Source organism: Petaurus breviceps, unplaced genomic scaffold (genome assembly GCF_028583685.1).
Source record: "Petaurus breviceps papuanus isolate PSGF00001 unplaced genomic scaffold, PetGlider_PUasm1.0 90686, whole genome shotgun sequence".
Lineage (NCBI taxonomy): Eukaryota > Metazoa > Chordata > Mammalia > Diprotodontia > Petauridae > Petaurus > Petaurus breviceps.
This window is the reverse complement of record NW_027187309.1, coordinates 7,749,976-7,822,064: the sequence shown is the minus strand read 5'-3', so window position 1 is coordinate 7,822,064 and position 72,089 is coordinate 7,749,976.

Below are 72,089 nucleotides of genomic sequence, written 5' to 3'. Positions count from 1 at the left end.
GACTCTTTAAATATACTATATTTAATTTGTGGTGGTATATGGGATGTTCAAGAAGAGTAGTACCTCTGATGTGAGAGCTTGCCAATCCCTTTTGAGAGCTGGTCATCCACATTTTGTGTCTACCTGATTTTATAGAAATCCCACCTGTGGCTCCAAGAAGCATGTGCAGCAATCACACCCTGGTAAGCCATTTTAGCAGATGTGCTAAACCAGGTTGAGGGTAACTGACAGGTCTGAAACCTGTAGGTGAATTAGGGTGATGTCTACTGTAGCACATCAAGTCTTTCCCCAATAGAATGGATGGACACAGAAAAAAAAATTTCCCCAGTGGTCATGAAGGTGACTGGAATTACTGCTATAGAGAGCTTAGAAATTAGTCCAGCATCAAAGATGCCAAATTCATCTACTGCATCCTAGGTCATTGCCAGTCATCTTGATTTTTTCTTGACACTGAAGTTTGATGACTCTTGAGGAGAAAATGAGTTTGATGACTTTGTGCAACTCTGTCTCACTTGTCCAATTCATGCATAAGTCAAGAATCACCCATGATGTCATTTGTTTTCTTTGAAATGAAGGACAAACAACATTTTATTTGTACAATTATACATAAATTGTATTTCCAAATATTTGTGCATGTCATATAAGGTTTTTTTTATAATGTTAGCTGATCAAGGCTGTAGACTCTCATTCTTGTCAATATATTGCTCAGGTCTAGAACAGTGCATAATAATTGCTTAATGAATTGAACTGAATAAAAAAGGACATTAGCAATCTATTGATTAAAGTTGGGTTCCACAAGGAGGTACATACTACTGGAAAGTTACTAGCTTAGGTGGATTGTTTATTTCTTAGAGAAGTACTAATGTCTGAATGGCAAAATATCACTTTATCTCCTTTAAAGCCTTTGTTGGAAGGGTGGAGGCAAGATGACAGAGTAAAAGCAGGGACTTGGCTGTGCTTCCACTCCAACCACCTCTAATACCTGTAAAATATGACTCTAAACAAATTTTAGAGCTACATAACCCATAAAGTGACAGAGAGAAACAAATCTCCCGCTGAAGGCAGCCTGGCAGGTAGACAGGAAGGGTCTATTGCAATGAGCTGGGAGCTGAGCTCAGTCCCATGTGAGGCGTTGTAATAAAAATGCAATATTCACAAAATCTATGGTGGTTGTGAATATGCTGGTATAGTTGTGAATCACAAAATGTAACAGGCTCTCAATGTAGAGGATAGAACCAAAGCTTTTATTCATATACCAGAAAACCAAGTCCCAGAATCAGAAAGCCAAAGTCATTACAGTAACCACGAAGTTGGTACACATGGTTAATGCAGTGAACACCCATATTCGCAAACCTTCATAACAGAACAGGCTCCCTCGAGCAGTGATCTTCCTCTGTCACTCACAGTAGCTCTTCAGCCTGGTTCTTGGAAGTTCTCAGCAGAAATTCCCAGAGGAAAGGTCTCAGTGGAAGTTTCTAGAAGAAAGGTCTCAACAGAAGCTCCAGCCTCCAGATACTCACTGAGAGAAATTCTTTCTCTCTTTCCCTGATAGCAGCTGACCTGCCTCCAGCATGCTTACCCCAGAAAAATCTGTCTGTCCAGCTTGTGGTTTTCCTTAAATACGTATTAGCTCCTCCCTGTTCTGCCCCTTCCTGTTACATCAGCAACTTCCTCCCAAGGTATTGACTACTTCTGTGTTAATTAAATAGCTTAAACAAGCTGTTAAGTTGAAATGAGGTGCTAAGTACCTGCTTACTTGCAAATACAAAGGGGCATGGAAGATGTTCAGATTTCATTAACATTACAGCATACAGGCCCAGGCCTGAGGCAACCCCCATCAGCAGCACGGACAGGCCAGAGCAGACTTCAGGAGAGTGAATCAGTGGCAATTGTTATTTCCACTTCTCAACCTATAAACACCAAAGAGAAAAAAAAGGTAAAAAGGTCAGTGGGGAACTCTGTTGGAACTGGTTGACAGAAGAGCATGGTCCAGCCCCTGCCCCTGGGGCGAGAGGTACACTGCAGCACTGTGACTGCAGCTGCTGCTGCAAGGCTTCCTCTGGAACTCCTGGACTCCAGATCTGAAGGGGACCAATTGACCATTCAGAGGGTAATTGCTCCTGCTTTGACCTGCTTGGATCTGGGTTGCAGTCTTGGGTAGTGGTCCTGGTGTGTGTGACCAGTGGGCCAGAGCTTGTGGTGGCTGTAGACGGCACCCTCCTCAGACCTCTGACAACTGTGAAAGACCCAGCAATTTGGGACACAGCTCTCTAAATTCTGGAAGTAGAGTTCTACCATGTCAAAGAGCTCAAAAGTCAAGTAATTGGCTGGCAAGATGAGCAAACAGAGGAAGCACAATCAGACCACAGAATCTTTTTTGGGGGACAAAATGAATCAAAACATGGAACCAGAAGAAGACAACAAAGTCAAAACTCCTGCATCAAAAGCTTCCAATAAAATTTTAAATTAGTTACAGGCCATGGAGGAGCTCAAGAAAGATTTTGAAGATCAAGTAGGAGAACTGGAAGAGAAACTGGGAAGAGAAATGAGAATGATGCAAGAAAATCATGAAAAGCAAGTAAACAGCCTGCTAAAGGAGACCCACAAAATACTGAAGAAAATAATACCTTAAAATAGACTAATATAAATGGCAAAAGAGGCCCAAAAAATCAATGAGGAGAAGAATACCTTAAAAGTCAAATTGCCGAGATGGAAAGGGAATTTCAAAAACTCACTGAAGAGAATAATCCCTTCAAAATTAGATTGGAGGGGTGGCTAGGTGGTGCAGTGAATAGAGCACCAGCCCTGGAGTCAGGAGGACCTGAGTTCAAATGCATCCTCAGACACTTGACAAACTTACTAGCCATGTGACTTTGGGCAAATCACTTAACCTCAATTGCCCTCCAAAAAGCAAAAAATATAATTAGATTGGAGCAACTGGAAGCTAATGACTATGAGAAATCAAGGTACTATAAAACAGATCCAAACAAATGAAAAATTAAAAGCCAATGTGAAATATCTCATTGGAAAAACCACTGACCAGGAAAATAGATCCAGAAGAGATAATTTAAAATTTACTGGACTACCTGAAAGCTATGATAAAAAAAAAAGCCTAGAAATCATCCTTCAAGAAATTCTCAAGAAAATTTCCCTGATATTCTAAAACCAGAGGGCAAAATAGAAATTGAAATAATTCACCAATCACCTCTTTAAAAAGATCCCAACATGAAAACTCCTAGGAATATCATAGCCAAATTCAATAATTCCCAGGTCAAGGAGAAAATATTACAAACAGCCAGGAAGAAACAATTTGAGTATTGTGGAAACACAATCATGATAGCACAGAATCTAGCAGCTTCTCCATGAAGGGAATCAAAGGGCTTGGAATGTGATATTCTGGTGATCAAAGGAGCTAGGATTAAAACCAAGAATCACCTATCCAGCAAAACTGAGTATAATGTTTCAGGGGAAAATATGGTCATTCATTGAAATGGAGGATTTTCAAGCATTCTTTATGAAAAAAGCAGAGCTGAACATAAAATTTGACTTTCAAATACAAGAAGAAAGAGAAGCATGAGAAGATAAACAGAAAAAAGAAATTATAAGGAACTTATCAAAGTTTTATTATTTACATTCCTACATGGAAAAATGATAATTGTAACTCATGAGACTTTTCTCAGTATGCGAATAGTTGAAGGGAATATATATATATATATATATATATATATATATATATATATATATATATCTGTAAACATACATATGTATGTATGGGGGCATGTATGAGTGTATAGATGCATATGTGAGTGTTTTTACATATGTACACTTGTATTCAAATACAGGGCACAGGATCAGTTGAATAGGAAGGGATGATATCTAAAAAGTAAAATTAAGAAGTAAGAGAGGAATATAATGGGTTAAGGAGAAAGGGAGAGATAGAATAGGGTAAATTATCTCATATAAAAGAGGCAAGAAAAAACTGTTACAATGGAGGCGAAGAGCAGGAAGGTGAAAGGGAATGTCAACCTTACTCTCATTGAATTTGGCTTAAGGAGGGAGTAACACACACACTCAATTGGATATCTTACCCTACAGGAAAGTAGGAGAGAAGGGGATAATAGGAGGTATGATAGAAGGGAGGGCAGATTGGGGGAGAGGGTAGTTAGACGCAAACACTTTTGAAAATGGACTGGGTCTAATAACAAAATAGAAAAAGCATGGGGCAGGATAGGATGGAGGGAAATATAATTAGTCTTTCACAATATAACTACTATGGAAACGTTTTGCATAACTATACATTTACAACCTATGTTGAATTGCTTGTCTTTCCAGTGGGGGTGCATGAGGAGGGAAGAAGGGAAAGATTTTGGAAATCAAATTTTAAAAACAAATGTTTAAAAAACTGTATTTTTTACATGCAACTGGGAAATAAGATATACAGGCACTGGGGTATAGAAATCTACCTTGCCCTACTAGAAAGTTAGGGTTGGAGTGGGTGAGGATATAAGAGAGAGCAAATTGGGGGAAGGGGTATTCAGTAGGCATGATATCTTGGGGTGGGGGTAGGGGAAAGACAGGAAAAAAAATTGTAACTCAAAATCTTTTGAAAATGAATGTTGAAAATTAAAAAGAAATACATAAAAGATTAATTAATAGAAAAAATAAAGCCTTTGTTGATTTTGTGTTGAGGTGTTTATGCACAGCCTCTTCAATTTCTGAAGTGTCATATTCTTTATTCCTGTATTCAACTAACAAGTAATGCACTTTAAAACCTCAACAAAAGGTATAAATATGTAAATGTCATATAGCAGGATAGCTACTTGTTCTTAGGCCATATCTATCACACCTTTCTATCAAGAAATATAATAAAAGGCAGTAGTGTGGTGATGATGAGAAGGAGGAAGAGGAAGAGATGTAAATATGTCATAGAGGAGGGAGACCTATCTCTGACACATAGTGACTATGTTTGTCTGGACAATTTCTTAATCTTATAGTTCACTCTGATAATTCTTTTAAACTCTAAATTACTAAGAATATGCAATTCTTCACTGGTAGAGCTCCTCTCTGCCTGCTTTTTACGTAATAGACTAGACAAAGGATTTGTTAAATACTTACTATGTACTGGGAAGCATGCTAAATTCTAGAAATACAAACATAAGCAAAGATAAGATATCCCTGACAACAAAAAAAAATTTATATTCTAGTCAGGGGAGGAGAGATTACACATAAAAAGCCAATGAAAATGGAGGTACCCGTATGGGAGCACAGTGGAAATGTTTTCCACTTTGTCAGGAATGCATTTCCACAGGAAAAAATAATTGTTTTGGCAGGAAAAACAACAACAATCTAATTACCATTATGAGTTAGCTGCAAAAGGTTGGTTGCCACAGTATTTTTGCTTGAATTTTGTGGGAAATTTTTATACTACCTTTTCTAAATACTTTAAAACTTGTATGGGTTCATGTATCTGCTTCAATGCTCCCAAGAATCAGACCTTCATTCCAGTTTCTGTGTGGAAAAGAACTGTCCACAAGTGCTGTTTCAACACAGCATGACCACAAGATTGGTTGGTTTGCTGTCTACCACAAATGCAGGAAGAAACTCATAGGGGAAATCAAGAGAGCAGGCTTTCCTAGACTGCATGAGGTTAGCTGACTATGAATGGGTTCTCAGGAACAATTTTCAATTCTCAGAAGAATCTGTCTTGTGGTCTCATATTGTACCATTACATTGTCAAGAGAACAACTTTAGTGATTGCAAGGGTGGATGGGATAGAGGTGAATCTGGAAGCTCTTTTCTTTGCTGACTTTTAGGTTTTGTCCAAAAGCCAGGACCTTAAGTTACAAAATCTATTAATTGATTTGCAAAAAAACAGTGAGAAGGTCACTTGGTGCAATCCCAATCCCTCAGAACTATTCAGTTTGTTCTCAAGGTTATGACCAGAATTATAGTCAGTGAGTGTAATAATAGATTGTTATATTAACTTCATATTCAATATTTTTCCATGTAAAATAACTTTTGTATCATTAATACTCTGCTCAAATGCTTTATTGACTTCCCATTTCCTCTAAGATGAAATACAAAGCAACCTTTCAAAAATGTCACCTACCTACCTTTCTGGGTTTATTTATTATTACTTAATTGTACAATATTTAGTTCCAGATAGGCCTTTATTCTAATTAAATATTAGAAAATAATGTCATTTTCCTCATATAGCCAAAGTGTCTTAGAGATGGAAGGGATCTCAAAGGCTATCTAATTTATCCCATATCTAACCAAGGATCCTCTCTACAACAACATAGCTGACAAGGGATGATTACTCCTTTGTTTAAAGATCTCCACTGAGAAAGAACCCAATCAATAGCCATAGAGGAAGTCCATTCCACTATGGATCACTCAAAATATAAGGAACCCTTATTATGTACAGCCAAATTTGACATTTTTTAAATGTCCACCCCTTGCTCCTAGTTCTACACTCTGGAAAAAAAAGTGGCACATACAACTGGGTTTAAGTCATGGTCTAAAGAAAGCTAAGTACATGGGGATTCTCACTTTGCTAGATGTGATGACATGAGACATTTCCATCTTGATCTAATTCAGGTCTCGAGACATTGTCTCTTTCTGAAAATTCTATACTCTTTGCCTGAATTACCTTCATCACTTTGACTACATACTTCAAAGCCCACCTCAAATTCCACATCTTTTGCAATGTTTTCGTGTCTCATACTATGCTATTTTTATCTTTCTTTACCAAGATATCATATACCACTTACAGTATATACACTTTATTCCACTGCCTTTCTCAGTAAATATAAATGTATATACAAAAAATTGTACCTATACCAAACATAGTGCCTTGTACTTAGTAGAAATTAAATGAATCAAAATGATGTGCTACTTTATATCTTTTTTATGCTCTTCTTTAACCCAGCCAAAGGAATACATATAAAGCCATCATTATATAGGATTTATGAATGAATTGAATGACTGAATGAATGTATTCATTTTATCAAAAGTTGAGGATCATGCTACACAGCTAGAGATGGAAATGGAACAGTATTAAGTATGAAATAGTCATGAAATCAGGAACATAGAGGGTCAAAATCAGGTTACAAAGGAGAAGAGACATAGGGATGCAGGGGGAAATGTTCCCAAAAGTATTACATCTGGACTTTAGACAAAAGTAAGTCACCAGCATATTGGTTTTTGATAATTTCCTGGCCAAGGAGAGAAAATGATGCAGTAGAGTGCTGAACCTGGTATCAGAAAAGTTAGGTTCAAACTCTATCTCTGAAATTTACAATGCATTTGACAATTAATTCATCTCTCCTCTTTGTATGCCTCAAAAATTCATAGAGATTTAGATGTCTGCTAATCTGCATTAATAAAGGAAGTTCAGAAATTGGTAAATTAGAAGATTTGTATAAAACAATTATTTTTTTTTCTGAATTGCAATTAAACTCTTTAAAAGCTACTTTATTATATGGTACTAATATGTTTCAGAATCATTTATAAGAGGCTAGTCAATTCATTGATAAGGCAAATACAATCATCAGAAATTCCTTCAGGCCTCTGAAACCCAAAGAGATTTAAAACAGAAAAGAAATTGTATAAATATCAAGGTATTTTAGCAGCATTTTTGAATGTGGCTAACAACTGGAATTAAAGTGGGGACTAGACAAATTGCCTTATGTAAATATAATGGAACACTAAATTTCTTTAAAGAGATAATATATGATGAATTTAGAGATATATGGGGAGATATAGGGCAACAACATTTATAATTATTCTAACCATAACAAAGAAAACTATATTAAAAGGCAAGCAAACTCAGATTAATTACAACCATCAGTCTCATTCTAGGAGAAGAAATGGCAAAGCCTTTGTAGTAAGTGACATTTATTTAGTACTTAAAAATTTCCAAGGCACTTTATATACAACATTTCTTTTGAGTTTCATACCTGCTAGATTATGAGATACTAATGTCCCCTTTTTACTTGTGAGGAAAGAGAGATGGAGAATTATTAAATTATTTGTCTATAGTAACATAACTAGCAAGTATCAGAAGTAGAATTTGAACCCAGTTCTTCAGCTGAGGTTCAATATTCTACCCACTATTTTTCCCTGCTTTTGGTAGAAACACAAAATATTCCATATATTTTTAGATTCAGGTGATTTGAAGGTTGAGTATGCTTTATAGGTATATTTTTCTTTGTTGCAAGGCATGGACAATAGATACATATTAAGAAAAAAATCTCAGTATAACAGAAAGTACGCATCAATAAGGCATCAAACCAGAAATGAATAATAAATTACATGACTCAGGTTTACTGTAATATGAAGATGATCATGTAGAGTTATCTCATGATGTATAATTTTTTGGGGGGGGAAGAAGAACATAGGAAAATAAAAATCCACTACAGTTTCTTTAGTTGCACAGAATGTTATTCACCTCAAAAGGAAATGCCTCATATGACATACCTTAGACTCAATTTTCTTTAGTAATAGCTTTAATAGTATTTGCTATCAGCCTTCTAAAAATGTCAGGAAATAATTGATTATTTTTATTAAAGAGACAAACTTGTGATACTATCAAAATGCTCCAGTTTCCACATTTTTATGTCAATGAGCAGTAGATTCTACATACAAGTGCCTGAAGATGTGATTGACTCACTGCCATGTGAAGATAGGCACCCAATTCATTAATGTCCTATATCTCTTCTCTCTTTTATAGTCATACTCCTAAAAGAAAAGCTCCCTACATTCATCATCCCCCTATCTCCTCTCCAGTTCACTTCTCAGTCCTTTGAACTCTAGCTTCCACTCAGTGCTAAACTAAAATGTCTCACAAATACCAATCAACTCTTAAGTACCAATTTCAAATGACATTTTCTCAGCCCTTATTCTACTTCACTGCTCTGAAAATTGTGATACTGTGATAAGATCTCATTCTAATTGTATAACAGTAGTTTCTTTTGAGTTTCCTTCTACTATGTTGATTCTCTTTTGAGCATTTTTTTTAAAGATTCGAGTCCCTCTAAATATGGATGTCACCAAATTCTCTATAGAGCTTCTTCTTTACTCTGTATATTCTCATTTGGGGACCTGATACCTTGGGCTCAATGATCATTTCCACAGAGTAGATTATTCACAAATCTATATCCAGGTGTTACAACTCTCCTGAATGCTTGAACTTAATTGCCAAATGACTGCTAAATATTCACATCTGTATACTCTATCAGTATCACAAACTCAATATGTCTGGAACAGAATTTAGTCCATTTCCCCTAAAACTTGTCCCATCTCCAAACTCCTGTGCTTATATTGAGAGTACCACCATGATTCCATGTATGTGGGTTCACAGCCTTGAAATCACCTGTGATTCTTGTTTCTTATCTCCTATATCCAATCAGATGCTAAATTTTCTTTACATGTTTCTCATCTGTCCTCTTCTTTCCAATCACATGTTGCTATCCTGGGACCCAGTTCATGTTGATATAATATCTCCATTCAAAAAAATAACAGTTTCCTATTTGGTCTCTGTGCTTCAAGTCTCTTGCCTTTCAAATATTGCCTCCCCACTCTTAACACACTAATTTGTGTAAGATACAGATCTTACCATATTGCTACTTTACTTGAAAATTCAGTTGCTTTTTATTTCCTCTTGGTTAAGGTACACATTTTTCTGGTGGACATTGAAAGTCTTCCAAAATGTGTTCACCTACCTTCTCTAATTTATTTAATTTCACTTTATGTTTCGCACTTTAAATCCTACTCAAACTCGTCTATTAGGTATTAATGAAACTCTACATTCAATCTCCCATCTCCATAAATGTGTTCCCTCCTCAACTATACCTCAAAAAATTCTAAATTTTATTCTAGGTGCTGCTTGGATATCACCTCTGAGAAGAAACTTTTCTTATCCCCCACCTACCTACTAGCTGTTAGTGCTTTCCTCCTCAAGTAATTAATTGCCTTAAAGTTAATGATCTCTCCAGTAAAAGATAACATCTTTGAGGACAGGACTATTTCATTCTTGTCTTTGTATCTTTAATACCTACCACAGTGCCTTGGCATATATTGCATATTTATAAATGGTTGCTGAATTCTGGAATCATATTTGTTGAATTTAAGTTGACTTGTAATGATCAAAGAAGTTGTTAAGTCATAGAAGTCAAACTAAAAAGAAACCTGAGAGGCCATTTTGTCCAACTCTTTCATTTTAGAGTTGGGGAAACTAAGGCATAGGCATGATACCAATTTTCTTCCAGTTCTCACTGCTAAACCAATGCAAGACCAGGAGTAAAATCTAGCATTGAGACTATCTAAAAGTTCTTTCCACTTTACAATAATTTATCTCAATTGAATGAGAAATGTACTGCATTTTTAAATGTGAAAACTATCCATTTAGAGTCATATTTGCTTTTAGATGTAAACTGCTAATTATTTTGTTTTTTAGCAGAAAAAGTTTGCATTTTTCTTCTCATTTGTTGTAATCAAAAGAATGTTTAATGAGAGTCAAGGTTCTTAACATTTTTGTAGATTATGGTGCTCTTTGTAATTACAAGTGAAATACATGGACTTCTCAGAATGTTTTTAAATGCGTAAAATAAAATATTATTTTAGAGGAAACCAGTTATATTGAAATGGAGTTATGAAAATATATTAAAACAAAATAAAGTGAAGAGTTTACAGACCTTATTCTAAGATATGGAGGAAAATCTTAAGGACAGGAACCATTTTATTTATGTTTGTATTCCTACAGCTTATAACATGGTTTTCCACAGGCAAAAGGCTAAGATAAAATAAGATATAACTATGAATTATTTGATTAATGAAATATAATTTGCATATATAAAAGTTCTCATTCTTAGAGAACCATATCTATATTTTACCTGAATTTTATTTTCTTTTTTTTATTTCTGTTGAAAATTAGGACAACTTACATAAAATCTGGTAAAAAAAAATTTGACTTTATACCTACTATTCATGTTGTGCTTATGAAGAAGTAATGCCTGAAAACTGGTAAAGTCCACAGGCCCTGTGTATTTCTACAGAGTATTTAGCAAAAATTGATGTTCCCATCCTGTCATATTTGTCATCTAACAGATAAGGAATTTCTCAACTAATTGAAAAATTTTGTTGTGAAAACCATTACTATTGTATTTACCTAATATGATAATAGAACTTCATATTTCATCCATCATTTAATTGCATAAATTGACTCACTAGAAGCATGACACCTAGGGAAGGAGATTTTGCTCATCTCTTCTACATTCACTGGAGAACAGATTCATAATTTTATGTCCATTTCACAACCAAGAAAATTCTTTGTTCTGCTCTCAGCAATTCTGTAAATATCTATTTGCCACATCAGAAAATTCTCACATGGGCTTATCATTAGCAGTTAAAGCACAAATATTTAGCTTTTTAAAGATTCCCCAGAGTTAAGTACCTCACAGACCATTAGTTTATGCTAATATGTGAACATATGTTCCTTCAACTCTTAAAATGTTTGCCCTCAAATCAGCTCATAGATTCGCATGGCTATGTTGTAAGCCTTTTTAAATGATTTCTATAGATAAACACAATATCAGACATGTTCTTAAAACATTTCTTTTGTGTGGGTCATCTATTTTGATGAAATAGATTCAGGCAAAAGTCGCAATTCATAGAGAGATTTTTTTTTTTAATTATGAGTTGGGGCTTTCAGAAAATTGCATGGAACAATGCACCCTAATAGAAAAAGGTGCCTGAGGAATTTATCAAACTTTTAAAAGAACAAAGAATATACTCCTGTTGAGTAAACATTTGCCAATTCTATCTGACCTTTCTCATTTTATAAAGCTAGTAGGTTTCAACCATTTTTGGTGACAAGAGGTATTAGATGGTAGAAAGGCCCTATTGATTCAGACTTGAGTGTCTCACTGAAATTTTGTATTTCTTGGGAATTCTGACTCGTAACATGATAAAGTACTTTTGAGATCAATGAAAATTTCATTTTGTTCTAGAATTGACTTAGGGCTTTGTTTTGCCCCAGAAGCCTGGATTTTAGTACAACAGACCTGATTCTGAGCTAATTTTCCCCCTAGGACTTTCTAGATTAGCAGGGGTCTAGAGATGGTCTAGTTCTCCCAGACCCATTCTGGGACAAATAATCCTATTCTACTCCCCTAGAGTCACTTTTCCCATTCTAGAAGCTTCTACCATCTAAACTTCTAAATTTAGAGCTAGTTAAAAATCCAGTGGCTTCTGGAAATGGGAAATATTTTTTCAGCCTCAGACATTTTCCTCCATATTGTTGTTCCCAGATATCTTTTCCTATTTCTGGTAACTACATTAATGGGGCATAAAAGAATTTGTTAAATATGTTTCCAAAAAATGACTATGTCTGTGCTACTACTAATGCAATACCCACAAGCAATAATCACAAACAAGCATTAGTTTTCTTTGGGGTGGAGGAACTCAAAATTTTCAGATTCATCACAACACTTGAACCTGATCTGAGACCAATACACCAGGAAGACATATTCTCATTTTAAATATTCAATCCCCCAAAGAAACTAAGTTGTGGGCAGAAAACTAGGCATGAATTTTAGCCAGGAAGGTCTTATTTTTTCATAAACCATGGAGATGAAAGAACCTGCCAAGTTTTGAAGCAGCAGACTAGAACATTTGCAAAATTCACTTGAATATTAAAAATGTATAACTGTCATTTTTAATTTGGGGTATTTCAAGAAAAGCTTTAGTAGAAGAAATAGAAGTGAATGTGACTACAGGCTTTTTCTCTGGGAGCCCATCCTAGGCTTGGATCAATTACTTTCAAGGTCAAAGGAGTTAGTTGGTTTTGGCTGTAATGCTCAAGCAACTGGGAACATTATTTCATTGATCCTTTTTTTTATCAGATTGTTTTGCTCATTTTATAAAGCTAAATAATTTCATTTATGTTATGATGGCATCGTTTGCTTAACAACTTCTTACCAAGGGCCCTGAAGATTGATCAACCAAAAACTGTTTGATTTGATTGTAATTGATAAACAGTGTATTATATATAGATTTGGGGAACCTGAGGAGAAATTGTAGGATTTGGAACTGAGAAGGGAATTTGAAGATAATTTGATCCAATACTCTCATTCTACCAGTAAGGAAATGAAGAGTCCTGGGGGAAATTACTTGTATTAAGTGGCAGTGTCATTAATCACACCTTGCTTCTTTGACTCCAGTGTTTTTTTTAATATTATCCTGAATTTCTCCTCTAGATTCCAATCTAGTCCAATACAATCTAATAAGTATCTACCATGTAGGCATTGTTCTAGGTGCCGGGCACACAGAAATAAAATGAAAACCAGTACTTGCCCTCAAGAAGCTTACTTTTAACTGGGAGGAAACAACTTACTTCCAACTTTACTATATCTAAATAAACAAGTTTATTAATGAGTGGAGGAAAGAAAACAACCAGGGGGTATGAAGGTTGAATTTTTAGAAATAGTCGAACTCACCATTTCAGCATTTTTTAAATCTTGGTCTTGTGATACTGGAGATGTCATCTTGCAGAAGAGGAATAAGAAAGTTGAAGCTGACCATGTATCAGCTATCTAGCTTGAAGAATACATTGGTAACTCAAAACTCAAGGCTATATATCTCCCTTTTCCACTTAGAGCACTTCATCTATCTTATGAACAAAGATTTAAAATTATTTTAAAATTAAGTTAAGGGGGGTGCAGACGACAACAAGATTTTGTTAAGCTTCTATTATGTGCCTGGAACTTTTTCTAAAGTGCTTTACAAATATTCTGTCATTTGATATTCAAATCAACCCTGGGAGGGAGTATTATTATTATCCTCATTTTGGAGGGAAACTGGAAAAGATTTAAGTGAAGTGACTTGCCAAGGGTTACATAGCTAGTCAATATCCAAGGCAATACTTGAACTTAGTCTTCTTGACTCCAGGCCCAGCACTCTTTCTACTGTACTTCATAGCTACACTTAAATTTGCAGGTTATCCTTCAGTAAGAATGCATTGTGTATACTTTCCTGTTTGTATGGTAAGACCCAAAACCTACTCTTTGCATGAAAACTTAACTTCTATGTCCTTTTTTACAATACACACTCAGAAATCTGATATCTGATGGAGAGGCCTTAGATTCAAATTATATAGATATCGCTTCAAAGAATTAATAAAATTTCACCAGGACAGTAGAAGACTTAGAGAAAAAAAAAAGATAGCTGACTTCCAGTATTCAAAGTAATATGGAAGAAGAGTTATATACTTATTCTGTGTTCCAAGAAAAAAAAACTAGAAAAACTGGGTGGAAATTGCAAATAGACAAATTTAGATTTGAACTATAGGGATTCCACAGGAAATACCTTCTTAACAATTAGAGTTGAGGAAATGTGGATGGGGCTGCATTTAGGAAGCAGTGTTTGACCATCCTCAAACAAATATTATTTGTATAAACACTTCCTAAGTTTTAATTTTTTTCCATTTTTCCCATATTCTATTCTCTCTTCCACAAATTCAGAAAGAAAAAGAGAAAATCAAGACCCTTGTAACAAATGTATAGCAAAGCAAATTCACATATTAGCCAAGTTAAAAACATGTCTCATTCTGCATCCTGAGTACACTAGATAACACTTAAGATGTGAGTTAGATAGAATCCTTGATTAGTTACAGATAAAATAAGGTGGCCATTAAAAGTCTCTTCTAATTCATATTCTATGACTTTAAGAGATCTTTTTCCCATTCTACCCTCCTTCCTATTACAAATGAATGTGCAGTGAGTAAAGTGCCGGCTCCGAAGTCACGAGGACCCAAGTTCAGTTCTGGCCTCAGACACTTAACACCCCCCCCCACACACACACACACACATACACAAACTAGCCATGTAACCCTGGGCAAGTTACTTAACCCCAATTCCATAGGCCAGTTTACATGATGGTGCTAATAATTGAATGTGATGTTTCCCAGTAACATAACAGAAAACAGTAACAGGAAGTCAGTATTTCACATACACACACTGAAAAATGATAGAATTCCTACTATTGGAAGATAGGATGGAAGTATAGGACTGAAATATCTGGGGCTTGGGAAAGTCCCTATCCCATGAACTCTGTGGGTCAACACTTAATCTGCTTAGACTGGCCTTGAGCAGAGAAAAAAGCATGTTAATTATTAACTGCTTATCTGGAAATTTTGGAAGGATTTAGGTACCACCATGATGGTGAGGATAGGGACAGTCTACTTTTGTTCTCAAGAACATACAGTTCTTGCTAGACTGAAATCCATTCCCTCTCCCTTTACCTTTGATTAAAATTCATAGAAAACTAAAGAATTTGTAGATAGATTTTACTTTGAGAAGAATTTCAAGAAATAATCCAATGTGGTAATTTTATTTTCATCTAATCTGAGACCAGGAATTCAGAGTAAAACTGATCTATTAACTAATAGTCAAGGAATCAAATCATCAAGTATTTTTCAAATACAATGATGTGCCAAAGTGTATACTAGGTGCTGGGGGTACAAAGACAAAAAAAAGTCAAACACTCCCTGCTTTCAAGTAGCTTACCATGGGATGGTATTTCTCTAAATGTTATCGAGTTATCCTATCATAAATAAATGCAGCAAATACTTAGGTCATGAAAGTATTTCTGTACAGTCTTTTAATGTGCAATGATCTTCATTTGTCAGGAACCAAGTGTCTCAGCAGGCATAATGATTATGAAACAGGTGGCAACCTTAGGAGAAAAAAAATCCTGCCAGGACTACTCAGCTCATGCCATTCTGTGAATCTATTTCAGCAGGAATGAGTCATATCAAAATAATGACAACTTTCCCAATTGAAAACTTCTACACAAGAGCTTCTTGAAATGTACATTAGATATGGGTCTTTTTTATTTAGGTACCTTATTATTTTCATGAGCATCAGATTCATCTATGGTGAGAAGGGAATGAGAGGTACAACAAGAATCTCAATTTTAGACTTAAAGTGGAATGGAAAATGGGTACTCAATGGAAGGCACATCAAAACTAAGTCAATTAATCTAAAATATTAAGAGTAATGGAGGGGCGGCCAGGTAGCACAGTGAGTAAGAGCATCGGCCCCAGTGTCGGGATGACCTGGGGATTGAATCTGGGCTCATACACTTAGCACCCACCCAGAAACACCTGGCTGTGTAACCTTGAGCAAGTTACTTAACCCCAATTGCTTAGGGGTGGCCAGGTGGCTCAGTGAGTAAGAGCACCAGCTCCAGTGTCAGGATGATCTGGGGATCAAATCTGGGCTCAGATACTCAGCACCACACCCAGAAATAACTGGCCATGTAACCTTGAGCAAGTTACTTAACCCCAATTGCTTTAAAAAAAAAGAGTAATGGAATTCAAATTTGTTATATACATATATACAGCTGAAGACAGAAACTGAAGTACTTTTAAAAATTTAGGAGATTAAAGTGTACTGAGTAATAGAGTAGATAACTTTTGAGTTATTGGAAAAACTCTCACAGAGAGATAATTCATACAGATTAGAGTCTACCTCATTGAGGGGATAAATACATCTTTTGATATAGAACACAAAATCTTAATGATGGGACAGAACCACGGGAGTCATTTATTTTAAACTCTTATCCCATGGTCATGCTGGTCATGCTGGTCTCATTACGTGGAATGTCCTACTAAATTCTCTTCATCAACTGAATTGAAGAGACAGTGTGATACAGTGAAAAGAGGACTAGATTAGGAGCCAGATGACTTAAGATCAAATTCTGCTGCTCCAATTTACTGCCTTTGTGACTTTGGGAAAATCACTTGATTTTTCTGTACCTCTGTTTCTTCATTTGTTAAATGAAAATCTGTTGTAGTGATTATCTAAAATCCCTTCCAGCTGCAAATCCATGATGCGGTGAAGTCCTATCTGCACCTGTCTCAAATGCCACCTACCTCATGGAAGATTCTTTAATTGCTTTTTTTTTAATCAATTGGGGTTAAGTAACTTGCTCAAGATTACACAGCCAATTATTTCTGGGTGTGGTGTTAAGTATCTGAGCCCGGATTTGATCCCCAGGTCATCCCTACACTGGAGCCGGTGCTCTTACTCGCTGAGCCACCTGGCCGACCTTTTTTGCTTTGTTGACAATAACTTTTTTTTTTCTAAGACCAATTTGAAGCACTCCATTTTGAACTTTTATAATACATTTATTATGTAACTATGTGTTATTTAAATATGGGCTGTTTCCCCCCCCCAAAAAAAAATCTAAGTTTTATTTGAATATGAACCAAAAATTGTGTGAAGCCTCTCTCTTTCTCAAAGCTCTCTCTATGGGGGCTGTGCACATAATACACATTTATGAGATATTTATGGATTGAATGAACAGAGAGTCAGAACTGGGATACAGTAACAAGCACTAGTCCTAAGGCACTGAATTTTGGAGAGCATTGATATTCCTTAATAATGTATAAATAACAATAATCGATAATATTAGTGAATATATAGACCTTTAAGTTTCAAAAAGCACTTTAAATTTTATCTAATTTGAAACTTACTGTAATCCTATATGGAAATTAGATTTGTTATCCCCATTTTACAAATGAGAAATCACAAGCTCGACAAGACTCACACAGATAGTAAGTAGCTGAAGGAAAATTATACTCAGTTTTTTTCTGGAATTCAAGGGAAAAAAAAAAACTATCAACTACACCACCTAGCTACTTCAATAGCTACACAGATTTTTATAAACAACAAAGCTTAGCAACTTCATAATAACATGTAGTTAAAATCAGAAACTTCCTGGTGACATCCTCCTTCCCTTTTTCTCTCTACTTCCTTGAGCCAGATGAGTACTACCTTGATCTTAACCTTGAACATAGGGGCGCAGGCATTCTGGTCTTGTGCCTCTCTTCATACTATTAAATCAAATTTAAATTAAACATTATGTTGAGTGTGTGCTTTGTTCAGCTTGTCCATAATGCCAGAACTCATAAATAAAAACCTAATGTTAGATTTTTTAAATTAAGTAAGAAAAGACCATTATCAGCATTCTCGTTGCCTGTTTTGTTGTCATTGTTAGTATCTTAACATAACATGTAAATGTAATATCTAACCAATTGGGGGGAGCGATGGTCAATGCATTTTTTTCCTAGATAGAAGGAGGAATTTGAAAAACTTGAAAGGCAGAAACCATTTAGAGAGGGGTAAGTCTTAGAACTTTTTTTCTCTGTGGAGAGAGGCCAGGAGTAGATATGAGATGACAAGGAAATACATTTCTACCTTCAAATGAAGAAGATCATGAGCAGTTGTATTCTCATCTGGTTTATAGACCTATTTGAGGAGTGATGAGACTGTATGGAATTTATTGTTTGTCTGAATATGCCTGCTTGGGAATATATTCTGCTTGGGAAATGGTAAAATTTCCTTTCTGTTAACTCTTCTATTTCTTTATAGTATGGACTACTGGCATCACTCTTCTAATGAGTTTCTTGCTCCACTTAAACTTAATTTATTTGCCATCTGCTCTTTAATAAGTGTTTTTTTTTTCCTCCAAAGACAAGTGGATTTTTCTTCGGGTTTTTTTTTAGTGAGAGATTGCTACAGAGGAGTGGACCACAATAGGGAGAAAGGGTCAAAATGGAACTTCAGACTAGTTGCTTAAAACTTGACCATGTGCATGTATTATCCTCCCTCACAGAGACACGACAAATCTTGCTGAACTAGGCATAGAGTTCCTTCTAAAGCTGGATTACAGGCCACCATCTAACCCTACATAGGTTTTGTCCTATTTGAATAAAAACTTCATTTAAATACTAAGGGTCCTAGAGTTACACTTGGTGGGAGACATGAACATGACCTTGATACTCAACTTGATGTAGGGAATAATGATGATTCTACAATATAACCTTTAAAACTTTCCCTTTTTCTGTCCTACAATTCTAATTAATTTTCTAAAATGAAAGAGACTATTTTTTTTCAAAATATGTATCATTCAAATCTCATTTGGTGCCTTTCTTAAAACAGCATCCCTAGACACTAAAAGACTCCAAATAAGCAAATGCATTCCTATTGTTTCTTTTTTCTTTATTTTTCATCTGTAACTCTTATGATTGTGGTTGTTCTTAGAAAGAGCATAGTGTAGGGGCTGGAAAGCTGGAGGACAAGTCAAGGAGATTTGCATGTATGAACCTACGCAACTCACATAACTTTGCAGTATCTGTGGCACTTTTTATATGCTACAGAGAAGGCAATGATCTGCAATTATAAGGCATTTTTTTTTATCAGGGAGAAGAATAAGTTTAAAGTGTTTTGCATACATTTTGTCATGGCATTTCCATAACATGGGATTTATAGAATATTATTCTAGTTCTACAAACTTTTAAATTGAGGCTTAAAGATCTACAGTTACTTTCCCAAACCCAGAGAAGGTATAAATTTCCCCAAAAGAAGAGTATCAGTATCTCCAGGCCCGGAAGAACCTTCCTTTAATTGGAGAGAGGAAGAACTCCTCCACTAATGTCAATTTAAGGAAGGTGCCTTCCCAAAGGAGTCATCCATCTCTTCATTTTGCACTGCATACACTCCATCAGACTTCACCATCATTTCCCTATACAAGGTTGTACCCAGGATGACTGCTAGCATGGGTTCTTATATCTGATTTACTAGGAAAGATAGCTGTTTAAGGGGTCAACCATCTTTTTAAATTGCATTCACTAGTTCAGGGGAAATATCAGTACCCTGAAGAGAAAATACAAGCAGAGAAATAAAGACAAACAGGGCTTTGACTGCCTCATTCAACTATACACTTTACATTTATCTCTGGATTGAGAGAGTCTTTCCATCAGAGCACTTGGAGAGATCTGAATATATGGCCACTCAGAATACCGACCAGGGAATCACAAGATCCTTCCCATAAATGAGCCCCCAAAGTAAAATGCCAACTGAGAGTATACAAACACTTCTCAGAGCCAGAAGGCATCATGACCCTCATGACTCGGTGCCTAATTAGAAATTAGCAAAAGGTGTGAAAACTTTCCTACAAGCAAGCTTCCCCTAAGCAAGCTTTCCTTAATGGGTTCTACATGATGCCTTTAAAGTGTGGGGAAGATTTTATGTCTCATTAACATTACAGAGGTATTTCCATTGCTCCTTTTTTTTAGCTTCATCTTTATGTTTTCTTCTTAGATTAGATTATAAACTCTGTAAAGGCAGGGACCATCTATTTTCTTCTATCTTTTTTTCTTTCCTTTTTGTTTTTTTGTTTGTTTTTGTATTCCCAGAAGTTAGCTCAGTGCCTAATATATAGTTACCATTTAATACCTGTTTGTTCTCTAACTTCCTATGCATAAAATAAAAACTATAAAATCCTGCCTTTTTATTCTACCAGCATTGGTCAATGATTATGATACTTGTAATACTGTAATTTTTAAGCTCAAATGACAGGTTACAATGTTTTTGTTGTTCTTATTGGATACAACTAACTTTTTTCATGATTCCTCTAAACATCCTCTCTAAGTTTTATAAGCCTTTAAGACAGTGTGTGTGAGTGGAGTGGGTAAGGTTGCAGGTAGAATAAGGCAATCAGGAAATATGGAATATTTAGAATTAGCTAGTTAACTCCTAGGCAAGGAGTTTAGTGTGAGGGGAAAAGAAAAGAAGTCAAGCCTTCATCAAACATGAAAAAAGATTGTGTCATCATAGACACACTAGGCCAGTTAGAAGTAACACTTGGACCATTCTTCTGAGTAGGTCATATTGAAATGCAACCAGGAAATCCTTATACAGAGATTCCCAGAGATCAAAGCTATTTTCAAAAAGTATGGAAAAGAAAGATGCACAAATTGAGTATGGTATGGATGGTAAAATACTCAATTATATTTTTAAATGGCCTGAAAATAAAATTCAGGGGGGGTATAACAAATATGTATAGATCACATAGAATAATTTGTCTCCAGGGGCCAACATGTGAAACAAATGTTTTCTTTGCTATAGAGAAATACTGTGTTATGTAGAAGGCCTGCTGGAGTGTATCATAGAAATGAGGAGGTGCTCAAGTGAAATTTCCTTTTGTCTAAAAAACATCTAAGTGATGGGTACTAGACTATGAAATAGACCCACTGGAGCACATTTTAGTAATTCAGTAACATTGGTGAAAATATCTAAGAAATTAAAGAGCAACAGATAATGTTTCAATCACCTATAAACTTATTAACCATTTCAGGTCAGTAGATTTGTAGGATCAGAAGACCATAGATCTATTTGGCAAATCATTAAGCTTGAGTTCTAAACACTACCTGTTATGTTTTTCAGCCAGGAAGCATGATTATCACAAAATCTGGCTTAATGTCTTCTAGCATATGAGCAAAATTTACAAGAGCTAATATTAAAATGACTCAGATGACAACTTTGGTGTTGTAAATAGATTTCTTTTGACTTTCCTGACTTCTACTGCCATAATTCTTCAAAATACTTTGGGTCATTGTTCTTTATTGTCCCCTTAGTTTCTAGTGAATAGCTCCCCTCTCCAAATTCTCAGAGTTGCTTTTGTTTTGCTTTTCTTTTTTTGTGAGAAAATCATTAATCTGCAGTTACTCACTCCATTCATTTTTCTGTTACCAAGACAGAGCAAAAGCAATCAGTTGACAAGCACTCGTTAAGTGCTTCCTATGTGCCAGACACTATGCAATGTAAGCTCTGTGGATACAAAGAAATTGAACTTTTAATGGGGAAAGGCAGAGAATATATAAATATTTATGCATAAGATACATACAAAATACACGGAAAATAAACTTAGAGAGGATGACTGGAGAAGTTTGGAGAGACTAGAAATTAAATGAAAACCAAAGTAAAAAAATTAACATTACTTGGCAGGTTATAAAATACTCATGAGTTAACAGAGTCAAACTCAATATGAATCAACAGTATGCATATTGACATTTGACATGAGTATAAAAACAAGGGGTCTTAGGGTGTATTAAGAGAGACAGACTCTCTAGAAAGAAGACTTGATAGGTTCTCCCTGTTCTCCACCCTAGAAGGGTCAAATCTGAAGAGCTATGTTAGTTTGGGACCACTACTTTTAGGGGAAAACCTTCAAAACTCTGGAAAAATCCAGAATAAAATAACCAAGATAGTAGTGGGCAGGAGATCATGCCATATTAAGATACATGGACTAGCCTTGGGCAAAAAAGACAGAGAGAAACAATAATTGTCTAAATGTTTAAAGTGCTGTCATGTTGATAGGGATATGAGATACACACACACACGTGTGTGTGTGTAGTGTGTGTGTGTGTGTGTGTGAGTGTGTGTACTGTGATCTAGAGGTTATAATCAAGCAAAGGAAGGAAGTTGCAGAGGCAAATTTCAGTTAAATGTTGGTTTTCTAAAATTTTCAATTAACAAGTATGTACATTATCTTCTACACACACACACTTAAAAAGGAAGAAAAAAGGGGAATGGAGTCAAGATGGCAGAGAAGAAACAGGATTTCCAACCAGCTCTGGGTCCCACTACCTGCACTCTATGTAAAAGGGGACTATGAACAAACTTTGGAGCTACAGAACCCACAAAATGACACAGAAAAGCTAATCTCCTGCTGAGGACAGCCCAGCAGGCTGGCAGGAATCAGCCAGCACAGCACTCTGGGAGCTGACCAGAGCCCCAAGAGGGCCAGAGGTTTTAGCCCCAGGGTGGGCCTGAAAACCAATGGCTGGAGGGACTCCAGACCACCATCAGCTGTGGCAGTCCAGAATTATAAACACATAGATGCTAAGGAGAAAGTGAGAGGTCAGTGTAGTGTGGAATCTGGGACACAGTAGTTGGGCGTGCATCAGCTTTTGCCCGGGGGCGAGAAGCCACTGAGGGCTGCAGCACAGCCACTGCCACGTGGCAGCTTCAGCTCCTGGCCTGCAGAGTATTGGAGGACCAAGCGACCACTCTGAGGGGCAATTGCTCTTGCTTTAAACTACTTGGATCTGGACTGTGGTCTATGGTTGAGGTCCTGGGGTGTGTGACCAGCTTGCCAGAGCACATGAAGGCTTCAGATAGGGCACCCAACTAATACCTTCAGCAGCTGAGAAAAATCAAACATTTGGAACAAAGCTCCCCTGTCCAGTGGCAGAGTCCTACTGTGGCAAAAAGACCAGGGGTCAAATGATTGAGTAGCAAAATAAGCAGGCAACGGAAGTAAAACAAGCAAAGCAATCCAACATCAGACTCCTATTTTGGGGACAAAAAGGATCAAAGCATGGAACAGGAGGAAGACAGTGAAGTCAGAACTCCTGCACCAAAAGCTTCAAAGAAAAATACCAGCTAGTTACAGGCCATAGAGGACCTTAAGAATCAGATAATAGAAGTGGAGGAAAAATTAGGAAGAGAAATGAGAACTATGCAAGAAAATTATGAAATGAGAGTCAACAGCCTGACTGAGGAAAATAACACCTTAAAAAATACACTAACTCAAATGGCAAAAGAGGTTCAAAAAGGCAATGAGGAGAAGAATGCCTTAAAAAGCCAAATTTGCCAGATGGAAAAAGAATCTCAAAAGTTCACTGAGGAGAATCATTCCTTCAGAATTAGATTGGACCAAATGGAAGCTAATGACTTTATGAAAAATCAAGATGCTCTTAAACAGGTCCAAAAAATGAAAGAATAGAAGGCAATGTGAAATATCTCATGGGAAAAACCACTGACCTGGAAAATAGATAGAGGATAGATCATTTAAAAATTATTGGACTACCTGAAAGCCATAATCAAAGAAAGAACCTAGAAAGCATCCTCCAAGAAATTCTCAAGGAAAACTGCCCTGATATTTTAGAACCAGAGGGCAAAATAGAGGTTGAAAGAATCCACTGATCACTTCCTGAAAAACGATTCCAAAAAGAAAACTTCTAGGAATATTATAGCCAGGTTCTGAAATTTCCATATCAAGGAGAGAACATTGCAAGCAGCCAGGAAGAAATAATTTGAATATTGTGGAAGCACAATCAGGATATGTCAGAATCTGGCAGCTTCTACACTGAGGGATTGAAGGGCTTCTTGGTTTTAATCCCAGCTCCTTTGCCCTCCAGAATATCATGATATTCCAGAGGGCAAAGGAGCTGGGATTAAAACCAAGAATCACCTACCTAGCAAAACTGAGTATCATGTTTCAGGGGAAAATATGGTCATTCAGTGGAATAGAGGAGTTTCAAGCATTATTGATGAAAAAAACAGAGTTGAATAGAAATTTTGGAAAACATGGAAAAACTATAATTGTAACTGATGAAACTTTTCTTGGTATGAAAATAGTTGCAGGGAATATATAGGGATATATATGTATATACATATATATGTATATATGTACATATATATGTTTGTATTGGAGTGTATATGGGTGTATGAATACAAATGTAAATGTGTATATATGTTTACAGGTATACATAGAGGGCACAGGACCAATTTAATAGGAAGGGATGATACTTTATAGGTGAAATTAAGAGGTGAGAGAGGAATATAATGAGAGGAGATGGGGAGAGGCAGAATGGGATAAACTATCTCATATAGAAGAGGCAAGGGAAAATGGTTACAATGGAGGGGAAGAATAGAAAGGCAAAAGGGAATGAGATCAACCTTATTCTGACTAAATTTGTCTCAGGGAGGGAATGAAATACACACTAAATAGGATATCTCACCCTACAGGAGAGTAGTGGGGGGAAGGGGATGAGAGGGGGGCTGATGGAAGGGAGGGCATCCTGGGGTGGGGAGGGAAGTTGGAAGCACCCACTTTTGAAAAGGGACAGGACCAATGTAGAGAATAGAACAAGTGGGAGGTGGGATAGGAGGGAGGGAAATATAGTCAGTTTATCACAATATATCTACTATGTTAATGTTTTGCATTAGCTGCACATGTATAACCTATACTGAACTGCTTATCTTCCTAGTAACGGTGGGTGACAAGGGAGGAAGGCAATGAATCTGGAATTCAAAGTTTTAAAATCAAATGTTTATATATATATATATATATATACTATTATTAAAAATATTTTACATAAAATTTGGAAATAAGATATTCAGGCACTGGGGCATAGAGATCCACCATGCCCTACTGGAAAAGTCGAAGGTGGTATGGGAGAAGATATGGGACAGAGCAGAATGGAAGAGGGGATATCCTGTGGGACTGCTATTTTGGGGCATTGGGTAGGGAAAAAATGGGGAGAAAATTTGTAACTCAAAATCTGCCAGAAATGAATGATATAAATCACAATTTAATAAAGCATCTGAAAAATGAAAAAGGAAGAAAAATAAACCTTTTAAAAATATTCCTATTCAAATAAAATGAATCCCCATATTGTCCATCTTAAACTATCATGTCTGTCAGGAGGTGGGTTTAACTCAACATTAGAGAAAAAAAATATTATAGCAATTTGATTTATTCCACTGTTGAAAGCTATGCTTTCTGGGATGTTGCTTTTTTCCCCCCAATTTTAGGAATTCACACAAAGGTTGGATGATTTAACTAACTCATGTATCAGGGCAGAAATGTGCTGGCTTCCATTTTATTAAGAGGACTCAAAGTGAAGCTTCAAACTTCTATTGTATAGAGGATTTTTATTCAGCTTTGCCTTGGATGATGCAGTCTTTGAGGTCTCATCCAACTATGAGAGTATGTGACTTTAAACTCTACCACTGTCCATCCCACATGGAAAGAGGCAAAATGGGATACACAAACATATATACATGTATATACATACACATATGTGTATGCATGTATGTATATTATATATGTATAGACATACATCTTTTGTGTAACCAATTTGTCAAAATATCATTATTTGGGAAGCTATATTGTCAGCAACATGACAAAATTTGTATTGTTTCTCCATTTAGGGTATGGTCATATTGAAGGACCATCTAGTGTGAGTGGTAAATGATAGGAGAGAGGATTCTGGGAAGATGGTGGAGTAGGTCATATAATTTCAAGTTCTCCAGATTCTCTCAACACATAAGACAAATAGTGCCTCAGGGTGATTGTAGAGTGACAAAGAGTCGAAGCTGAGCATTGGTCCTCCTAGATAAACTGGAGAAAATCTAAAGAAAGACCCCAGGACTAAAGCTCAGCCTGAGTGAAGTGTGAACATCTCCAGGCTATCTCCCCTGAAACAGCAAACAACAAGCTTTGGGGACAACTGTGTTGGGAGGGTAGTCTCAGCCTCAGTAACAGGGAATTCTCACCTTAGAGACAATGTTGGGGTCAGACATCTGAGCAGGGAAAAATTCAAGGAATCACTTCCAAGGGACACCAGGTCCAGCTGTGCTGCTGAGACATGATCCCAGACTAATGCAGAAGGAAAGAAGGAACCAGCACATAGACTAGTGAATGCAGAAGCAGTGGGGTGGGGGCAGTACTGGACATGGGCACTTACAGGAGAGTTGAATTCTTGGTTTCAGTTCTAGGCCAGAGGGGAAAACTGGAGGTTATAGCCACTGGAGAGTCCCCAGGGAGCAAGAGCATTTCCAGAATATTGTGTTAGTGGGGGCTGAGTGTAGTTTGGAGGGGGAAAGCAGTGAAGTGATTGGAACCAGGATAAAGCTGAAAAATAACAGTAAGAGGGACCTAAATCCAAAAGCACCATCCCCCATTCCCCTAGGTGATTATAGTAACAAGCTGCTAAAAAAATGAGCAAGCAAGGGAGAAAGAACCCAACCATAGACAATTACAATGTGAATAGAAAAGACAGCTTCAACTTCAGAGGAGGATACTGAAGCAAAAAATGTTTCTCCTACCCCACAGAATGTCAAATTGTCACCTGCTCGAAAAAAAATTTATTCTGAACACAAAACAGACTTTAAAAATCAAATAAGAGAGATTGAGGAAAAAAATTTTTAAACAAGTACAATCTAAGAAAACCAATAACATTATAAAAAGAAAGCCAAACAATGAGAAAAATAGATCCAGAATCTTAAGGAAGAAAACAACTCCTTGAAAACTAGAATTGGTTAAGGAGAAGCCAATGACATTATAAGAAACCAAGAAATCATAAAACAAAATTAAAAAAACAATGAAAAAATAGAAGGGAATGTGAAACATCTTATGAGAAAAATATCAGGTCTAAAGAAGAGATCCAGAAGAGAAAACATAATAATTTGACTACCTGAAAACTGGAATCAAAAAAAAGAATCTTGAAATAATAATACAAGAAATAATTAAAGAAACTTGCCCTGAAATTTTAGAGCAAGAAGAGAAAGTAGAAATAGGAAAAAAAGATCAATTACTACCTGAAAGAGATCACAGGATGGAAACCTACAGGGATATCATAGTCAGATTCTGAAACTCCTGGGTTAAGGAGAAAATATTATGAACAACAAGAAAAAATTTGAATAGTGTGAAGCCAAAATTAGAATTAGACATGACCTAGCAGTGGCTACACTAAAAGACCACAGCTCTTGGAACACTATTGAAGAGCAAAAGAACTGGGGTTGTGACCAAAAATATGCTCAGCTAAGTTAAGTAAATTTCTGAATCTAAAAAGGACATTCTGTGAAATGACAGACTTTCAGGATTTTGTTTAAAATAAAACAGAACTTAATAGAAAAATCTGATATATAAGATCCGGGAGAAATATCAGGTAAATATGACAGACCAATTAATTACAAGGTACTCAATAAGACAAATTATTTACATTTTATACACAGAAATGTAAACCATATACCTATTTTAAAATTTATTTTTAGTTTTCAACATTCACTTCCACAAGATTTGGAGTTAAAAATTTTCTCCCCATCTTTCCCCTATACCCCCATGCCAAGAGAGCAAGCCTACTGAACACTCCTTCCCCCATCTACTTTTTATTACATCCTCCCCCATACCAGCTCTAACTTTCCAGCAGTGCAAGATGGATTTCTATACCCAGTACCTGTATATCTTATTTCCCAGTTGAATATAAAGAACAATTTGTTAACATTTCTTTTTAAAAATTTGATTTCCAGATTCTTTTCCTTCTTCCCTACTCACCCACCCCCACTGGAAAGACAAGAAATTCAACCTAGGTTGTACATTTGTATTTACACAAAATGTTTCCATAGTAGTTATATTGTGAAAGACTATATTTACCTATATCCTATCCTGCCCCCTACTTATTCTATTTTCTCCTTTGACCCTGTCCCTTTTCAAAAGTGTTTGGTTCTAATTACCCTCTCCCCCAATCTGCCCTCCCTTCTATTATACGCCTTATTTTCCCCTTCCCCCCTACTTTCCTGCAGGGTAAGGTACCCAAATGAGTGTGTGTGTTATTCCCTCCTTAAGGCAAATTCAATGAGAGTAAGATAGACCCATTCCCTTTTACTTTCCTGCTTTTCCCCTCCATTGTAACAAATTTCTCTTGCCTCTTTTATATGAGATAATTTGCCCAATTCTTTCTCTCATTTTCTCCTCTCATTATATTCCTCTCTCCCCTCTTAATTTTATTTTTTAAATATCATCCCTTCCTATTCAACTGATCCTGTAGCCTCTGTCTTTGTATACATGTACACACGTACACATACTCACACATGTATTTATACATACATACACCCTCCTATATATACATATGTATTTATACATATATGTGTATGTATATGTGTGTGTATATATACACACACATGTATATATTCCCTTCAATTATCCTCATACTGAGAAAAGTCTCATGAGTTACAATTATCATTTTTTTCCATGTAGGAATGTAAATAGTTCAACTTTGATAAATTCCTTATGATTTCTTTTTCGTGTTTACCTTCTCATGCTTCTCTTGCTTCTTGTATTTGAAAGTCAAATTTTCTGTTCAGATCTGGTTTCTTCATCAAGAATACTTGAAAGTCCTCTATTTCTTTGAATGACCGTATTTTTCCCCAAAGCATTACACTCAGTTTTGCTGGGTAGATGATTCTTGGTTTTAATACTAGCTCCTTTGATCTCCAGAATATTACATTCCAAGCCCTTTATTTCCCTTCATGCACAAACTGCTAGATCCTGTGTTATCTTATTATGCTTCCACAGTACTCAATTTTTTTCTTCCTGGCTGCTTGTAATATATTCTCCTTGACCTGGGAACTCTTGATTTGGCTATGATATTCCTAGGAGTTTTCATTTTGGGATCTTTTTAAAGAGGTGATTGGTGAATTATTTCAATTTCTATTTTGCCCTCTGGTTTTAGAATATCAGAGCAATTTTCCTTGAGAATTGCTTGAAGGATGATTTCTAGGCCCTTTTTTTTGATCATGGCTTTTAGGTAGTCCAATAAATTTTAAATTTTCTCTCCTGGATCTATTTTCCAGCCCAGTTGGTATTTCCAATGAGATATTTCACAGTGCATTCTATTTTTTTTTGTTTGTTTGGATCTGTTTTATAGTATCTTGATTTCTCATGAAGTCATAAGTTTCCATTTGTTCTAATCTAATTTTGAATGAATCCTCTTCAGTGAGTTTTTAAAATTCCTTTTCCATCTCAGCAATTGAACTTTTTAATCATTCTTCTCCTCATTGGCTTTTTGGGCCTCTTTTGCCATTTGACTTAGTCTGTTTTTAAGGTGTTATTTTTTTCAGTATTTTTGGGTTCTCCTTTAGCAGGCTGTTGACTTGCTTTTCATGATTTTCTTGCATCATTCTCACTTCTCTTCCCAATTTTTCCTCCAGTTCTCTTACTTGATGTTCAAAATCCTTCTTGAGCTCCTCCATGGGCTGTAACCAACTCATATTTATCTTGGAAGCTTTTGATGCAGGAGTTTTAACTTCATTGAGTTCTTCTGGTTCCATGTTTTTATCCTTTTTGTCCCCAAGAAAGAATTCTATTGTCTGATTTTTCTTCCTCTCTTTGTTCATCTTGCCAGCCAATTCCTTGCCGTTTGAGCTCTTTGACATGTTAGAACTCTACTTCCAGAGTGCAGAGATATATGTCCCAAATAGCTGGGGCTTTCACAGATGTTGTCAGAACTATTAGAAAGTTTCCCTCTCTATGGACTGGCACACTGGCCACACACCCCAGGACCACCACCAAAGACTAAGATCCAAATCCAAGTAGGTCAAAGCAAAAGCAATTAACTTCTGAATGGTCAGTTGGTCACCCTGAAATCTGCAGGTCAGGAGCTCTTGAGGTAGCCACACAGAAGTAGCCGCTGTATCTCCACCACCTCTTGCCCAGGGGGTAGGGGCCAGGACCATGCTCTTCTGTCACTCAGCTCCAACAGAGTTCCCTACTGACCTTTTACTTTCTCTTTGGCATTTATAGGTTGAGAAGTCTGGAAACTGCCACAGCTGCCACTGATTCACTCCCCTGAAGTTTGCTCTGGCAGGTCTGTGCTACAGGTTCGGGGCTTCCCCAGGTCTGGTCATGGGTGGTTCATGCAGAATAGTACACGACTCGCATTTCAGTTTGATAGACCCTTCCTGTTGGCCTGCCAGGCTACCTTCAGCAGGATATTTATTTGTCTCTGTTACTTTGTGGGTTCTGTAGCTCTAAAATGTATTTAAAGTCATATTTTACAGGTATTGGAGGTATTTGGAGCCAGAGCCATGCAGAGTTCCTGTTTTTTTCTCTGCCATCTTGGTTCCACCCCACATATACCTAATATTGTTATTAGTAATGGGGTAGTAAAAAGAATAGATTGGAATAGAATGAAGCATGATGTGATCCCCCCAAAAAAAGAAAAACCATGTAGGAAAATGTAAAAAAAAGAGTAATTATCTCATACAAATAAGGCATAAGATGAAGAAGAAATGATACAGAGGAATCAGATGGGGGAGGAAGGGTGGTAGTGCTGGAACTCTACTCACATGAAATCTGGGTTAAAGAGAGAAAAACATACACATTTAGAAGGGTATTAAAGTCTTCTAAATTAGTAAAGACATAAGAGCATGAGGTAATAGGATAATGGGATATAGAAAGACATGTAGATTAAGATTTAGGAGAGGTGGGGAAGAAGATAAGGGAGATACTCTTTGAGGGGTAGCTAGTTTATGGAATAGAAAGACAAGAAATTAGGTAGAAGTAAAGCACAGGAGTGAGTAAGGGTAGGGTAAATAGGGTGAGAGGAATATGAGGAAAAATAGGAAGCAGAAAAATACAAAAGTAATGGTATCTTAGAAAGTGAATGGGGTGAATTTACCCTAAAATGAAAATGAGGGGCAGAAAGGTGGCACAGAAAACAGAACATCTACCCTGGAGTCAGAAGGACCTGAATTCAAATCAGACCTCAGACACAAGACTTACTAGCTGTGTGACCTTGAACAAGCCACTTAAACCCAACTGCCCTGGCTTCCACTCTCCAAAAAAAAAAGGAGGAGACGAAGAAGAAGAAGCAAATGAAAAGCAGATTAAAATTTTGAATTCAAAAATATGTTGCTTTTACGAAGCATTATAAAAATGAGGGATATACACAAAGATAAAATAAAGGGCAGGAGTAGAATTTTGTACATTAAAAAGCAGGGATAGTAATTGTGATCTAAGACAAAGTTAAAGTTAAAATAGATTCAATCAAAAATGAAAAATAGAGAAACTACAATATGGTCAGCAATATTATTCAGCATTTTTTTAGATCATTTATTACACCCAAACAGTACAAAATATTCAAGTGTATACCTGCCAAAAAGACACAGGAATTATATACACATAAACTTACAATATTTTTATACAAATAAATGCATATCTAAACAATTACAGTAATATTTATTGTTCATGGGAAGGTAAAGTCAATACAATTTTTAAATGACAATTTTACCTAATTTTTTAATTTAATGTTATCCTAATTAAATCACTAAAAATTTTTGCTAAATTAGAAAAATATAACAAAATTCATCTGGAAGACAAAAAGTCAGGAACTTCAAAGAAACCAGCTGAAAAGAAAAAGATATGAAGGAAGTAGATTCAGCAGCAGCAGACCTTAAACTATATCAAAAGGTGAGAGGATTGTTGAAGTAAAAGAGGATAATTTTTATTATTTTAAATTAAAATTTTCTTATATAAATAAAACCTATGTAGCCCAGAATAGAAGGAATGCAGAAAATTGGGAGGAAAAGAAATTATCATAAACAATCTCTCAAATAGGATGTTATTGGGTTGGAACATAGCTGTGGTGCTGGAAATAATGAGCTGGTTGATTTAGGAAAAAAATGAAGGAGATACATATGATAGGAGGATATAAGCATATTATGGTCTTACACATGTGTGTATGAGTGTATATGTGTATGCGTGCATGTGTTTATAGATATCTCTGTATGTGTGTGTATATGTGAGGGAGAAGGAGGGAGAGAGACAGACAGAGAGACAGAGACAGAGAGGGACAGAGAGAATATTCACACTTAACTGTGGGTGGCAGTGGGAGAGGGGGAAATAAAGTATAAAGTGAATGGAAGAGAACAAAGAAAACTAACAAGGAAGTAAAGAAAAGCTGAGCAGTTTTGAAAACACTGTGTAGTATTTATTATATAGGTGTTCCTCTGTGAAACATTCCTATATTTCTCAGTATATTCAAAAGATACATTCATTGGTGAAGTGTGTGACAGTTGTTCAAATACTGGGAATTTTTCTTTAATCATCAGGACAATGGTAACAGTCAACCCTCTCATTTGTCTTGCAAATGAACTGGGAACAAAAGTCAGTGTAATATCTCTTAAATTCTATTTTACACCAATCAGGCTTGATGTTAGACACGTTTATGGATACATAGATTGGAAAATACATAACCTGAATGAAACGACTTGAAGAACAAATGGGATTAAATCAAAGAAATGGGAAATATATTATCTGGGAATTACTCTGTAAATCATATATACATATTATATCAGATGAGTAAAGTAAGTACTTTTGAATAAGTTTATAATATTTCAATTCCCTTTGTTCCCTTGGGTGGTAAAGAAAGAAGAAAACAAGAGAGAAATGAAGGTAGAGAGGAAAGAAAGAAGGAAGGAAGGGAAGAAAGAAAGAGAGAGAGAGAAAGGAAGGAAGGAAGGAAGGAAGGAAGGAAGGAAGGAAGGAAGGAAGGAAGGAAGGAAGGAAGGAAGGAAGGAAGGAAGGAAGGAAGGAAGGAAGGAAAGGAAGAAAAAAGGGAAAGAGAGGGAGGGAAGAAGGAAAGAAAGAAAGAAGAAGAAAAAAAAGCATGTATAAAGAACAACAAAACCTCATCCCAGACATTGACTGGAAATAATTCCTACCATGAAATGCGACTCCCCAGAAAGGTTACCAATACCACTGTCATTGAGGCCAAAACCTGCAATTAGAAGCAGATTATGACTTTAGAACATTATGACCACCCCTACACTGGTGAGAGCCACGATTGCCACTACCTTGATCATTGTATAATAGCAGCAACAACTGAGATAGAAACCTAAGCATAAACCTTTTATAAAAGGAGAAACATAAATTATAAATAATCTCTGGCCACCACTTCACTATGGAGTATATAGTAGCCATCTCATAATGCTCATAATTGTATCATCCCTTCCTCCCTCCCATCCAAAAAAAAGCAAAACAAACAAACAAAAAACCTTCCCCACAGATTTCTGTCACAGTATAACTGGCCCTTTATGTCACATAGTGGGGCATAAAGAATCCCTCCCTCTGAATTCTAATTTCCATTTATGTCTAAAAAGTCAGGCCTCCACAGATTCTGCTTTTGACAAAACAGATTCATAAACTATCATATTAAAATATGTAGTTTCTAGAATGAGTAATATTCACTTCTCAAAAGGATTTAGGAGGAAAGTGGAGAAGAGTTTCCATGTCTTCCCTTAATTCATCTATTAGGTTAAGAGTATTTATATCCTTTCTTAGATGTGAGGAAGTTTTTTCAAAGGGATCATTATAGGTTATCTAGTTCAACTCCCTGATTTTCTTTTTTTTATATGAGAAAGTGAAGTCTAAAGGGAAAGGGATTAAGCATTTATATAGCCTACTCTGTGCCTGGTACTGTGCTGAGCACTTTCCAAATATCATCTCATCTGATCCCAATAACATCCCTATATAATAGGTGCTATTAGTATCCCTATTTTATAATTTACAAAACTGAGGCAAATGGAAATTTATGACTTGCTGGAGTCACATAGCTAGAAAGTGTCTGAGGCCCCATTTGAACTCAAGTCTTCCTGAGTTGTAATTACTGCTTTTTTTTTACTACCCAACCTAGCAGCCTTATAAGAATATAGATGATTTAGTCAATGTATGAGTTATTTAATGGCAAAGCTAAGTATAACTAGGATCCAGGTCTTTTATCTCCATGAACAGTCCTTTCTGAAACTATATCACATTTGTCTCATGATTCAAACTAAGCAAATTTAATCTCTACCTCCATAACTCTCTTAATGCCTTTGGTCAAATGTCATGTCCTTCAAGGGGGCTTTTCTAACTTCCCAGCTGTTAGTGTCTTTCCCAAAAAAATAATGTACTAATTTTGTGCACCCTATATTTACTTATTTTGGAACATCCATTTTCCAAGTAAAATGTAAACTCCTTAAGAATTGTCCCACAAGGGGAGGCCAGGTGGCTCAGTGAGTAAGAGCACTAGCTCCAGAGTCAGGATGACCTGGGGATCAAATCCGGGCTCAGATACTTAGCACCACACCCAGAAATAACTGGCTGTGTAACCTTGAGCAAGTTACTTAACCCCAACTGCTTTAAAAAAAAAAAGAATTGTCTCACTTTTATATTTGTCTTTCAGCAGATAGTGTAGTATTTGTCTCAAAATAGTTATTTAATACTTTGACTTAACAAGTAATGCTGCATTAATCTTTGCAAGAGATTCCACTAATCATCCTTTTACAGTGAACTATTCTAGAAAGGTTATAATTATGTTATTATAGTTATAATGTTATTATCATCATCCAGTATACCACATCAAATATATTCTACTCCACATTCAATCAATAAATGTTTGTTAAATACTTACTTGGTTCTTAACACTGTTAATTTTGGAGATAAAAATATATGTGAAATAACAGCTACTCTTAGAAAGCATATATTCTAATTTGTACATATATAAGTATATATGAAAAATACATATAAAGAAAATAAATGCTAGATGGTTAAATATAAAGTGTGAGGAGTAATAATTGAGGAGGATCAGGAAAGGCTCCATTTATAAGGGTCATTGTGCTGATTCTTGTAAGAGTAGGACAAAGCAAATGTGGTAGAGGATGAGACAAAACTTATTCCTTCTCGCAGCTGGCACAGTCAGGAAGTAGAAAGAAACCTTCCCAGGAATTCTGGAACTCCACAAGAAAATATCCTGAAGGACATTTTTTTCATAGGATGATTCAATATTTAAGTTTCTAAGCCAATCATAAGGTCTTAGATAAAAGGATTGTATTTGTTGAATATTTAAAAAATAAATAAATAAGACAGATGTTTCTACAACTGTGATTAATTCTTCAATTAGGTAGATTCCAACTCTTCTGTGCCTCTGTAGGGTTAGTGGAATGTAAGATCTTCCCTGTCCATTAATACTCCTATGTGACCTTATGGCCCATGTTCCCAGGTCTAAAGATACATAGGTATTTCAATCACAGATGTCTTGCTTCTTTGAACTTCAGCTTAGTCCACAGCTGTGACACATCCTGAGTCACATAGATAGAGCCCATCGGGTGATTCAGGCAGATTTATATTGCCTTGGGAGAGGAACTTGCCTAAGGAGAAGCTTGCTTAGGGGTAAACTTGCTTAGGGGGAGGTTTGCTTGCAGGAAGTTTTTCACATCTTTTGTTACTGGGCCAATTAGGTACTTAGTCATGTGGGTTGTGGTAATTTCTGGTCCTGATCCTATTAGTTAAAAACTATATATACTGGGAGGTTGATATTTTACTTCGGGACTCACTCATGGGAAGAATTTTCATGTCATTTGGCCCAACACGTCTCTGGGTAACCATTGTTAAGGAGCCCTTGGCTGTGCCTGAACCCAGATGTTGGCACTCCCTGGCTGGTGACTATATATCTATTACTTTGTTTAGACATTTGGAGCTCTGTCTATTGGATCTCTGTTCTAATTTCTCTATGTTTCTCTGCTTATGTTTTCTCCATATTCAGGGTGCTGACCCTTCCTCTGAAGGAGAAAATGGAACTTTACTTTCTTTACTTCTCTGCTTGTATTTTCTCCGTGTTCAGGGTGCTGACCTTTCCCCTGAAAAAGTGAATGATTTATATATGTTTAGTTAAAGTAAGATTGTTGGCCCCCTTGAAGCTATCTTTCCTTTAGAAAAGCAGATCAAAGAACCTGTGCTAGCAGACCATCATGGATGTGCTATGGTACTTGATAATACAGCCTTCAGATCTTGATGTCTTTAAAAGTTACTATGGACAAGCCCCACCTCAGGGAGATGAACTTCTCCAAACTTGGTTAGACTGATCTGTGACCCACATTCAGTAAGTAGCTTAATGCAGTATGTGTTTCCTACCTCCCAGAAACTGAGCACTACTGGTATTACCCTAGACAAATCAGGGTAATTTCTACACCATGATGAAATGACTAAAGGTACACTGACTACAAAGACATAAATAAACGTCACTGTCCTCAAGGAATTTATATTATGTAGAGCAAGACTTCTTAACCTGGGGTCAATTAACTTATACTTTAAAAAATTTTGATACATGTATATCAATATAATTGTTTAATTTTGAAAACATATTAAGAAATCCTTGTCCTAGAAGGTAATAGAGGAAAGGTATTTTTACTTTTTTCCTGCTCCTTTGATACTGTAACTATCATTTTGTATTTGACAACAGTAAATAATAAAGGTCAAAAGGACAGGTAAATACCACAGTCATTATGTACTATATATACTGTAAAAACTTTACTTGACCCAGAGGCAAGTCAGAGATGCAGATTGGAGAAGTATCAGTCTCTAGAAGCACAGCCCTGGCCCAAACACTAGGCTGCTTTTCCTTCTCTGACATTTTCAAAAGTACAAGAAGGTTGGTTTGTTTCCCACAGAGATTTGAGCCAGATTAAAGATATCATAAAATTATATAATGAAAATGAACTCCCATCCCTTAATGTCCTAAGGATGTAATGGCTGTGAGTGAATTAAAATTGGTATCTGTTAGGATGGAATGAAGTAATGGTCATTTTTATTTTCAAAAGTATGTTATAGGAAAGACACATATTAATATAAAAGCAAAGTTCAATACAATTGTCCTCCTCTAATTCTATTCAAAAGAACATCAGTTTAATCATTGCCATTTAGGGAAACCACTAGAGTATAGAGAAAAGAACACTGATTTTGAATACATAAGATATGGGTTTGAATCCTGGCTCTGTTATATACTATACTGTGTTGCTGGATCAAGTTGCTTCCCTTTACATAGATGTCTAGGTTGCACAGTGGGTAGAGAGCTAAGCTTCTTGACAGGAAGACCTGAATTCAAAACCGAATGGAGATATAACTAGATGTGTGACCCTGGGCAAATCACTCAACCTCCAGTTCTCTCAATTAAAAAATCCGGGGGGGGGGGAAGGAATAGCTCCTACCTTCCAGAGTTGTTGTGAGGATTATCAAATTAAATATTTCTAAAGTGCTCAGTGCAGTGCCTGGCACATAGTGAGTGCTTAATAAATGCTTGTTCCCTTCCATGCCTTTTATTTTGCCTCAGTAAATATGCTTAGTTATCTAGAAAATGTGCTTATTTAAACTAGATTAATTCTGGTGGTTCCTACCAGGTCTTGAGTCATTAATTGCAACCACAGACAATTAGAAATTTCAGCAGAAATTGGGGATAACATATGTAATATGAATATTTTGATATTCAAAGAATCCATAATTCCATGAAATGCATGCTAATTGAAAGCATTCTGTGGCTGAATAAATAGGCTTCCATAGTGCTAAAATGTAAAATGTACCACCTGTGTTATAAATTCTCTGATTTAGCTAAACTGGCCTTTCAAATACTTATATTTCTATCACTATGTCCTTATTCAATGACTTCCAAACTTTGTAGACCAGTCCAGAGTATGAATTTCAGTACAAAGGGTAACTCTAAGTCAAGGTGAATTATTGGAGTTTAGATTCAGTGGATGGATGATATCTTTCATGAAATCTCCTATTTCCTATTGTTGACCTAGGAACTGGATTTAATTACCCTTCTTTTTTAGAGCTAATAAAAATGATTGGTGGAAGCAAATCTTCACAACTTCTGTTAGTGAGTGCATATGGCATTTTAATTTTTGGCTTCCTCTTTGTGCTTCCCTCTAGGATCTGGATTTCTTGGATTTAGATTTATTTCATCTACTTCTACAACATTATTTCATCAATCCAGCTCATCTCTGGTTAAAATATTTATGGACCCATGATCACACTCGTCCCAATGTGCACTATATTGGTGGAAATCACAAGTATTCATACCTTTTCATGCTGTTAGCCTTGCCTATCCATGTCTTTTCCTAAATCTCATTACTCCCAGGTTGAATTTTTTTAAAGTGGTGCAACTGGATTCATTTATATAGATCTTCATTAAGATCCATATCATTAGTTTTACACTGTTCTGAATTTTTAATCCTCCTCATTTGTAAAATACACTTGGATTTTTTAAAAATTCAATATTTGAGATTGGTTTCAGTTTTTTCATATACATCATTGATGATATTTGGTTACTCAATCATGTATTCCATCCGATTTTTCCAGTTCTATTTTTCAACTTCATCCAGAAAATTGTTTGCTTCATTATCATAGTAATTTACTAGACAGTACCACTCTAATTCTGGGACTGTAGTAGGAAGTGGGCCAAGGGATAATTGGACTTAAATATCAGATTATATCTCCTAGCTCTCAATCCTAAACTACACATGTGGATTTACAGTCAAATTAGTTTCAAATGCCAGGTGTGCCATTTCTCAGAGAGATATTAGAGAAGTCATTATCATCTCCTTGGACCTATAAATTAGGAGACTGCACTAGATTGTTTTGAAAGCTCCTTATAGGTTTAAATCTATGATCCTTTTTTTCCTATGGAGAGAAGACATTCTCATTCAAAAAGGAAATCATGTCTTTCTGGCCCTTCCATCACTTGAATGAAAAATCCTTTATGGAAGCTCACTACAAATGCTACAGCCTCCAGAGAACTTTCCATGATCTCTTCAGGCAGCAAGAACTTCCCATCACATCATTTTCTCAGGTATCTCCCAAATGCATGAAAGAAGTAATGCTGTATATTACATTCACAGTATCTCATTTCTCCACTAAATTATGAATTTCAGGGGTGGAGCTCAGATGATGGAGTAAAAGCAGGAATATGCTGCTCCCACCCCAACCACCCAAAATACCTTTAAAAATTATTCTAAAAAATTTCAGTGCTACAGAACCCACAAAATGACAGAATGAAACAAATCTCTTTCTGAAGGCAGACTGACATGCCCACAGGAAGAATCTATCACACCTGGCTGGAAGCGGAGTACAGTCCCTCATTGGCCACGTTGGCATAGACCTGTCAGAGCAGACCTCAGGGGACAAGATCACTGGCAGCTGTAGTGGTTTCCAGACTTCTCAATCCATAAATGCCAAAGGAAAAGTAAAATGTCAGTGAGGAAACTCTGGACCTGGGTGAGAGAAGAATGCAATCTGGACCCAGTGCTTGGGGTGGCAGAGGTGCTGGTGCTGCAGCCACTGCAGCAGGAGATGCTTCCAGAGCTCCAGGTACACAGATTGTGGGGGGAACAACTGACTGACTAGAGGCTGATTACAAGAAGCTCTTTACTGGTGCTGAGGCAGGATTCTATTGCTTTTCCCTGCTTGGATCTGGGTTGCAGTCTTGGGTGGCAGTCCTGGGGTAAGAAGTGCTGGTGTGCCAGACCTTGTTGATGCTATGGAGAGGCAGTCCTCCTCACAGTTCTGAGTTCAGCCTAGAAGAAGCTCTGACTACAGCTATGCAAATCCCCAGAAATTTGGGACACAGCACTCTCTATTCTGAAAGCAGAGTTCTGCCATGGCAAAGAATTCAAAAGTAAAGTAATTGGCTAGCAAGATGACCAAACAGAGGAAGAGAAATCTGACTATAGAATCATTTTTTGGTGACAAAGAAGATCAAAGCATAGAACCAGAAGAAGACAACAAAGTCAAATCGCCTGCATCAAAAGTCTCCAAGAAAAATATGAACTGGTTGAGGTCATGGAGGAGCTCAAGAAGGATTTTGAAAGTCAAGTAAGAAGTAGAGGAAAAATTGGGAAGAGAAATGAGAATGATGGAAGAAAATCATGAAAAATGAGTCAACAGCCTGCTAAAGGAGACCCCCCCAAAAATACTGAAGAAAATAACATCTTAAAAATAGACTAACTCAAATGGCAAAAGAGGCCCCAAAAGGCTGATGAGGAGAAGAATGCCTTAAAAAGTAGAATTGGCCAGATGGAAAAGAAAGTTCAAAAGCTCACTGAAGAAAATAATTCCTTCAAAATTAGATTACCGCAAATGGAAACTAATGACTTTATGAGAAATCAAGATATTATAAAATAGATACAAAAGAATGAAAAAATAGAAAACAATGTGAAATATCTCATTGGACAATCTACTGACCTGGAAAATAGATCCAGGAGACATAATTTTAAAATTATTTGACTACCTGAAAACCATGATCAAAAAGAGGCTAGACATCATCTTTCAATAAATTATCAAGGAAAACTGCCCCAATATTCTACAACCAGAGAGTAAAAAAGAAATTGAAAGAATTCACCAATCACTTCTTGAATAAGATACCAAAAAGAAAACTCATAGGAATTTTATATTCAAATTCCAGAGTTCCCAGTTCAAGGAGAAAATGTTACAAGCAGTCAAGGAAGAAAATTTTGAGTATTGTGGAGACACAATCAGGATAACACAAGATCTCACAGTTTCTACATTAAGGGATGAAAGGACTTGGAATATGATATTCTGGAGGTCAAAGGAGCTAGAATTAAAACCAAGAATCACCTACCCAGCACCACTGAGTACAATACTTTAGGGGAAAATATGACCATTCAAAGAAATAGAAGATTTTCAAAGCATTCTTGATGAAAAGACCATAACTGAACAGAAAATTTGACTTTCAAATGAAGTTTCAAGAGAAACATGAAAAAGTAAACATGAAAGAAAAATCATAAGGAAATTATTAAAGATGACCTATTTACATTCCTACATGGAAAGATGATATTTATAACTCATGAGACTTTTCATATATATTATGTATATATGTAGGGATATACACATATATGTATATATAGGTAGATGTATGTGTGTCCATACATGTGTGTATGTGTGTATATGTATACACAGATAGAGGGCAAAGTGTTAGTTGAATATGAAGGGATTTAAAAATAAAATTAAGAGGTGAGAGAGGAATATATTGGGAGAAGACAGGGAGAGACAGAATAGGGTAAATTGTGTCACATAAAAGAAATAAGAAAGCTATTACATTGGAAGGGAAGAGCAGGGAGGTGAAAGGAAATGGCTTAAGGAGTGAATAACATACAACCTCAATTGGATATCTTACCCTACAAGAAAGTGGGAGGGGGAACAGGATAAGAGGGTAGATGATTGAAGGGAGGGCAGATTTGGGGTGAGGGAAGTCAGAAGCAAACACTTTTGAAAAGGGGCAGGGGCAAATGAGAAATTAGAATAAATTGGGGAACAGAATAGGATGGAAGGAAATATGGTTAGCCTTTCACAATGTGGCTATTATTGAAATGTTTTGCATAACTACACATGTATAACCTATATTGAATTGCTTGTCTTCACAGTGGGGGTAGGTGAGTAGGGAAGAAGGGAGAGAATTTGGAACTCAAAGTTTTGAAAACCAATGTTAAAAATTGTTTTTACATGAAACTGAAAAATAAGATATATAGGCAATGGGGTATAGAAATCCATCTTGCCGTTCAAGAAAATAAGCAGGAAGGGGGTAAGAAGGGAGATGGAGGTATATAAGAGAGGGCATATTGGGGAAAGGGGGTATTCAGTAGATTAGAGATGGGGAGAAAATATAGAACTCAAAATCTTGTGAAAATGAATGTTGAAAACTAAAAATAAGTAAATAAAATTGAAGAAAAAATATTTGGCTTCATGAGGATATACACTTTACCTTATTTAAATTTTGCGTCTCCCATTCATGCCTACCACAGTCATCTTCACACAGTAAGTATCTTATAAGTATTTACTGAACTGAACTAGGTCAATTCAAATAGATACAGACTTGGAAACAGGTCTAAAAATATCATCTTAAAACCAGTGCTTGGGAGAAAAATCAATCAAATCTCAACAGTTTAGTCTAACTTGAGGCGAAAGTTATTCTTACTTGGTACAAAAGTTTGATCTGACATTATTTTAACAAAATCCAGTTTTATACTTTAAATTTCACCGGAGTATTATTATTGCTGTCTTTGTCACTTGTCCAGATTATATTACTGAGACAGCCACTATCCCTTTCTGTGCCTGTTATCTCATCAGTACAGTGAAAGTATCAGACTATGTAATCTCTAAGATTCCTGATATCTCTGAAATCTCATGATTTTTCTTTGTTTTTAAGCTATGCATTATACACTGAGTTCAGAAAATCTAGAGATGGCAAATTCTTTAATTGTTACCTAGAGGAAAAAAAACAGCATCTGATAGCTTATGTAAATCAGAGAAGGATAGCAAAATAGGTGGCAGAAACATTGCATTGGGAATAATAACATTGTTTTCTAGACAAGGCTATGTCACTAAATCCCTATTGGGAAAGAACCTTTTGGATAAAGAAATTTTCCTTCTCTGAAACTCAGTTTCCTCTTCTGTAAAATGAAAGGGTTGAACAAGAATTTAATAACTAATATACCTCCCAACTCTTTCTGCAACAGCTCCCTTTTCACATTTCTCTTTTACTTCCTTTTCTCCTTCCCCCTTCCATTCTTTTTTTCTAAGTACACATCTATCCTTGCTTTAAGACAACATTTCAATTTATTTAGTAAGGAATGAAATTATCTAATAATTATTTTGCCATTTACTATCATATAGATATAGATATATGTCAAAAGTGGATGTTTAAAAGCAAATATGGCAAGTGTAGGAATAAGTTGAAATACACTAAAGTCTTAATTTAATCCCTCAGTTTATATAATTTGAAAATTGAAAGCCTTGATAAACAAAACATTTTAAATTTAAAAACAAACATTCTAAAATCAAGGAATTTGAAAATTGGAAAATATTTCAGTAGCTATGTAATATAGCCTATGCACAAAAGAATTTCTCTTCCCCCCTTTCAGGACATTTCTACTAAATGATTATTTGAATTTGACCTTCTTGAGTGCAGCAGTCATGTTTTTGATTTTTTTTCCATGCCCAGTTGGGGACCATCACTAGTCACCCTTGCCTATGTTTTGCCAGTGAACTCCAATGATTCTGGAGGACAGAGTGAGGCTTATGACTTCGCACATTCCTACCTCACTTAAATTCAATTCACCTGCAAGTCCAGACATCATCCTCCTGAAGTTATTGGTCCTCTTAGAGAACTAAGGAAAAACAACTATCTGTGAGTAGTAGTAGTAGCAGCCCCACTGGGGACCCAACTGTCCAGTTCCAGTTGGGCAAAGCTGCTACAATACAACCTCAAGTTACGAGTAACCTGAGTTATGTATGCTTCGCTAAATGAGGAAACATTTTTCACAAAATTTGTCTTTCAGGATGAACAATAATGCACAGTGCGAACATCATGTTTGCTTCACCAGTGACTTAGAGGTGCTAGCCAGAAGCTGCTGTTCTTCCTGTGGAGATGTCACCATGGGAAAAAGGCAGAGTGGGGAAAGGCTCTCACTCTTTTGCTTTAGAATCAATTGGCAATCTTCAGCTAGCCTCTGCACCAGTTGGTATCATGCCTCACCCATGAGCTCATTCAGCTCCTGAGGTCCCTCTGGAAGAGGCACTGACCCATCCTGAAGGTAGTTCAGGATTGTCCCAAAATGGTGACCACTCCTGTCAACCAGTACCCAGCATTTGAAGTCTGTGACCACCTCCATGAGGCCACTGAACATAGCTCTGAGTATGATGTCCTGCTTGGTCAGGGTTTGCAGCATGTTGTAGTGGAGTGAACCTCTACCCCCCCACCCCACCCCACACACACATTTTCAGTTTCCCATACTTGCAACTCAGACTCAGAGGCTTGAGATGGTAGGTGGCTCCCCCACCTAGCCTATAGTCTTGAGGGTGGGAAGTATGGGCAGAGACTGGCTGGGGACTCAGGACCCAAGGGGAAGGGGCAGTTGGGTATCCCAAGCCTGTGGCCTCAGTCTACACCCTGGCCACTCCCAGTGAAGGTGGTGGTGAGTGGCAGCAGCAGAAACAAAATCCCTTTCCCTCACCCCCAGGTCACCCCCACCTCCAGACCCCAGTCCTAGCCACAACTTCTGGCCCTAGTCCTCAAAGCCCCACCCTCTCCATGAGCCCTTCAATTCTCTACCCCGCCTCCCTCTACCCCCACTCCCTTCTCCATCTCATCTCTCTAACACCAGCCATTACTCTTCTTTAAGGTAAAGTGCAGGTTAATTTGTTTTATTTTTGTTTTATATAATTTGTACTAATCATTGCTACTGTATTTTGGGTAAATTAGGGACAAAAACACTTACTTAAAATTATAAATAATCATTTTTATATGAATATTTTTGGGGAAGTGATACCAATTATACAACTTTCCATTATTTCCTATTGGAAAATTTACTTTGCAATATAAACAAATAGCATGATGAACAGAATCTTGGAACATATTTAATTCATAAACCAAGGTCCCTTCCTCCCTCCCTTCTTTTCTTCCTCCCCCTCCTCTTTTTCTGACACTATGGGGAATCATACCCTCACACATGGGTGCTCTGTCCAAAGGATTATACATTTTGATCACTTATACTTTATAAGATATCTTGGGGGCTGGATTTTTTTTTCTTCTTCTTCCCTACTTATTCTATCATTGTTTTAAAAAAAAACTGGGACAATTAACCCATTTCCATGTAGTTTCATTTATAATTTCTTGAGAGATACCTCTGAAAACTGGGCTTTAATAAAATTCATTGGGTTTCAAATAGAGGTACTTGACTATGCCTTAAAATACAAATCATGCCCAGCTCTCACTGATTGGTCAATAATAGGTCTCAGTTCAAGCCTCACTTGGTTACTTGTTTGGATTTTGATGGCTCAGAGTGAATGCAAACTGCAATTGTTTCTGTTCTGGTCAGAAAACAGAGGGACTTCCCCTCCCATACTGATTCTTTTGAGAAGGCAAAGTAGGCCATTTTTTGTCTCAGTTTTTACCTAGCCTTTAATTACTGAATGGGTGTTGCCTCTGAGAAACTGAGACCTGGGAAAGACCTTAGCTTGAAACGACCAAGGTCAACCATTGCAACTGGGGCCATTCTCAGTTGACCTTGCCACTGAACTCTATATACCTCTGGAGGAGAGAGTGAGACTGATGACTTTGCACAGCCCTGCCTCACTTAAATTCAATTCATTTGAAAGTCAAGACATCACCCTCTTGATGTCATTGGTCCTCTTCTAGAATAAAGGAGGAACAATAGGCACATACTAAGTGTTTAATGAATGCTTGAAAATAATGATGATACATTATCTGCCATATAATCTTTCATGAAGGGGAAGCCATCATTTCCCAGGGCATCTCATCGTACTTTAATATAGGTCCATTTCTTAACAAGTTTATCTTTATAATTAATCCAAAATCTTTCTCATTGCAACTTCCATGCTTTGCCTCTGGTTTTACATTCTGGGAGCAAACAGCAAAACTATTCTCTCTTCAATCTTTCAAATACTTGAACCCTTTTATCACATGTACTCCCTTGAATCTCTTTTTCCCAAAAATTAAACATGACCATTCTCTCAATTTATCCTTTTATTACATCAATCCCAGGCCTTTCACTATCTGTGGGTTAGCATGGCCTAAGAAATCATCACCTACTAGCAAATAAGTATCCTCACAGTTAGTCAAATTGTTCCTGGAAGGAAAAACACAGGAAGGCCCTTGTGAAACTGATCTATACCCTAAGAGCAACTTCCTATACTTTATACAACTTGTTTTCAAATAGCATGGTATTCAAGAACACAAAGGCTCTTTCATGCCATGATTAGGATTTCTAAAAGGATTCTCTGAATTATTAAAGTAGCATCCATTAATCACAGTCTGGTTGCTCAGTGCTGTGCTAGGCACTGTGAAGAACACCTAGAAAATAGAAAGCATAGCCTCTGTGGCTAAGGAGTTTTCAGAGAAGGTGGAAATAAGACCTAGGAACATGAAGCAATAAGATAATCATGATATATGATAACAGAAATGCAGAGGAAAGAAAGAGAGAATAATGAGCTTTTCTTGTCAAGAAAGCTTCATGAAGTAGGGACAACAAAATTATCAGAGGGGGAAAGGAATAGCATAAACAGAGGTAGAAGAAGAAATTCTTTCAACGAATATCGATTTTGATAGAAATGCATTGAGTATCTATGAGATTCTGTGCAGGATATGGACATAAGAAGTGGACATTCCAAAAGTTGATGATGTCAACTTATCAGAGATCTCTCTTAGAGAGAAGAGGCAAGAGACATAAATAACTATAATGCATGGAAGTAAATTATAAAAGTCAAACTGTCAGGGAAAATTAGTTTTAGGCAGGACCTCAAAATATTTAGTTATTATGCCTAGAAAGAGAGGTCTCATGGAAGAAGTGACCTATATTTGGAAGTTGGTGTCAGAGGCAGAAAGACATTCCAGTGATGTTGAAATATATTAACAAGGTGAGAAAGTAATAGAATAGAAGGTTAATATTCTGCAGATAGTGTGAAGACAGGTTTGAGGCATAGGGTTTATAAAAATAGCTTAAAAGTATTTGAAAAGACTGGAAAAAGGCAAGTTAGTTCAAGGGTACAGAAGCATTTGACGGTTAGGTTGAGGAGATTTGATTTTATATTACAGAAATTGGGGAATCATTAGAGTTGTCTGGGCCATAAAGGATCTAGATCTGTCTTTGGTTCTGACTTTAGGAATCTTGACATTACAACAAAGGGCTAGGGGTAGTCTAGATATTGTTATGCTGGAATACAACAAGAAAGTGCTTTCTCATGGGAATTCTTGCAGTCTACAGAGAACACAATGGAAGTGCGTGTGCATCTTGATTATATAACATGCTATAACCAATTATCCATTAATATTTTAATTTTATCAGAAGAATCCAGTCCCTCTCCCACACACATACACATGGTTGCTGAACTTTAGTGACTTTATTTTTATGAGTTCATTTATCTACCTACTGCATCAATTTCCTAACTTTGTAGCCTACTCTCCCAATTAAGTCGATGTGGATGAGGAGATTGGTTATGACATCAATTGTTGTGTCTATTGTCTGTCTTTTCCCTTACAGCTATAAGTAATAAAGAACAATGTCTTGGCTAAGCAAGAAAATATGGAGTACTGAATCAATTCTTCAACATGTCTGAGCAGAAAAGTGGCATGCTGCTATTTTCTGCTTTAGGAGAGTTACTCAGGAAGGGCTATGAAAGATTGATTGGAAAGGAAAGAGACTGGAGGCAGTTAGAAAGCTATTACAATATTCTAGACCAGGGGTGAAGATTGCTGAAAGTAGGATGTTAAAAGGGGCTTTGATGCTATATCTTTTCAAAATACACCTTCATTTAGTAAATGTACTTTAAATTGTAATGTAAGTAGGTTTCAGTTTTGGTTTCAGTGTTGAGAAGGAGATAAGAATCAAAAGGTGAAGTGTGGGCAAAATGAGTCATCATAAATAAATTTATGAAATTTATGAAATAGTGTGAAGACAGGTTTGAGGCATAGGGTTTATAAAATAATGATTTTAATTTTAAACTCTAGATATGATAAAATTGTGATAGAAATCAGGGCCAAAATACCAGGAAAGAGGGATCTGGATGGGCTTCTGGACATTGAGCTCACCAGCTTGTCTTTTTTCCTCCTCCATTATTTTTGTAGGGGGTCAAGTACATCAGCGTAGACAAAAACTTCCTGTATCTGGCTACACTATTATCACCGTTTTACATAGGGGCTACCTATTCCTGAAGAGAAGGCTCTCTATACTCTGAGTCAGGATACCTGGAATCTAGATCTATGATAAATGATATGACCTTGGCCAAGTCATTTTTCACTTGAGTCCAGAGACTTCTTATCTGTAATAGGAGGAAGCTTTGCTAGATAACAGGTTTTAAGTCTGGGAAGCATAATAAAGATTTTCTGGCTCAATTCCTTCATTTTATAGATGAGGAAAATCATGCCCAGGGAAGTTGTAGCTTACCAAAAAAAACACAGATCATAAGCATCAGAAAAGGAATTGGAATCCAGGTCCTCTGATTGTACAAGGACTGTTTTTCACTGAATGTTTTTTTTTTAAAGCAATTGAGGTTAAGTAACTTGCTCAAGGTTACACGGCCAGTTATTTCTGGGTGTGATGCTGAGCCCGGATTTAATCCAGATCATCCCGATACTGGAGCCGGTGCTCTTACTTGCTGAGCCACCTGGCCACCCCTATTTCACTGAATGTTGAACTCTAAATCCAGTTATCTTTCCACTATACCGCATTGTTTATCTAAGATTATGCCCCAACATTACATTTTAAGTGCTCCCAGTGCTTCAAGGTTTATTTTTTCAAGCAGGCTAATGATTTAGAAAACAAAAGTTCTTGAGGCAAACTAAACCAAAGCTATTCCTGTAGATCAGAGGGAATTTTACTACATAGTCAAAAAAATATCCCAGAATACTCAGAACTAACTACTTAATAATTACTACTACTAATAATAATATTTACTTTTTAAAGGTTTCTTTAGGGAGCCCAATTTCATTTCTGAATTTCTTAGGATAGCTAGCTTCTGATTTTTTCTCTTTTCCTCTCCACCTGTCTCAAATACTCAGTAGGTCTATAGTTGTTAGATATTATAATGATCACTCTTTTTAGAGATGTCATGAAATGATAAAAATGACAAAATTGAAAAATCATTTCTATCAGTAAGAATAAATTTAAAAATCTGACTGAAAATGCCATGCACTTTGCCTGACTATATGAAAATGTCCAAATCTAGTTTTCAAAATAAATTGTTTATTTGCATTTGCTTGTATTTGTTGGTATCATTAATAAGTTGTTGGTGAAGGATGAGCATACCTCGTCTTACTTCCCCCCTACACTTCTTGATTAGCTCATCTTTAGGGCTATTTAGTTTTGAGTACCTCAGTAAAGTGAGTGATACTTTAAAACCCTCTAAAGTTTGAAGTGATCATCTCAGAAGGCCTCATGTGTATACTAGATTGGAGAGAAGAGGGAAAGAAATAAAGCTGCTTCAGGCATCCCCACAGAGTCATAGAGGTGGTAAATAGGAAGTTCTATCCAATACTAACAACTGACAAGGGGAAAGCCTGAATGCCATTTGGCAGAGTGGAGCATAGGGATGGCCTTAAATGTACACAAAATAGGTAACTGATTTCATCATGAGATTTATTAGTGCCAGTGAAACTTACTGAAACCTCATGTTCACTTGCCACAGTCACTAAAATTCCACCTTTAGAGGTCCAATCCTTTGGCTTATTATCCATTATTCATTCCCCCTGGCATACTTAAAATAACCTTGTTCCTTAGAGGAATAAAACATTAATTCACTAACATTTTAATGTTAGTTACTGTGTCACTGTCCTCTTCTTTACTGGAATGGCAGGGGGGAAGATCTCAGGTAACATTCTGAAATTGGCCACTGAAAAGGAAGCAAAAAACTGAAAGGACAAATGGAAGACATTGTTATATTTTGTTTATTTCTTATTTTTACTTAAGGTCAGTCCAGATGGACAGGTAGGGAAAGGAGAACAATAGACCTAATAATCTCAGTGCAATTTCTCAAAACTCTCCTTTCAAGTCAACTGACAATTATTAACCACCTACTCTGTGACCTTCCTGGCACATGGTTCACTACGTATATGTGTGTGTGGGGAAGGATGTGTTTTTCACTGTGGTAAAAACGTGTTCCCTGCTCTCAAGTAGTTTATAATGTAGTTGAGGGAATAAGACATAAATAGGTGTGTCAATAAGGGAAGGATACTGAAAAAAATACAACCAAGTGTTAAGGTATTGAGTACAGACTGGCCCGATAAGAATTGTGATGGGCTGTAGGAAATTATGATACTGTAGGGGGAAAAAAGATTCATATTGCTCAGAAAAGTTAACATTTTCTTTAATCCAACCTTCTGTGATTAATGGTTATTCATACTTAGTGTGTCATTTGACCCCAGTAATTCTAGAAATGCTTGTGGTAACTCCAAAGGTTTTGGGTTCCCCTAGGTCTTGGATCCACCTAAAGTATTCTTTTGGGGGTTACCACACCTCGAACTTGTGATGGGTCCATCCAAACTTGTGTTTTGGGTTCCTTTGTGTTTTGGCTTAGCTTAAATTTTATTAAATGTTTAGTTACTTATATCTATTTCAATCTATCTTGCTTTCAAGTTTCCCTGTTGGAACTTTGCTTAACTCTGTGCTTATGGTTTCTGTGAAGGCATCCTTGTCTAAATTCCATATGAAGTAAACCTCCAAAAGACTGTATGGAAGGGATCCATACCTCCTGTCCAGTTCACTTTTTTTCTACCAAATGACTTAATGAATTGCTTTCTAAAATTACTTCAAATTTTGGGGTTTGTTAATGCAAACAACAGTATTTTGGTCCACGTGTTGACATTAAAATCAAGATTTGCATCTTCCCCTTGGGTTCTTCTAGATCTAAGCCCTGCTATCATACTTCTCTGTCACTCAAGTTCTATAAGGTCCAACAATAGGCTATTATGGTCAGAAGTTAGCTGCCTACCATGTCACCCTATTGGGCACTTGCTAACATCTACAGATTTTGATAGATTTCATGTTTCTCCCTCAAACTATTTATCCCTTTAATAAGTCTTGGAAGTTTGCTTATTTTATCTTTCCCAATGCCTTATTATTAAATGAGACAATATTTATTAATCATCTAGGAAAGGCCTTGGCACATAGTAGGTACTTAACTAATGTTTATTTCCTTCTAGCCCTTGTCACCACCAACTCTATTTATCCTCCTGCTATCCTCCATTCCCTCCAATCTGACTCTTTCACAGGCTTCATTCTTGTTCTATCTGTACTCCCCTCTCTTCTCTACTTTGGCATGTTGATGAACCAACTCAACTGAACATTGCCCTCTACTCTAGAAGTTCTTTTTCCCTTTGTACTTCTACAGAACATATCTGGCCAAGTGCCAACTCCAGGTTATTACTCCTTCTTGTATCCTTTGCTCCTATTTACTTCCTGTTGAAAGGAAATAGAGGAAATTATGAAGCATTCCAATTAGGTCCACTATAGATTTGTTTTTTTTTTACCCCTGGCCTCCAGATTAAATAAAAAGATTCGCTGACAAAAGCAATCTTTCTACTCCTCAAATTGATTCATTATCCCAATCTCTATAGTGCCTATGCCAAACTATTTTTGTCTCTTCATTCATCCATCCCCTGGTAACCTCTTTGAACTGAGGACCTTGCTTCTTCACTGAAAAAGCTGAGACTGTTCACTAAGGGACCCTTCTCTATTCACACTCACCACAATTCAGACATTTCTCCCACTCAAATTCCCTCCACATCTGTTTTGTATAAAGCAGTGGCCCTTCTTGCCTTGGCCAAGTTCTCTATGTACACATTTGATTCTATTGCATTATGTCTTCTCTTTGGGGAAAAGAAACAAACAAACAAAAAAACTCATTTTCTAGTCCCATACCTCCTATCTCTTCTCCTATATTTTCACTATTTTTTGTTGCTAAATAACTTGAGAAAGCACTCTGTGTTCAATGCCATCATTTGTTTACTTTTCATTCTCTTCCAAACCTTCAACAATCAAGCTTCCAACTTCATTACTTAAATGAAACTCTTCTCTCCAAAGTAACAATGACGTCTTAACTGAGAAATTTACTTGTCTCTTTCACCTCTCCATTTGGCAGTTTTGATCATCTCCTTTTCATCACTTTTTTTTATAGGTTTGAAAGACAGTGCTTTCACTTGATTCTCCTCCCTATCTGACTGCTCCTTCAGTATCCTTTGCTATCTTTTTATAATCCATGTCTTACCTACTAACCAGCGATGTCCCTCCCACAACTCTATACTAAGCCTGCTTCTCTTTTTAACTCCATACAATTTCATTTGGTAATCTTATCAGCTCCCAAGTTTTCAATTATGATGTCCATTTACATGATTCCCAGATCTATGCACTCATGCCTAGTTTCTCCCATCAGGTATAGTCAGACATCGCCAACATCTTCAATTGAATGACCTATATACTTTGCCAATTTAATATGGGAAAAGCAGACCTCCACCCCATTACCCACCACAACCCCTAAAAGGAAATCAAAATAAAATACCTTTTCTCCTCTGATCTTTCATAGTACTGTTTAGGGTATCAGTTTCTAGTCATGCACATTCATAGTCTGTGTCATTCTTGACAATCCACTTTCAGTCATCCTATATATCTGATCTATTGGGAAAAAATGTGATTTCTCCATTAGTAACATCTTTTGTATATGCCTTTATCTACTAATACAGTTGCCACTATAATTCAGGCCCTCATAACTTCTCAAAATAGCCTTGTGGTCTTCCTTCCTAAAATCTCTTCCCATTCTATTCCATCCTCCACTTAACTGTCTAGTTTATTTTCTGAAAGATAACCCTGTCCTTGTCACCTCCCTTCTCAATGAGCTCCATTTCTTCCCTATTATCTCCAGTATGAAATATAAGCTCCACCATTTGGCATTTAAAGCTCTTTATAACCTCAGAAATTCCCATTTGTTCAGTCTTCTTACATTTTATTCTTCTCCACCTCTAAATCCAGCTACACTGGTCCATTTACTATTCCTTGAACACAATATTCCATTTCCCATCTTTATGTCTTCGCATTCACTTTCCCCATGCCTGAAACATTTTGTTCTCTCAATTCCATCTCTTAATTTCTTTGTTTTTTGTCAAGCCTCAACTCAAAACTCAATTCTTTTGCCCCACCCCTGGGCTGTTAGTTATTTTTCCTCTCAGATTATCTTCCATCTGTAATGGTAATGAAATTTGAAAATCCCTTTGTATTGGAAAACAAAGAGGTACTCAGCACCTAGTTTCAAATTAAGTCTCTGTTAAAGAAACAGAAGGTGTGAACCCCTGTTGCTGACATAACAGGAAGGGGCTGAACAGGGAGGAGCTATACCATATATAAGGAAGAGTACAAGATGGGAAAGTCAGAATTTTTGAGGATGAGCACCTGAAGGCTGGGCTGCTTCTGCTGGACTGAAACTTCCCTGGAGAAAGTGATTTTGATTTTGAGAATGAAGTTGTTGAAGACTTCTGAGGGCCAGCCAGAGCTGCTGAGGCTGCTGAGGATTTCTGAGGGCCAGATAGAGCTGCCAAAGTCTGAGGTAGCATGGCTGTGGTTTCAGTAGTCTGTACAAATGTTCTTGTGGCTTTGTTAAGCCTTGTCTTCCCAGGAACAGAGACTGTGAAGGATTTGAGATGAACTGGACACTGTGAGTTCCAATGAGAAGCAGGAACTGCACAGAGAACTGGACAAGGAACTGGGAGCTGTCTGCCTTTTAATTCAGGTGGAAGTTCATTAGATTCAGGTGGGAGCTAGGGCCATGGAAGAGGAGCCATGGAAGCTGAAAGCCTGCACCAAGTCAAGATGAAAAGAATTCTCTGTAGGTACTGAGTTGTGAATGAAATTGTAATTTACTAGAGACATATGGGTGAATGGCTTGTGCATTTCCCACTACTCCTTAAGAGGGTACTGAGAAGTAACTGATGATTGAATAGTGACTGATGACTGAATAGTGACTGATTGAAACTTAGTGTGCCCCATGGGTGGAGGCCTTTGACCTTTTGGACTTTATGATTGAATGACTGAGTTACTAAATGATTACATTTTGTTAAAAACTGCTGTGACCACCTTGATGAAAACTATGTGGCCATTTTAGTGATAAGTCATTGTGAATGCTGTATTTTGTTTTTCTGTGATAAGTTGTAATATAGTGAATGCTGTACCTTGATTTTCTGTTAATGTTTTGCTTTAATTTACTGCTTAGTAAATAGAGTGTTCACTATACTGTGTAATCAGAATCCTGAAAGCTGTTCACAGCAGCACTCTTCTGGAAAGCTGCTTGTGCGTGGCTTTACACCATCAAACTTTGTTTATCTTTTTTCTAATTACTAGTAATTTATAAATTGTCCCTTCCATTGGAATGTAATCTACTTGAGGGCAAGGACTCCCCCTGCCTTCCCCCCTTTTTAACTCTGTGTGCTTAGTAGAATAATAATGACACTAAATGCTTATTGACTGGTTCCAGTTATCAAGGCAGCTCTCAAAGCTTTTCTTGCCCTTCTCCTAGTGGCAGATTTTATAAACTTCATTATTCAGTCCTATATCTTCTCAATTTCATTTTACTTTCCATGTCTCCTTTGACCTTTTGAGTATTTCAAAATTAAACCTGGGTTTAGTGCTTCTAGGATACACACACACACACACAAATACATACATATATATATATATATATATATATATATATATATACTATTAATCATACAAACCTTAAAAAGATCATTTCTACATACAACAGAGCAGAAATAGAAATTTGTATATTAACAAAGCAATTTCTATTAAGCATAGCTTGATTGAATGTTTTTTAAAGTATATAACAAATACATCACAAAAGTATCAAAAACATTCTGCTTGTTTATGTTTCATTCTGAAATTCCTTCTACTCTATTCTGTGAATTTACAGGTTTTGTATTTATTTGCTTTTTTAAGGTAAATTTTTTTTATTGGATTTAACAAAACAAGAATCGCTAAATGTTAAGATTTTACTAACTGTTTATTGCCCCAATAATGCAGGATGGGTTGGAGAGCACTGAATCTTAGATTTTTTGGGCAAGGAAATATATTTCATTTTAATTCAATTCACAAAATATGAATCAAATATCTGGCCTGTTCACAACCTCTATAAGCTTCATTTGCTTCTTCTATGGCCTATATGGGACTCATTTTCCTCTTCTATAAATATGGAGATTTAGACTATAATATTTCTAAGGCCTCTTCCAAATACAAATTTCTAGTCCTATGATCCTATACATAAGCCACAATGTTAGTCCCTAAGAATATAAAAACAAGGAAGAAAAATTCCCTATTTTCAAGGCATTTAGATTTTCATGGAAGATGGAGTTTATTTAAAGAAAATACAGGATGGTTTGAGGAAAGAAGAATTAGAAGAATGATGGGAAGTTTTCAGAGTTTCACCTAAGCTGTGGTTTCACATAACATAAACTAAGCTCTAGAAAAGGTGGAGATGCAAAAAAAGACTAAACATTTTCCCTCAACCATCCTTCATGGGTGATTAAGCTTGCTCATTCAACTTCATCTAGTAATCTAAGCATTTGTGAGAAATATAAAACTTTTTTCTGAATATGTCCATGTTGGGGGGGGGAGGGTGTTTGCATCTATTTTATCTATAAACTCTGCAAAGGATTTATTAAATATCCTGAAGGTCTTCTTTTAGGATGAAAGGACATTTATATAGTCTGTATCACTGGAAAGAGTAAACATATGGACAAAATCTGACATATTTTTTAAATATCATAGTATTCTGATAATGATATCTGGCTACAAATCAGAAAATGTTATAATATCTAAATAATCAAAATTGTATCCCCTGACAAATATAGAAATATATACTGAATGTAAACTATAAAATAAAAGTAATGCTTTATTAGCAAGTGGTGTAAAATGTATCACCAAAAAAATGCATAATCAGAAAAGTGGGTCAGTATTTCCTGTGGTAATATTGAATATTAGAAAGCCTAAATTCTTATGGATATCAATAGCATATTATCATCTAAAGAATGATCATTGGGTCAATTCTCTAGGTTTGGTGGAAGGATTTGGTCAAAAACTGTATAGAATGAAATGAAATAGTTCAGATGACATTTACACTAGCAGAGGAATTACTAATATGAAAGAAATCCTTGATCAAACATATTGAAGTAATTATGCCATAATTAACATTGTGAATATATTTTATGCTTAAATGTGTATCTTATTTTAATCAATATGGATACTCTTCCCTGAACTGATATCAATCATAACAAATCTATATTTTGCCATCCCAACTTTTAAACCAGTGTTTAAATGAATTATCGAAAAAAATATAGAAGATAATGCATGCATGATGGAAGTCAATGAAATGTAAAGATTCTTCCACTTGAAGAGAAAAATGAAACACTCCTATTACATGAGCAGCTCATTTCCTTTTTCAATCATTCATCTGTCCTTGATAGTATTTTTACTGCCATTTCTCCCACACAGGTTGTCACAAAACCAAACATATTATGATATTCTACATCTGGGTCCAGTTGTGTCTTCTCTCAGTGCACTCACCCCACTCCCAAACCACTGTATGCAGAAATGGTCAGAAGTACTGTCAAATGTGTCCTTAAGATGTGTCATCTATAAGGTTTTGTTTGTTTTTTAATCATTGCCCCCAGATGTTGAAATTATACCAAGTGAAGAAATAGGACTCAGGATGCATTAAATACAGCAGACCAACTACACTCTGCTTAGGGTTATTTAACTATGAGAAAATCCATAATAACAGAAATAAAAAGATCTACTTCAAGACATTCCCCAAACCCTTATACTTGTATTACATTTTCTCATTTCCCACATTCCTGACACCATGACTTTGTCTCACACCAAAAATCAATGCAAGGGCTGCAGTAATAATCCAGTCTCTTTTACAGTAATTTCTATATTCTACCATCTTTTCACATCTAGACATGAGTATCCCCTAAAGTTATTCCTCCTCCACTTATATTGGAGACAAAAGTGTGCTGATCACTCCTTTCTAGCCCATGAGTACAACTAATACCTATAAGTATGTTCAAACATCAACTCAGACACACAGCGGCTATATTTTTAAATTTTATCATAACTCATTATTGTTGATACAGGGGAGACACCTTATATCAACCATGTGTCTTTCCACTGAAAATTTGTTCAGCACATTTTTTATTATTCTGAGATTATAGAGTGTTCCATGATTTGCAGTCACATAACATCACTATGAGAATAGTATTATTAAAGGTTAGGAGTTCTGTATTTGATCACTGAAACTACTATGAAATTTCTCTTATGTGATCCATTTTACTTTCCTAATCCAACTGAATTCTGGATCTATCTACAGTTTCTACCCAAGATACATGAATTAATATGCTACTTTCATAAGCTTCCCTTCTGACTTTTCTAAGAATATAGACAAAATACATTTTCTGTCAACTTTGTATAACAGATAAAATTTATGTGTAGATATATGTATATACCAATATATTTATTCTATTGTACATAGAAAAAACTAATTACCCAAACTAGCCTGGACAAAGCCCATAAAATTAAGTAAGGAAGTCCAAAATTAACATCTACAACACTAAAATACTGTATATTTTCATTATCTGTGTTAGGTTTCTTATCTTTTTACCAGATTATGTTTCACAGGGTAAGAAACTATCTTTTTATGAACTGATGTGTGCCTCAGAACCAAGTACAATCTCCTACACATTTATTATAAAAAAAGTTTTTTTAAAATAATCAATTAGTAAACAAATATATCACAATATATAGATAACTCGGATCAGAAATGTCAAATGAGAATTAAGGACAAATAGCATGGACATTTCATCTGAAGCTAGATAGTACAACAATTTGGAACACCAGGGGTGGAGTCAAGAAGACCTAAGTTTAAATCTGGCTTAAGATACTTCCTAAATGTGTGCCCATGGGCAAGTCACTTAACCCCTATTTGCTTCAGTTACTACAATTATAAAACGGGGATCAAAGTAGCATATACCTTGCAGGATAGTTATAAGGAACAAATGAGAAAAAAAAATTGTAAAGCATTTAAAACAGTACCTGGCACACTGTAGGCGCTATATGGATGTTTAAAAGCCTTTTCTTGTTCCTTTTCTTCCATACAAGACTTCCTTTCCCTGTAGATAAAAGCTGCATGTACAAAACACTAATTATTCTCTAAATTAGTTTCAGATGATCATTCATCTTTCCCTGGTAAGTCTGAATTAGCCAATTTAAGGGGTTAATAACAAGAAATGAGGCAGTGATTATTTCAATCCTAACTAATTTTTAGACAGTACCACAAGCTTCAAAGGTACACATCAGGAGCTTTATCCTATTAGGGACATGATTCATTTGGGAGAATAAATACAGTCATGATATCTCTACACTAATTATCTGATTTCTCACCATAATTACTATGAAATTACAAGTTACAGTAATTTCACTGTTCTCCACTGGGGAAATGAAGTTACTTTGAATTATTATGGCAAATTACATGGTATCTCACAAAAACATGAAATGGCATAAGTAATTCAGGTCTCTATAATATGTGTTATGTCCCCAAATTCCAACTTTTCATTATCTGATTAAGCCAAAGCTCTAAAATTCATACTGATATTTGTCCTTGATTCCCCACAAAGGATAACAAGTTCAATGACTAAGAATCACCTAGTGACAGTGTTCCACCTTCCAATAGATAGGCAGCAAAGCCATTAGTAAGGCATTTGAGTCAATTCATTCATGTTCATGCAAGTGGAGGCTTCTTTTTCAAGTGAAATTCTAACTTTTATTTCTCTGCACTAGTCCTGGAGGCTTATGTTAATAAGTACAGGATAAAGTGCTTGAGTGAATTATCATCTCTGAAGGCAAAGGGACTTCTTATAATCCCAATATATGGTGCAATGAATATAGTGATAGACCTGGAGTCAGAAGACCTCAGTTCCAATGTGACCTCAGACACTTTATTTCTATCTGCCTCTTTTTTCCTTATCTGTAAAATAAAGATAATTATAGCATCTACCTCCCAGCGTTGTTATGAGAATGAAATGAGTTGCCAAACTTAAAGCACTATATAAATGCTAGGTATTATTGTTATTACCTAATAATTTTCAATGTAAAAATGAGATAATTTGGTGCCACAAGAGATAAGGTTTTTGCCTGTTGAAAAACAGACCTGTTAAAAAAAAAAAACTTGGGGGACAGGGCAGAGCCAAGATGGCAGCATAGAAGTGGCAAAACTCTGTGAGCTCCCCCCATAACCACCTCAAATACCTATAAAATATGACTCTAAACAAATTGTAGAGCAACAGAACCAACAAAGTGACAGAAAGAAACAATTATCCAACTGAAGGCAGCCCAGGAGGTGGACAAGAAGGGATCATCACAGCATGCTGGTAGCCAAGCCAAGCCTTATGTGAGACTGTGGTTTTAGCCCCAGGGCAGCCCCAACCAGCAACTATAGTAGACTTCAGGAGAGTGGATCACAAGCAGCTGTGGTGGTTTCCAGAATTATTAACCCATAAATGCCAAAGAAAAAGTGAGAGGTCAGGGTAGAACTCTGTAGGAACCAGGGGGAAGGAGGAGTGGGTCTGCCTGCCCCCAGAGGTAGGAGGGGTAGAGGGGCAGCAGCCCTGCAGTCGCCTTCATGTGGCTTTTTTAGAGCTCCTGGCCTGCAGATCATGGGGGGCGGGGGGAGCAAGCTATCATTCAGAGGTAATAGATCTTGCTTTAACCTGCCTGGATCTGGATCATGGTCTTGTGTGGTGGTCCAGAAATGTGTGACCAGTGAGCCAGAGTTTGTGGGGGCTGCAGAGACAGCTCCCTCCTAACAGCTCTGGCAGCTCCAAAAAAAAAACCCAGCAATTTGGAACAAAGGTCTTCCCTCTGGAAGCTGAGTTCCATTGTGGCAAAGAGCTCAAAAGTCAAGTAATTGAGTGGCAACATGAGCAAGCAAAGGAAGCAAAGCAAGCACAGCAATCCAACTTTAGATTCCTTTTTTGGGGAAAAAAGGATCAAAGCATGGAATAGGAGGAAGACAATGAAGTCAGAACCCCTGCACCAAAAGCTTCCAAGAAAAACATCAACTGGTTAAAAGCCATGGAGGAGCTCAAGAAAGATTTTGAAAACCAAATAAGAAAAGTGGAGGAAAAATTGGGAAGAGAAATGAGAATGATGCAAGAAAATCATGAAAAGAGAATCAACAACCTGACTGAAGAAAATAACACCTTAAAAATAAATTAACTCTAATGGCAAAAGAGACCTAAAAAGTCAATGAGAAGAAGAATTCCTTAAAAAGCCAAATTTGCCATGTGGAAAAAGAATTTCAAAAGCTCACTGAAGAGAATCATTCCTTCAGAATTAGATTGGAACAAATGGAAGCTAGTGACTTTATGAGAAATCAAGATACTATTAAACACATCCAAACAAATGAAAAAAATAGAAGACAATGTGAAATACCTCACTGGAAAAACCACTGACATAGAAAATAGATCCAGGAGAGATAATTTAAAAATTACTGGACTACCTGAAAGGTATGATAAAAAAAAAAGAACCTGGAAATAATCCTTCAAGAAATTCTCAAGGAAAATTGCCCTGATATTTTAGAACCAGAGGGCAAAATAGAGGTTGAAATAATGCACTGATCACCTCTTGAAAAAGATGCCAAAAAGAAATTACCTAATAATTATATATATATATATATGTGTGTGTGTGTGTGTGTGTTTATATATGTGATATAATATATATATATATATATATATCATAGCCAGGTTTCAGAGTTCCCACATCAAGGAGGAAATATTATAGGCAGCCAAGAAGAAACAATTTGAATATTGTGGAAACATAATCAGGATAACACAGGATCTAGCAACTTCTATATTAAGGGATTACATGGCTTGGAATATGATATTCTACAGGTTAAAGGAGCTAGGATTAAAACCAAAAATCACCTACCCAGCAAAACTGAGTATCATGTTTCAGGGAAAATATGGTCATTCAGTGTAAAAGAGGACTTTAAAGCATTCTTGATGAAAAAACCAGAGTTGAATAGAAAATTTTACAATCAGATACAAGAAGCAAGAAAAGCTTGAGAAAGTAAACAGGGAAAAGAAATCATAAGGAAGTTATCAAAGTTGGACAACTTATATTCCTACATGAAAAAGCAATAATTGTAACTTATGAAACTTTTCTCAGTATGAGGATGGTTGAAGGGAATATAAATGTATATATGCATGTATGTATGTATATATGCATACATATGCCTATATAGGAGGGTATATGTGTATATGAATACATATGTGTGTATATATGTGTACAGGTGTACATAGACAGAGGTCACTGGATCAATTGAACAGGAAGAGATGATATTTAAAAGGTGAAATTGAGAGGTGAGAGAGGAATATTATGTTAGGAGATGGTGTGAGACAGAATGGGGTAAATTATCTCATATAGAAGAGGCAAGGGATAACTGTTACAATGGAGGGGAAGAACAGGAAGGCAAAAGGAAATGGGTCAATCTTACTCTCATTGAAGTTGGGTTAGGGAGGCAATGACATACATACTAAATTGGATATCTTGCCCTACAGGAGAGTAGGGGGGAAGATGGAGGGGGGGGGGGGTTGGGGGGGGGGGGGGGGCAGAGAAGTTAGATGCGCACACTTTGAAAAGGGACAGGGTCAAAGTAGAGAATAGAACCAGTTGGGGTTGGGATAGGATGGAGGGAAATAGTCAGTCCTTCACAATATATCCACTATGGGAATGTTTTGCATAACTACACATGCATAACCTATATCAAATTGCTTACCTTCCCAGTAAGGTTGGCTTATTAAGGAGGAAGGGAAAGAATCTGGAATTCAAAGTTGTAAAATTAAATTTTTAAAAAAATTATTATTATTATTATTTACATGTAACTGGGAAATAAGATATATAGGCACTGGGGTATGGAGATCCATCTTGCCCTACTGGAAAGTTGGAGGGGGAATGGAGAAGGATATAGGAGAGAGCAGATTGGGGGAAGGGGTATATAGCAGGATTGCTGTTTTGGGGTGGTAGGCAGGGGAAAGATGGGGAGAAAATTTGTAACTCAAAATCTTGTGGAAGTAAATGATGTATACTAAAAATAAACAAAATTTAATTTTAAAAAATTGTGGTGTTCAAAAAGAGAACATATGATTTGGAGATTTGTCTTAAACTATTAGTTTGGACTTGACATCCCATAAGGATTATGAGATGCTGGCATTGGGTGCCTATACATGTTTTCATTGCTATTTCAGGTTTCTCTCAGTTGTAGAGACATGGTCCACTAACACCATTTAATCACCTGGACTGAAAATTATCATCACAATGATTGTATGAAAGTATGAAGAACATAAAAATAATGTGCCCTTTTTTCCTATTTATAGAGTTAAGTTCTTTCTGGCACACATTCAACAAACATTTATTTAGTAAGTACTTTCTTTTACAGAATTCTGTGCTGTCTAAACGTCCATAGAAAATTTAAGTAGGCTTTAGTCTCTGACTTTAAAGAGCTCAAAATTGGGTAGGATACTAAAACATCAACATGGGGAGCTATACCATATCACATGATATATGCACTTAGAGAGGTACAAAGAAGTCCTATGTACACAGCACTATGATTGAAGAGAGAGAAATAAGGTTGAAACAGCATCATATGCATGCCCTCATGGGGCGTAAAAGTGAATGTCATACTAGAGAGTCATTATTGCACTCTTCCTCAGAATCTTAACCTACTGAATCAGAATAATTTTGGGCGGATCATATTCCATAAATGTCCCAAAAGATATACATGAATGTTGTTAGTAGGGAAAAAATACAAAATTACATAGGTATTTTTAGTCTCACCCAATCACCTTAGAAAGTAAGGGTAGGTGGGTGGATTTACCTATAATATACTACTACAGACTAACTGTTCATTTTACAGATAGGAGACAAGTCAAGAATGGTAGGGTAGTTAAAATATTGATTGACAGAGCCAAATCATTAGATGCATATCAATAGGCATAAGTGCCTATTGGATTCAAAAATGCAATTGCACAATTACAGGATCAGGCAGGCATGGTTATATAGAATATTTTTCTGGAAAAAAAGAGGTTTAGGTTTTAGGTTTTATTGAATGAATTGCCAGCTCAATATGAGACAAATGTATGATTTAACAGCCAAAAAAATCTATTGCAATATTGGTCCCATTTAATGAGGTAGTGAGCAGCTTCCAACTTTATGTGATCTGCTAATCAAATAGTATGTCTTCTATGCTTCATCCAAATCACTGATTAAAATCATAAACAGGACAAAATCAAACACAGGTCCTTTGGACCTTCTATGGGAGTGAGGTGGGTGCTGAAAGAATAATGTTAATGTGGGTATGCCCTATTTTCACAGGATATCAGGTGAATGGGCTTCAGAATGATGATGAAATTTGAAAGTTTCTGAAAAGTAGAAGCTCCATTATATGCTTCAGTAAAAAAAAAAAAAAGAATGTGAGAGTGGGAGCTAAGACTTGAGGTTTGTTTTTTGTTTGTTTATTTGTTTTGTTTTGTTTTTGGAGGGGGAGAAGGCAAGGCAATTGGGTTAAGTGACTTGCCCAATATTACATAACTAGTAAGTATGTCAAGTGTCTGAGGCCAGATGAACTCAGTTCCTCCCAACTCCAGGACGAGTGCTCTATTCACTGAGCCACTGCCCCAAGTCTTGAGTTTTAAACACAGGCTCAGTGCTTCTGCTGACTTAGCTATGTTTCCTTCAGCATCATTTATTTATTTATTGCAAATTGATTTCTACATCTGTACAGACTGTCATGAAATACCTACTCTAGCTATTTTACTGGCATGTTGTGAAGACTGAATTAGATCATACATATGAAAAAGCTTTGAAGAGCATCCATCTGAAAAACAGTATTAAAGTTTATGTAAGAGACATAGATGGTCTGTTCCCCATTGAGGTGAACAATTGAAGGAACATTTCTTAAGGATAAATACCAACCCCAAATATTTTTTTTCCTTTAGATAATACATTACTTCCAAAGGTCTTTCCTTCAGATGTCAAGAAGAAAACAGAGGTTTAAAAACACCACCAAAAATTTTTGCTTGCTCAGAAAGTATATAAAATTTCTAAGAGATATTTTGAATCTATAAAATAACATTTAAAAGCTTGCATTTTTAAATGATAAATCTTCTTGTCTGGCTAAACCTTATCTATAGAAATGATTTTTCTAGCCACCAATCTCACAAAATTCTATAATTTTCTCCTGGTTTTGTTATTTCCCTCCCCTTTTGAGAATACTTCCTTTGACTGGAATGTTCCTCTCTGTGGCCCAGTCTTAAAAAGACAGAAGTTTTATCACGGAACAATTTTTTCTGAAGAAATCTGTCTAGTACATTTTGTCTGTCTCTTTATTCCATCTTCATATATTGGAATATGAAAAAGTTGAAGGGTGACTGGTGGGCTCATCATATACTTTTATCATCACAGGCTCTGCTGCTGGAAGTAAACTTGGGTTGGCACAGTGGAGCCTGAATATGTGTAGGCATGGTTTGCTGAGGGGATGGTTAATGAGCACATGTTCCTTTTAATATTCTTTCCTTTGGAAAGCTCAGTCTTGTTTGCATTTTAATTGCTCTCTTTGGTGGCTTATACTTTTTTCTGCTGCTTTTTCTTTTAGCAGGTTTCTAATCCCTTGCTGTACAAATCTAAATGGAAAATATTTACATAAAGGGAAAGATAGGTAGACATCTCCATTTTAATCAATACATCTGTTATTTTTACAAAACAAATAAAAAATCAAAAGAATCATGATTTTCCTTTTTAAACTCAAGGCAGATCAGTGGTACAGTGGATACAGCATTGGACCTGAATCTGGAATTAGGAAGATCTGAGTTTGATTTCAACTACATGCACTTAATACATGTGTGATCCTAGACAAATATTTACCTCTGTTTGCTCATTTGTAAAATACTGATAGCAATATTTCCTATTTTCTAAGATTGTCATGAAGATCATGTGAGGTAATAATTGTAAAGTGCTTAGCTCAGAGAGCTACATAAATGTTAGCAAATATTACTTTCTAAGCAATTGAAGAACTTAATGAAATACCACTTCATATAGAATTCATTTAAAACTTAAAAACAACAGGCAGAGCCAAGATGGCAGAGTAGAAGCACAAACTTGGCATGGGGTCTGGTTCCAACCATTTCCAATACCTGTAAAAAATGACTCTAAATAAATTTTAAAGCTACAGAATCCACAAAGTGACAGAAAGAAACAAATCTCCCACTGAAGGCAGCCTGACAGGCTGAAAGGAAAGGTCTATGACACTGAGCAGGGAGCCCAGCACAGCCCTGCCTGAGACATGTGGTTCTTGCCTCAGGCTGGCCCTGACCAGCTGAGTCCAGAACAGACTTCATGAGAGTGAATCACCAGCAACTGTGGTGCTTTCCAGACTTCTCAAACCATAAACACCAAAGGTAAAGTAAAATGTCAGTGTAGAAATATGTTGGAAGAGGTGTGGAGGGAAAAGTGTGGTCTGGTCCCTGACCCTGGGGTGAGAAGTGATGGAGGCATGGCCACTGTGCAACCACCAAGTGGTTGCCTCAGGAGCTCCTGGCCTTCAGATTATAAAGGAAACAAACAACCATTCAGAAGGTAATTGCTCTTACTTTAACCTGCTTGGATCTGGATCATGATCTTGGGTGGTGGTCCTAGGGTGTGTGGCCAGGTGCCAAAGCTTGTGGGGGCTATAGAGAGGGTGCCCTACTAATAGCTCTGGCAGCTGCAAAAACCCCAGTGATTTGGGACAAAGCTCTCTTCATTCTGGAAGCAGGGTTCTACCATGAGAAAGAGCTCAAATGTCAAGTAATTTATTGGCAATATGAGCAACCCAAGGAAGCACAAATAGACCATAGCATCCTTTTTTGGGGACAAAAAGGATCAAGGCATGGAGCAGGAGGAAGACAGCAAAGTCAGAACTCCTGAATCAAAAGCATCCAAGAAAATTATGAACTGATTACAGGCCATGGAGGAGCTCAAGAAGGAGTCTACTGCTAAGACAAACCCAGGACCTATGTAAACACAATTCCAAATTACTTGTCACACAAAGTCAGATATAAAAAATTAAAAAAAAAACATTTGCTCATGGGTAAGCCAAGCCAATATAATAAAAAATGACAATGTTGCATAAATCAATGTACTTATTCAGTACCATACCAATCAAACTACTAAAGAATATTTTATGGGGCTAGAAAAAAATAAAATTCATCTGGAAGAATAAAAGGTAAAGAATATCAAGTTAAGCAATTAAAAAAATATGAATGAAAATGGCTTAGCTGTGCCAGATCTCAAACTATGTTATGAAATAGTAATCATTAAAAGGTTCTGGTACTGGGTAGGTAGAGAGTGGTGAATAAGTAGAATAGATTAAGACACAGTAGTAAATGACCAATATAATTTACTGTTTGGCAAAACCAAAGTCCCCAGCTTTATGGATAAGAATTCACCATTTGATAAAAATTGCTGGGAAAACTAGAAAGCAGTTTGGCAGAAACTGCAAACTAAGAAAAGGACAAAAATGGTACATGATCTAGACATAAAGACTAACACCACAGTCAAATTAGGAGAGTATAGAATATTTACCTGCCAGATCTATGGATAATGGAAGAATTTGTGACCAAATAAGATCTAGAGAGCATTATAGGATGTAAAGCAAGTAATTTTGATTACAGTAATCCAAAAAAAATTGCTCAGACAAAACCAAGTCAGTCAAGATTAGAAGGAAAGTTGAAAACTGTGGAGAAAAATTTATAGCAAATTTCTCCAACAAAAATCACATTTCTCAAATATATAGAGAATTGAGTTAAATTTAAAAGAATACGAGCCATCCCCCAAGTAATAAATGGTAAAAAAATTTATGAACAGGGAATTTTCAGATGAAGAAATCAGCTATCTATAGTCACCTGGGGGAAAATGATCTAAATAACTATGGATTAGAGAAATGCAAAATAAAGCAACTATTAGATACCATTTCACACCTATCAGATTAGCTTATTAGGAAAAAAAAATGACATGTTGGAGGGAATGTGGAAAAATTGGGAACTTCATGGTATGTTGGTGGAGTTGTGGACTAATCCAGCTGTTGTGGAGAATAATTTGGAACTATGCCCAAAAGACTACATACAATATAAAATATATACCATAGAAAAATAACATGAAATAATTTAATATATAACAATATAAATTAATACAATATATAACATATGAGATAATATAAATTAATAAAATAAAAATTTAAATATATGTACAATACAATATATAACATAAGCAAAAATACAAATAACATAAAAACATGCACAATTTGACCCAGCAATATCACTACTATATCCATATCCCAAAGAGATTTTAAAAAAGAAAGAAGACCAATATGTACAAAAACATTTATAGCAACTGCTTTTGTAGTGACAAAAATTGGAAACTGAGAGTATAGCCACCAATTGAGAAATGACTGAACAAGCTGTGATATGCAATTATTAGAAATAATAAGAACACATAAAAAAACACACAAATGTTTGCAGAAAGACAAAAATATTAAATGCACACTTTTTGGAACTTAATACAATAAAAAATTATATTCAGTAATGGGCCTTTGAAGCATAAACAGTAATTTCAAAATAAATAGTTTAATTCTACATAAGGAGCATATCAAAGAATGCATTATAAAAATAATAAATATTTTAATAAAGATAAAAACATACCAAAATTTATGAGATTCAGCCAAAACAATAGCGATGGGAATTTTTATATCTTTAAAATCTTCCACCAAGAAAAGAGAGAAAAAGCAGATAAATAAATTGAGCATCCAAATAAATTTTTTTAAACTGGAAAAAAATAAAACCTCAAATTATATAACACATAGTAAATCCTATATTCAAAGGACAGAGTAATAAAACTAAAGTTAAAATACTATTGAAATGATAAATAAGTCTAGGAGCAATTTTTTAATAAAACATGTGAATCATTAACTAAGTTTATTTTTAAAAAAGAAAGAAGAAAATCAAATTGTCAGTCTCAAAAATGAAAAAGGGAAATGAACAATCACTGAAGATGAAATCAAAGTATGTTTAGAATCTATTTTGCCCAACTATATGCAAACAAAACTGACAATCTAAATTAAATAGATGAGTACATACAAAAACACATCACCCAGTTAAGATAAGAGAGAATTAACTTAACTTATTCTGCTTTACAGACATTGAAAATCCTGTAAAGTGCTCCCCAATAAAAAAATTCCTCAATAAAGATGGACTTACAAGCAAATTTTATCATATATTCAAAGAATAATCTCAATATTATCAAACATTTCTCAATGTTTGAGAAAATAGGCAGAGAAATAGTCCTACCGTTTCCTTCTATGACACAAGTAAGGTTTTGATATCTAAACCTGGGAGAACCAAAAAAAACCCACAATTATAAACCAATTTACCTCATCAATACTGATACAAAATTTTTAAATCAAATACTAGCAAGGAAATTTTAGCAATGTCTCATAAAAATTATAAACTATAACCAGGTAGCATTTATACTATAAATATAAGTTGATTCTATAGCAGGAAATCTATAAGCATATTTGACTGCATTTTTTAAAGTGACAAAAATCATATTTTTATCAATTGATGCATAAATATCTTTTGACAAAATATAACACCCATTCTTATTTAAAGCAATAGAAAATATAGAAATAAATGGAGCTTTTCTTAAAATAAGTAATATCTATCTGAAACTAAGAGCAAGCATTATCTGTAATAAATACTAACCTAGAAGCCTTTCTAATTAGAACTTAGGTGAATTAGGGATGTCCATTATCACCATTACTATTCAATATTGTACTAGAAATACTAACTATAGAATTAAGACAAGAAGAAGAAATTGAAGAAAAAGAATAAGCAATGAAGAAACAATTCTGTCACTTTGCAGATAATATGATGGTACACTTAAGAGAACCCTAGAGAACAAACTTGAAAATAAACTGAAGAAATTAACAACTGTATCAAAGTTAAAAGAAATAAAATAAATCCACACAAATCATCAGCATTTATATATATCCAGGAACCATACAAACACAATTACAATTTTCTTCTTCATAAAAATAAAGACATCGAAACAATTGAAGTATTTATTATTCATGAGTAGCCTGTGTCAGTAAAATAAAAATTATAGCCCCATCAAAATAATTTACTTAATCAGTGCCATATCAATCAAATTACCAAAAAAATTTATAGATCTGGAGAAAATAATAATTAAATTTATCAGGAGGAACAAATAGTCAAGAATATCAAATTAATCAATAAAAAAGGAAGGTAGCCTAAAAGTAGAGCAATAACCACCAAAATAATTTGGTACAGGATAAGAAATAAAGTGTTTGATCAATGATCAGGTGATTAGACACACAATATACAGAAGTAAATGCCAGAGGAACCAATGTTTGACAAAGCAAAAGGTTCAAGTTATTGGGGTAAGAACTCAATATTCAACAAAATCTCCTGAGAAAATTAAAAATTAGTCTGACAGAAACTGGACATAGTCCAGCATCTCTCACTTATACAAAGATAAGCTGAAAATGGGTGTCTGATTTAGACATATGGGATGATATGAGCAAATTATGGGAGGATAGAAAAATTTACTGGTCAGATCTGGGGAAAAAAGATATAGGGAATCAAAGACATGGAGTCAGGAAATGGAATATTGTACATGGTAGCACTAGCAGGTCATTAACCTTGACCAGAGAATCAGTAAAGTCATAATATGAAATAGCACTGGAAAGAAAAACAGGAATGAAATCATGTCCAGGCTGAGGAGTTTTTTAATGTTTACTTTATTCTAAAGCCTAAAAGGAGTCATTGAAGATTACTGTGTAAGGGAATGGAATGTTTATATCTGGATGTTAGGAATATCACTAATTTATGTTTGAAGAATGTGTTAGAAAAGGCAGAGGTGGAAGGTAGGGAGATAAGTTAGGAGGATATTGGAATACCCTTGACAACATATGACAAGGAGTTGAAATAGCTTCATAGTTGTGTAAATAGATGAATGTATTTGTAAAATCAAAGCTTTCAAGATACAGGAGTGAAAATTCAACCTGAGGTTGTGATGGGACCAGTATTTTTTTTAAGCAATTGGGGTTAAGTAACTTGTTCAAGGTTACATGGCCAGTTATTTCTGGATATGGTTTTAAATATCTGAGCCCAGATTCGATCCCAGGTCCCCTGACTCTGGGGCTGGTGCTCTTACTCACTGTGCTACCTGGCTGTCCCCACTGTATCCTTCTGGTACATTCTTGCTATGTCTGAACAAAGTAAACTTCCTTATATATATAGGGGCACCCTAGGTGGCACAGTGAAGAGACTTGGCCCTGGATTCAGGAGGACCTGAGTTCAAATCCAGCCTGAGACCCTTAATACTTACTGTGTAACCTTGGACAAGTCACTTAATCCCAATTGTCCTGCCTTGCCCCCTCCAAAAAAAAAAATAATTATACATAGGACAGAAGTCTACTGACTCCAAGAATGAGCTGTAAACATTAAACCATAATGCCTCCCTAAAGGCAGATTTAATTTGAAAACATTTATCTAGTTTTTCTTTTATAAAATAAGGTTGTTGAACTAAATGATCTCTAAGTGGATCTTCAGCTATAAAAAATGTATGTTTTACATGCAATATTTTTAAAAGAAAAATTAATTACATGAAGAAAAATGAATATTAATTGGATTAGGGTAAATAAGTTCTACTGTAAGTAACATTGTGTGTATATCAATATGTGTATGCAAGTGTATACATGTGTGCATGTATAGTAGATACACGTGTGTGTATACAGGTGAATATATGTATATACACAAATGCTCATGCCCACCCAACCTATATGTCTGTGAGTGTGTATGTATAGATATATACATACATGTTTGTGTGAAACATATGTGCATACACATGCAGATTGTGTTACATATGTGCATACATCCTAGGTGCACATGATATGCATGTGTGTATATTTATATGTGCACACATCTATTTGTGCATACATGTGTACAAAACTACAAACTGTATATAGACACACATTTGTACACATACTTCTTAGAAATTGTGAAGACCGATACATATACATACAAACATACATATATGTGTGAGTGTGTATGTGTATATATGCATATACTCACACACTTATACATATATACACATATATAACTGTTTACCCATATATAGATACACAGACATATATCAACATAGAGGTGTGTATGTGTGTGTTTGATCTTGAGAGTACACATTCTGGTCAAGGATGGAGTTAAAAGTGACCCATCACTTGTCTACATAACTCCTTGACTTTATAGATAAGAAAAATTAACACCAGAGAGACTGTAACATACCCAAGGGAACGTAGAAAAAGATGCCCAAACTAGGGTGTTAACGCTATTTGAATCCAAAGTCAGATCTTCCTCTGCTCTACCACGTTGCTTTTCCTCACACAGAAGTGGAAGTAGGAATAAGCATATATAAAACTGACCAAGGGAGTGAAGTGGCTATAGCGTCAGGTCTGGAATCAAGAAGAACTGAGTTAAAATTTGGCCTCAGACATTTAACAGCTGTGTGACCACGGGAAAGTAACTTAGCCACTGTTAAACACAGTTTTCTCATTGGTAAAATAGAATAATAACAATAGCATCTACCTGTCAGGGTTGTTGTGAGGATCAAATGGGATTGGCACAGTGGAAGGAGTGATAGACCTGGATTCAGGAAGACCTGAATTGAAATCCAGACTCAGATACTTACTATCTGTGTGACTTTAAGCAGGTCATTTTACTTGTGTCTTCCTCAGTTCTTTCATCTGTCAAATAGGGATAATGGTAGCACCTACTTCCCAAGGTTGCTGTGAGGATCAAATTAGATAATAATTTTAATGTGTTTAGCCCATTAAGTACACATAGTAAGCGCACTGGCACATGGTGAGTACTACATAAATGTCAGCTATTAATGTACTTAGATTATTATTGTTGTTGTTAGTATTTCCCAAAAATCTTATTACATTTTTTTTAATTTAATAGCTTACAACTTCAATAAGACACTTTGAAAACCCTATTTAAAGTGAGGGAATGTTACCAGATCAAGGGTTTTTTACCCTTTTTACATCATGAATTTCTTTGACAGTCTAAGTGAGCCTCTGGAACCCTTCTCAGAATAATGTTTTTAAATGCATAAATAAAATGT